We start from the raw sequence: 72,089 nt of genomic DNA on the forward strand, positions 1-72,089 counted from the left end.
GAAAGCTCTAATTTTGAACTGGTACTTAACTGTTGACACACCTTAGAAGAAGTGTGCCTCTAAATTCTTCAAAATGTTGCCAAATGCCATTAAAAAATGCACCTACAACAACAACATAGCAGTGCACCTTTGCATCATCACACCTCTTAATTCTTCAAAACTTTCTAGAACACCATTGATAAATTGCATTTGCACACTTGCACATCAACACACCTCTTAATCCTTCAAAATATTCTAGAACACAATTGAAAAAGTGCACCTACACACCTAGCACAATAGTGTACAAATGAACCTCTTAATTATTTAAAATCTTCCAGAGTACCATTGAAAAAGTGCACCTACACACCTGCATGAAATTTGTGCAAGGTCCTCAATTTACCAAAAAATCAAAGATCTTAGTTTTGAAAATGGTTTTTGGGTTTTCTCAGAAAAGTTTTTGAGCACTCCAGTGTACTTATTGTTCCCCTTTTAATGATTTATACCCTCTTTATAGCCAAAAACTTTCATATATTTGAACTCTTTCTACTTCTTCTAGCTAAAATTCTAAGGCAGCCATGTTGGATCTTGTCATTAATAGTTGCTTAAGATGAGAAACTCATTTTGGTTCATGCACCCAACCTCTGTATCATTGATCTTTTTATTCTCTCCAACTACCCTATCCTTCTCAATGAGAGACTAGGTGATCCAGATTATCCAAAATGATCAAATGTTTGAAACTTTCCACAAGATTTTCTAGGCATTTTTAACTGGCTTTTTTAGAGGTTTTATGCTCAAAGTTTTAAGTTGAAACTTTCATTGGTCCCTAAAACTGGGTAGTCGAAGGCTCACTATTTGAGGGAGTAAAGTTATATTTTTAGTTGTTCTTTCCAACATTAGTCTGGAGAGATGAAAATCAAACCTAAAAAAAAACCATAATTACAACTTGAAAAAACTAGAAAACCCTAACTACTTAAAAACACCAAAAAACCTAATTTTAATTCTTGATTGCAAAAAAGGGCACACCTGGCACACTTGATAGATGCACTTGGTGTACCTTTATACTTAGCAAAGTTTTTAAAAGATTGGGGTGTGCATCAACGCACCTCATGTGGTGTGTTGATGCACACAATATACTTGTTTAAGCACAAGATATTTTTTAAGGTTGCACAATAGCACACCTAATTAGGTGTGCTACTATGCACCTTAAGATAATTTTTTTAAAAAAAATTTACATTTTCTTTGAAGTTTTTGCAAAAAAAGTGGTGCACATCAGCGCACCTGGGTAAGTGTGCTGATCTGCACCCCTTTTTTATTTTTATTCTCTTATTTTTTTGGAGGTCGAAGGGGGGCGGTGTACCTAATCAGATGTGGAGATGCAGAGTTCAAAATGGAAGAAAATAAAGTGAAGGAAGGGAGTGCATAGCTTTACAGTTGCACTATTGTACAGTTGCACACTTACCTTTTGTGAGTAGTTTCTCCATTCTTTGGAACATTAGTGCACCTAGGGAGGTGCACTAGTGAGCCTTTTTCTTTTTCAAAATGACTTCTTCCCTTAGAAAATTGGCTTTCAAAGATTGGATTTTTAAACTGAGACCTAGATTAGGTCAAAAAATACTAGATAAAAGACTCAGACCCTAGACCAGGGATACAAAAATCCAAAAATAAAGTAGGGGGTCCCCATTTCTAAGAGAAATGGGATGTGCATTATGAAACCACAACAAATAGCCCCAACAAAAAGGAAGAAATGGCAAAGGCATTTCTTCATCAGTAAACATTCCTTTTGGTATGTATCAAACACCAACTGAATCCTAAACATTCCAGGTGTATTTTGAGTCCTTTATAGCCAAAACCTTAGAATCTCAAATCTCCAAGCTCAATCTATGTTCTGTGTATCTATTTATTTCAACATCTTAGGATGTAGTCTATCAAATAAAATTGACAGCTTGGAAACAATCTTCCACCCCATCCAATCCATTCATCGGGAATACTCATGAAAGTTTTATATTAATCCTTTGTCTATATAGATGAGAGAATTAGTTCTAAGGGCTCTTAATGGGTTGTAATTTTTTATTTTAAGTCCTCAGTAATCTTTTGAATAGTAGCTTCTCATAGCTCACAATGTTTCCATTTTGATTCTTTGATAAAGTAATTGTTTTGATACTAGATAGCTTATTTAGTATACATATCCCTACAGTCAGATTACCATTCACATACTTTGCAGAATCTTTCATTCTTAACACCCTTTTCTTTTTTATTTTCTTTCTATACACAGGCAACACTTAGACTATGTGGCCAAGAAATTGGTGTCATTTCCCAGATTCAATCTTTAGTGAACATGCCTTGCATTCCTTTTTTTAGAACATTTTGGAAACTCTCACACCAAACAATGATCTTAGCACTTCCTTTAATAAGATCCTTCCATTTGAACAAATGGCATTTGGACTATCACTTGCTACTTGCATCCTTGGTTCAAAAACACCTAAGATAATTAATCTCTAAATTTGCAAAGTGTTGAGAAATTGTCAATTTGTAATTGTGAAATCAAGACTACAAGTAACATCCATTCCTCAGTTGGTATAACAAACAAAATCATTAAAATGTCTTGACAAAGAAATACCTCTTCCCAATAGTCAAAACCAAAAAGTGGTTTAATGAGACACATCAAGATAAAATCTTGAGCGTACCTAACCCCAAGACTGACACAACTTTGAAATAAAAATAAACATAACCTAAACAAAAAGACTCAACTCAAAGGAAACTAACACCTAATTGGAGAGAATAAAAAGACTAAGAAAAACAAAAACAAAAACTTATCTAAAGAAAACCTTAAATAATAAGAATGTGGGGTGGTTGTCAATAGATTTCTCATTATGTGAAATAGTAATGAACAACCCCATATTGTTCTAAAAAATTCCAACTTGTCTTTATACAAAAAATAAATAAAATTGGGATGATCTCGGTTCAAATTCCAAGCACAAGTCACAAAAAATTAGAAGTTGTGGTAACTCTCCATGACCATGTTTAATCCAGAAACAAGTTCTCTTACCTTTAGCATGGGAAAATATCACCTAATCTAGCGAGTCTCCCACCATACAATTACACTTACACATTGTAATCTCTTCTTCTAGTGGTCTTATCTCATGGTACACAACTCTATTCACACATGGAAACACTTCAGGTTCCTTTGGACTAGAAAAATCAATCATCAACCTTCCTTTCAATTACATGATTTATTACTATCATTGATCAAAATGTTTTCTACCTCATATCCCAAAGAAGCATGTTCAAAAAAATACTTTCCCTCCATTGTGATCTCCCAAGATAACAAGAAATTAGGACAAATTTCTTCTGAATGGAACCCAAATGGATAGATTATACATGACTCAGTTATTGTGTGGTTTGATATATGTGTAGAATACCCACAAATAAACATTTCCTCGGTCAAGATTGATAACAAATTGAGCACTCTATCCATCTCTTCTAATAAAAAATATTTTTTTTGAGGGAGGTACCTTAACATTATCCAATGAGGAATCAACATTACATTAGGAAGAATTGGTATATTCTTCTTGATGACCTTTTGATTCAAAAATCTCACCAACCTCAGGGTATTCTGCATTTCCATCACTTTTTGCAACTTCATGGAGTTTTGGAATGTTAAAATTTTCTATGTCCTTAAAATTTCTTGGCATATCCACACTTATTGAAACATCAACACTTGGAAGAATTTCTTCATTGAATAGGACCACAAACTCCTCTTCATCATCTTCATCATTTCATCCTCCTAAAGATTTATCAATGATTCAGACATCATTGCACTAAACTACAAAGGTTTTTCCTCAATGATTTAGGGAGGCTAATCTAAAACATCACTGTACCCATATCCATTTTCACTTGGTCTAATACCTATAATACCATTATTCTCATTGTTTATGTTACTATAAAGGCCAAAATTTCTACTCTGATTTTGAGAATAATTATTTTGGGCAGCATGTTGTCTTGGATAATTGCCCTATTTTCTTGAAGAATTAAACTTTATTTTGATGAGTTCATTGGATAAAAGAGGCATCTTCTCCTTCATGGACTTAAATTCAATAGCCATATTGTTTTTTGTTTCATTGAGGCAGCTACCTTCTGCTCAAGGAAAGCAATCTTTGGGGACTCATTCTATGAATATGTAATTGATGGCATTGCAATAGAAATAACTTGCTTCATGAATGTAATAGCCTTATTGGAGACCTTTTCAATGGTATCAATGTCTCTGGGTAGGAGCCTTCTTTAAAAAGTAGATGTTAATGAATGCATTATCTCAAGATAGATATGGATGGAAGCCTCTTGTGGTATAGTGTATGGAAACTCCATTCTTTGATACATCCTATAGAAACAATAATTGAATTGTGAAATAGTTTGATGGGGATCCCTCTTAATTGAAATGAACTAATGATGTAGGATAATTGGATAAATATAGAACTTGAATTATTCCAAAAACTTGCTCTTAAACGAGTTCCAATCTTGTATTGATGTCGATGATAGATTGAGGTACCAACTGAATGTCATTTCCTCTAAAGTGTAAGGAAAAAGGTGCCATTCCATGTCCATATGATGAATTTGGTTTCAATTATAGATCTCCTTGAAAATTTTAACATGATCTTTTTCTATTCATGATTCTCCATAGATGAACCATGGGAAAAAAAAATTTGGATTTTTGGGCAAGTCATGCAATGGACCAGTTAGATTCACAGGTGAGCTTTGGGCATTGAAGAAAGACATGGTGCATAATGATGGGAATGTGAGAAGTATAATGTAAAGAAAATTATGGTGATGGAATGTGTAATGTTAATGGGTGGAGTTCTTGGATTCCCTTAGACATGTAGCAAACATCAGAATTAAAAGATCGTATAACTAGAACAACACAATAAAACTATTGGCTCAATTACATTCTATGAACATACTTTCACAAAATATAACACACTTAGGCAAGAATCACTACACTCCAAATGCAAACACCAACAATATATATTATTGCATCAAAATAATAGTGTCCTAGAATACATATTACATTCCTAAATTTATAAGAAACTTCTCCTCAGTTTGTGTTGAGATTGAGGTGTATCTGTATGGAATCATATGCTTCTAAACTAATAAAAAAATCCAATTATGTACAAACTAACTATCTAACTGGTGCTTAGTAGGACTCCATCCATTTTTATATCCTGAAATGGATGCATTAGCCTTTACATGTATCAAAACAAAGAAAATGTGAGAAAATAAGAAGGAGAAAGCCTTTAGTTAATGAAGGAGTGTCTAGAAGTGCCAAAAATAGAAGCTCCATCTTCACTAGGCATCTCTCTATGTTAAACTACTATTAGAATGTGTTTTTGATGCATGGAAAGATCTAATTTTGAACTATTGCTTAACTATTGGTGCACCTATAGCAAAGCACACCTCAGAAGAAGTGCACCTAGTGCACCAATGCACTTACACACCAGCACACCTCTAAATTCTTCAAAATCTTCTAGAACACCACTGAAAAATGCACCTAGCACAGCAACACAAAAGTGAGCCTATGCATTAGTGCACCTCTTATTTCTTCAAAATCTTGTAGAATACCATTGAAAGATTGCACTTGCACACTTGCGCATCAGCACACCTATTAATTCTTCAAAATCTTCCAGCATTGAAAAAGTGCACCTGCGCAGCTAGCACAATAGTGCACAAATGCACCTCTTAATTCTTTAAAATCTTCTAGAACACCATTGAAAAAGTGCATGTGCACACCTACATGAAATTTGTGCAAGGTGCTCGATTTTCTAAACAATCAAAGATCTTAGTTTTGAAAATGGTTTTTGGGTTTTTCTCAAATGAGGTCTAGAAGCACTCTAGTGTACTTATTTTTCCACTTTTAATGATTTATACCCTCTTTATATCCAAAAACTTTCATACTTTTGAAATCCTTCTGATTCTTCTAGCTAAAATTCTAAGGCACCTGTGTTGAATCTTGTCAGTAATAGTTGCACAAGATGAGAAACCAATTTTGGTTCATGTGTCCAACCTTTGTATCTTTGATCTTTTTATTCTCTCAAACTACCCTATCTTTCTCGATGAGAGACTAGATGATCCAAATTATACAAAATGATCAAATATTTCAAACTTTTCACAAGATTTTCTAGGTATTCTTAACTAGCTTTTTTGGAGGTCTTCTGCTCAAAATTTCAAGTTGAAATTTTCATTGCTCCCTAAAACTAAGTAGCCAACAGCTCACTATTTTAGGGATTAAAATTGGATTTTTAGCTCTTCTTTCCAATATTAGTCTGGACAAAAGAGAATTAAACCTAAAAAAATCATAATTATGACTTGAAAAACCAAAAAACCCCTAACTACTTAAAAACACCAAAAACCCTAATTTTAATGCTTGATTGCAAAGAAGTGCACACCTGTCACACTTGATAGGTGCACTTGGTGCATCTTTATACCTAGAGAAGTTTCTAAAAGATTGAGTTGTGCATCAGCACACCTCATGGGGTGCACTGATCCATACACTATACTTGTTTAAGTGCAAGAGATGTTTTGAGATTGCATAGTAGCACACCTAATTAGGTGTGCTACTATGCACCTTAAGTTAATATTTTAGTTTTTTTACATTTTCTTTGAAGTTTTGGTTAAAAAAGTGGTGCACATCAGTGCACCTAGGTAGATGCACTGATGCGCACCCCCTTTTTAAATTTTAAATCTCTTATTTTTGTAGGGAGTGAAGGGGGAAGGTGCACCTAATTCATAGACTTAGCTTTTTCTTTCTTTCTTTTTTGTAGAATTTTCAAGCAGTAACTTGGGTTTTTTGAGCCAAATGGTTTGTAGGCCCTCATTCTAGCGTCACTTCTGCTGAGCTATTATATGGCATGATTCTTAATGAGAGGAATCCTTTCAAACTAATCTCTTGAAAAGCTAATCTAGGATCAAATCCAAGGTTTTGTGTGATCTTGCAACCTATTGGAATCCACTCAATTGAAGATAAATATGTTTTTTCACTAGGAGGCCTTTGCTAGCTTGAACCAATTTTAGATCAAATGATCAATCTACTTACTATTTCAAAATTAACCACAAAAGAGATATGTTTTTTTCTATTTTCTATTTTTTCATGAATGCAATCTAGCAATGCAACTATTTGAATTCCTAACTTGACCAAGTGGTTAGTAAAGAAAATATTGAAGATAGGGTAAAAAAAGTTTTTAAAAATAAGATGAAAGTAAAATCCTAATGCACATAAACCATGAAAACAACACATCTGCAAGTTAAGCCTTTGAAAATATTAGTGGGTAACCATTGAAAATAGGAGTAGTGCTTCCTTAATTTCACTGATGCAATCATCATTGGGAATTTAGTAACCATAATATGTTTCACTTTTCATCAAATTACAATGCCACCAAAGTTCTCGGAAGCGTTTAGTTATGCTTGGCACCATCGGTGGCATTTAGTATTACAAAAGTAAAGACGACAGAAGATTTGATGAAAACCCTAGCGACACTGTATGAAAAGCCCTCCGCTTCAAATAAGGTATTTCTCATGAAGCGTTTATTTAATATGAAAATGGCAGAAGGTGGATCTGTTTCAGATCATTTAAATGAGTTTAATACTATTACTAGTCAATTATCTTCTGTGGGTATCAATTTTGATGAAGAAATTAGGGCTCTCTTGATTTTTTGTTCTTTGCCTGAAAGCTGGAATGGCTTGGTAATGGCGGTGAGTAATTCTGTTCCTGGATCAAGTACCCTAAAATATGATGATGTGATCGATGTTATTTTAAGTGAGGAAACTCGTAGAAAATCCTCAGGTGGATCTACATCAGGAAGTGCTTTAAATGCACAAAGCAGGGGCAGAATGACTGAAAGAGGAAGTAACTCTGGAAATCGTGGGAAATCAAGAGGAAAGTCAAAGGGGAGGAGGTCTCAATCGAGAGGACCAAATGATTGCTGGTACTGTGGGAAACCAGGGCACAAAAAGAAAGATTGCTGGACTCGAAAGAAAAATGAAGGAGATAAATCAGATGGAGACAAAGAGGAGAATGTGGTAAGTAATAAATCCGAAGAGGATGCTTTGCTTCTATCTTTAGAGAGTGTTGATGATTCATGGGTTTTAGATTCTGGTGCTTCTTTTCATGCTACACCTCATAGAGGTTATTTCATTGATTATGTCCAAGGGGATTTTGGGCTTGTTTATTTGGGGGATAATGAACCCTGTCAGATTGTTGGAAAGGGAAAAATTAAGATTAAGTTGCAGAATGGGAATCATTGGCTACTACATGAGGTAAGACATGTTCCAAAGCTGAGTAGGAATTTAATTTCAGCAGGGCAACTCGGTGATGAGGGTTGTGTAATTACTTTTAATGATAAAAATTGGAAGGTTTCAAAAGGTTCCCTTGTAGTAGCAAAAGGTGTGAAAGTAGGCACCTTATATCTTTGTACAGGTCATATTGTTCCTTTTGCTTTGATTGTTTCAGAGAAAAATGAATATTCAGGAACAATTACTCCAGTTGAGCAGGGAGAACAAATAGCTGCTGTAGATTCTGATACAGCGCTGTGGCACAATAGACTTGGGCACATGAGTGAGAAAGGTATGAAAGTACTTCATTCAAGGAAAGTTTTACCAGGTCTAAAATGTGTGAATATGGATTTCTGTGAAAGTTGTGTGTATGGAAAACAAAAGAGAGTGAGTTTTGTAAAGACAGGGAAGGAAAACAAAAAGGAGAAATTAGAGCTTGTGCATACAGATGTATGGGGACTGGCTCAGGTATCTTCCCTTGGTGGCTCTCATTATTATGTTACATTTATTGATGACGCAACTAGAAAAGTATGGGTTTATTTCCTTAGATAGAAATCTGATGTATTTCAAACTTTTAAGAAATGGAAATGCTTGGTTGAAAATGAGACTGGTAAGAAATTAAAATGTCTCAGATCTGATAATGGTGGTGAGTATTGCAGTCATGAATTTGAAGATTATTGCTCCACTAATGGTATTCATAGACAAAATCCTATTCCAAGGACTCCACAGGAAAATGGAGTGGTTGAACGCATGAACAGGACTATAATGGAGCGCGCAAGGAGCATGAGGTTACATGCTAGGTTGCCCTTACACATGTGGGTGGAGGCTGTCAATACTGCAGTATATTTGATTAATAGAGGTCCCTCTACTCCTTTGGGCTGTGGTATTCCAGAGGAAGCATGGATTGGTAAGAAGGTGAGTTATTCTTTTCTCAAGACCTTCGGTTGTGAAGCTTTTGCTCATATAGACTCTGAAAATAGAACCAAGCTAGAAGCGAAATCAAAGAAATGTGTCTTTTTTGGATATGGCATTAATGAATTTGGCTATAGGCTTTGGGATTTTGAAAATCATAAAATTATAAGAAGTCAGGATGTCATATTCAATGAAAAAGTGTTGTACAAAGATCTGTTGTAGCAACATGAGAAGAAAGAAGATGATTATGTAGTGCTGGATGATACTCCAAAAGCTGATGTTCCAGCCATTCCTCATGATGTGCAACAACTGCAACAACAAATACCACACACACCAGTGAATGTTAGACGGTCAACAAGGCCAATTAGACCTCCACAAAGGTTTTCTCCCTCTTTGTATTCTATTTTACTTACTGATGCTGGTGAACCTGAAAGTTATGATGAAGCTGTGCAGGTGGATACTAAGATTCAGTGGGAGTTTGCAATGAAAGATGAAATGGACTCTTTGCTGAACAATAAGACATGGGATTTGTGCAAGTTGCCTGTAGGTAAAAAGGCTTTACAGAATAAATGGGTTTATAGGTTGAAAGAAGAGGAAGGAGGTAAGAAAAGATTTAAGGCCAGGTTAGTTGTAAAAGGATTTGCACAGAAAAAGGGAATTGATTTTTGATGAGATATTTTCTCCTGTTGTTAAAATGACTTCTATTCGTACTGTTTTAAGTCTTGTGGCTACTGAAGATTTGCATTTAGAGCAGATGGATGTTAAAATAGCCTTTCTTCATGGTGATTTGGATGAAGAAGTATATATGGCTTAGCCACAGGGTTTTGAGGTCAAAGGTAAGGAGAACTTAGTGTGCAAATTGAAGAAAAGTTTATATGGCCTAAAGCAAGCACCTCGGCAATGGTATCTGAAATTTGACAGTTTTATGCATGAGCATGGATATAACAGGTGTCATTCAGATTACTGTGTTTATTTTAAGAGGTTGGATGATGATAGCTACATTATTTTATGTCTATATGTTGATGATATGCTTATAGCTGGGTCTAACATGCATCATATTAAGGGGCTAAAATGCCAGTTAGCACATGCATTTGCTATGAAGGATTTGGGGGCAGCAAAACAAATCCTTGGTATGAAGATTTGTAGAGATAGGAAGAACAAAACATTGACGCTATCTCAAGATGATTATGTTGAGAAGGTGTTGCAATGTTTCTCTATGGAGAATGCTAAAGCTGTCAGCACACCTTTACCTGGTCATTTGAAATTGACTAAGGAGATGTGTCCCAAGACACAGGAAGAGGAGGATAAGATGTCCAAGGTACCCTATGCTTCAGCTATAGGAAGTTTGATGTATGCTATGGTATGCACTAGGTCAGATATTGCACATGCAGTGGGAGTCATTAGCAGGTATATGAGTCATCCAGGTTTTGAGCATTGGAATGCTATCAAGTGGATTCTCAAATATTTGAGAGGAACATCCAATAAGTGTTTACACTTTGGGGGCTCTACTACTGATTTGCAGGGCTATGTTGACTCAGATTTGGCTGGGGATATTGATACCAGGCGGAGTACTACAGGTTATGTCTTTACTGTTGGTGGGGCAGCCGTGAGCTAGGTTTCTAGGCTACAGAAGATTAATGCTCTCTCCACTACAGAGGCAGAGTATGTTGCTACAATAGAGGCAGCCAAAGAGATGATCTGGCTTCAGTTCTTCTTAGAAGAATTGGGACATCCTCAGAAGGATAATTATTTTTTCACAGATAGTCAGAGTGCCATTCATCTTGCTAAGAATTCAGCTCTGCATTCTAAGACCAAGCACATACAGTTGCGGTACCATTTCATTCGGTCAGTTTTGGAGGATGGACAGTTAAAGCTGGAGAAGATACATACCAATGAAAATCCAGCAGATATGTTGACAAAGGTTGTCACAAGGGAGAAGTTGAACTCTTCTTCAGCTTTAGTTGGTCTTTTAGACTAAATGTGAATAAAACAATAGCAGAGTCCAGGGTGGTTTGATCTAGTGGGAGCCCCATGCGGTAGTTGTATTGCTACAGGATCAGTCTCCAAGTGGGAGATTGTTGTTTAGTGTGGAGCCTAATCAGTCCCCAAGTGGGAGATTGTTAGATTTTGGTGACTGATCAGGAAAGTATTGTACATACTTCATAAATAGTGGGGTTCGGGGCATCGCCCCAAAAAAAAAAAATTTTGGAAGTAGCCAACATGGTAGCCGACATATTATCGCCGACATATGGCTGACATGTTATAACCCTAAAGCGGTTTAATACTTGTATAAAAAGGGCTTAGGGTTGGGTATTTTTTTATGTGTGGTGTTACAAAATTGCTTCTTGTAGCGGTATTGAGCTGTAAGGGATTACAATTGGTATCAGAGCCTGGTTTTGGCTTGGTCATGGGTTCAAATCTCCCCGGTGCCTGCTCGACCCACGTAAGCACCTGGTATGCGCGTTGAGGGGGAGATTGTTGGGTGATGCGATGCGCTCCCCTGCCCACAGGTGGTTAATTATGTGGTGTTCCATGTTCACTAATAGTCATGGCTTTTGGTGCAATGGTAAATGGGCCCCACAATTGGTATCAGAGCCTAGTTTTGGCCTGGTCATGGGTTCAAATCTCTTTGGTGCTTTCCTGACCTGCATAAGCACCTGGTATGTGCGTCAAGGGGGAGATTGTTGGGTGATGCTACGCGCTCCCCTGCCCATAGGTGGTTAATTATGTGGTGTTCCATGTTCACTAACAGTCATGGCTTTTGGTGCAACGGCAAATGGGCCCAACAAGCTATGCTCATACGAGATGAAAAGCTATGTAGGAACAATATGATGATCTCTTCTTGAACTAAGTGCATTAGTAGATTTTGTTAACTCATAGAAAACACTAGAATTAAAAGATTGCACAACGAGAATAATGCAATAAAACTATTGGCTCAATTACATTCCATGAACATACATTCACAAAATATAACACACTTAGGCAAGAATCACTACACTCCAAATGCAAGCACCAACAACATATATTATTGCATCAAAATAATGGTGGCTTGGAATACATATTACATTCTTGAATTTATAAGAAATATTCTCCTCAATTTGTGTTGGAGTGAGAGATATCTTTATGAAATCATATGCTTCCAAACTAATAAAACAAATCTAATTATGTAAAAATTGACTCTCTAACTGGTGCTTAGTAGGACTCCATCCATTTTTATATCATTAAATGGATGCATGAGACTTTACATGTCTCAAAAAAAAGAAAACATGAGAAAATTAGAAGGAGAGAGCCTTTAGTTAATGTAGGAATGTTTGGAAGTTTCAAAAATAGAAGCTTGATCTTCACTAGGCATCTATCAGAGTTAAACTATTGTCAGAATGCATTTTTGATGCATGGAAAGCTCTAATTTGCAATTGGCATTTAACTATTGTTGCAACTCTATAGAACTGCACCTCAAAAGAAGCTCACCTAGTGCACCTATGCACCAACACACCTCTAAATGTTGGAATTACAAATGAGAAACATATACTTTTGAGAGGGGGGTGAATCAGAAGTTCAAACTTCAACACTTAAAACTTTTTTCACCATTCATTAGATGTATGTAATAAACTAAAATATAATGTAAAGAAAATACATCAAAAACATATAAGCATACACACACTTGACACTTGATATGATTACCTAGAAAATCTCTAAATGAGAAGGTTAAACTAGGGTGGGGATGACACCCTAAATTCTTCACTACTGTAGTCATAAAGTGTCACTTGTTAAGGTTACAAAGTGATGATCATGAAACATGATTTGCCTTGTTAAAAGCTTACAAGATACTATTTTTGATAAGATAAACAAGTTTTACCTGAAACCCAAGAGCTATTACATAACCAAGGTTGATAATAAGCAATTAAAGCTCAGCCAAAAAAGACAAGTCACACTACTGATAATAAGCATTAAGCCTAGCCACAAATAAAGGACAATGAAAAGAATAAAAAAACTAATAGTCAAAAAGCCAGTATAAGTGAAAGCTAGCAAGACAAAAACAACAACAAACAAAACAAGAAAAGATAGTACACAATAAAACAAGATTACTCCTTTGTCCTTCACTCAAGCTCGTACATAGTTTGAGCAACTTCATAAGCTTACAAGATACTATTAAGTCCCACCCTATTAATGATTTTAACACCCTGTTAGAAGTGTGCTTCATTAAACAACTTTAGAACATTCACTAAAAATGTCACCCTGTTAAAGGATTTTGCAATGACTATTAACTCAACCTTAGTCCAAAAGATTACACTCTGCTAGTACAGTTGTTAGAAAGTAATAGTAGAATGTTTGATTTGATAACTTAGAACTTTTTCTTGCTTATTTTAGATATCAATTCTATCCTCCTTGATCTGTTTTGATCTGATATGTCAATGTTGTATCTTTGATCCTCTATTCTGCAAACTAATTCTGTAATTTGTTCACTCTTCTAAGTCATCTTGAATACTTTATGATTAATTCACCCCTCTTCTTCCTTCTACACTTCACTTGCATACCTTATTGAATTATGGGGATTCATCTTCCTTATAAAGATTTTGGTAGCTTAGGGTTAAGTATGAATCTATGGCTGAGATTCATTCATTTTGCTACATAACCTTTCCAATTTTTTCATTTGTTGCATTTTGGTTGCATAGTTGATCCAAATAGATTCATTCTTTTCTTCAAAGGCTTTGAGATCTATCCATAAGTTAGCACAAAAATGGTTTACATAGTTGGTTGTGCCATTGTAAAAAACTAGGTCCAATTTGTGTTACTCGGCACTTGATATTACTAATGCTTAGTACATATTGTAGTTATTTTTTTGGCCTAGCACTTGATATTATTGATGCTTAGTACATACTATAGTTCTATTTCTAGCTTGGCACCTAAACTTGCTCAGCATCAACTACATACTTGGCACTTGAATCACTTGGCATCATCTATCTGCTCAACACTTGAGTGACTCGGCACATGAGTGAATCAACACTCATTGAAACTTGGCATCTATATACATATTATACTCAGCATACATTACTAGCTTGTCATGAAAATAACTTAAGTGTGTTGGCACTTAATTGTCAAAGCCAATCTAAGATCATCAATCTCCCCCTTTGACATGAGTGTCAAAAACACTTAGCTATATATAAAAAATCTAATCTTCTCCAATATAATACATTCAAAATTCTATAATAGACTATATACCTCAAAATTTTGTAACTCTCCCTAAGTTAATGTTCCTATTTTGTATCCAAAATCTATCCTCCATTTGAGTAGATTTGTCTCTTGCTCATACTCTTTGGCTTCAAAAAATATTGATACTCTTTATTTGATATACTCTGTTTCTATTCATTCACTTTGTTGTTGTCTCTTTTGCTAGATTTCTATTTGCTCCCCCTTTTTCTGTGCTCCCCCTTTTTTTTATCTTCCCCTTTTTTATTTATCTTTATTCTCCCACTTTGCATAATATCTTGTTGGAGTTGATGAAATCCAACTTCAAAGACACCCAAGATCACCTGCATGTGAAAACTTGTCAAAGGGAAGCCAAGGAGAGAAGAGCGTGAAGGAAGGGAAAAATCCTAAATAGACATGAGAGAGAAAATATGTATTTACAATGAAATATGTGTTATATGAGTTACAATGAGGGAGAGACCACTTATAGAGGCCTCATGGAATCTCCTAGAACAAGCTAGAAGATGTTAGGAGATAAGTGTGACAATTAAGATGCATCCACATAAGGTGGAAAGTCCTCAAACAAGGTGAGAGGATAAGTATGACTTAGGAGAGAACAAACTCTTGTATTGTCAAAAACTTATAACAAACTCCTAGACTACAACTAATTAATCAAATGCATTTACCTAAGTAAGATTAAGTAAATAGAATAAATAATTAATAATTAATTATTTACTCTAACTCCCCTCCTTAATCTCACAAAACTAAGAAATGAAGAATGGGTCCCAACAACAAGGCCATGTAAGGTACCCATGTACAATACAAAAGATACAACCTCTGAAAATGGGGAAAGAGAGAAAACCACGTGGGAAAAACCCTCCCCCAAAAAGAGGTAAGAACCTATTGAAGAACTAAAGGAGCCTCCAACTAGGAATGTCCCCTAAAATAGGAATAAGGAGTGATCATGAAGAGCATCACTAAAGTATGAAGAAGCCGCAAAATATGCCATCATGAAGAAAACTACTAATCTGAAGAACTTCCATGGAAGAAGAAGGCATGAACTGAGCACATCTAAATGGTAGATGATCCATCTCATCGAAATTCATAGGTAGCCAGCCACTTCAATCACCTTTTATATAAGATCAACCACTGAATACATAGTTCACACTATCAAACCATCAAACCATGGATGCATTAGAACAACAACATAACCCCCCTTAATGTAGATGAGGTGAGATGACAGGCAACTAAGAAGGTGGGCCAAAAATATCTTGCAGACAAACCAAAAATGACGAGAGAGGAAGAGGTACAAACACCTATAAAGACATGGTCACAATGACGTTGCATGGGGCTAATGTCATGGAAGAGACAATCACTTGACAAAGGGAGAAGGCCTAAAATAGCAAACAACTATCCCCCCGTGGTGCTTTATAAAAATAGTGCAAGTACAACTAACTCAAAACAATGTTCATGAACCCGAAATGCAAAAGTGACACTTTATCTCAGTGCATATACATAAAAGTGCTTACAAGTGATAGCTACAATGATCAAAACAAGGAAAAAGCTAACAAAAAAGAAAGTATAGCTTAAAACAAAAGAAACCATGCCAAGAAAATGATCCTTGGATGTAAAACACCCAAGATATCCGCCATAGAGAAAAAAACACTAAAAACATGATAGAATGAGCATGGACCAAAATCTAAGAAAGAGGACCACATTTTTTAAAAGGTGACAAAACCAGCTTTCCAAAAATATAACATTTTCAAAAAACTGACATGGGATGCAAAAGATATACATGCCGAAGTCAAAAACAAAACTTTGAACTTCAACTAAAAGGGCAATAAAAATGCATTAAAACTTAAAAATACCTACACCAATAGCTCTATCTCGAAACCAGCTTTCTAGTGCTTCTTTTAGATCAAAAAAATACCTCTGTATGCTCAAGGTATGGCCAGAAAAGTGCAAGTAGGTCAAAAAGTATCTAGGAGAGGTATAAGAAGCATGATGGTTTAGGATGATCTCATGAGTAAGTCACTGTGCTAAATTTGATGGCCTGGAAGCCATCGCAGCAAATAAAGCCATGTAGCATGCCACATGGTAGGTCCACGTGGTAGCCACATGGCAAAATCTGACATGGTAGGGGTGACGTGGCAGGTCCACATGGCACCTAGGCCACATCTCACCTCCACACTAGCTAACACTACAGACTGGCCATTGTATGCTAGTTGGCACTGTGTTGTCACTGGTAGTAGAAAGGAGGTTGTACCCTGGTGGAGGTGGCATGCCAGTTGGAGAAGTCGACGGCACTGTTGCCTTCAGCGAAGGCATTGCGGTACAAAGACTCAAGCGGAGCTCAAGGAAATGCTACCTACTACAGCTGTTACGGGCCATGTGCAGGTGGCATGGTGATAGCCTTATGGTGGTGCGATGGTGGCGGCCTCATTTTTTTATTTTTTTGACACTATGCATCTATACAGCTGTACGAAAGCCCTCCGACCAAAAAAAATTTTGCCTCCTGGAGCTTTGTCTCCAAAATTGATGAATTTTATATGGATCCTAGCTAAAAAGCACCTTCTGAATCCAATGGAAGTGTTTATTTGGGTCCAAAGTGCTTCAAAAATTCACTCTACCTCTGATTTGATGAAAAATACACAAACAAACTAGAGTTTGTGACTCCAAATCACAGCTTCAAAAATCCTTCAACGAAGAAGCAGCAGGAAGGCTTTGATACCATGTCAGAGTTAATGAAATCCAACTCCAAAGATGTCCAAGATCACTTGCATATGAAAACTTGTTAAAGGGAAGCCAAAGAGAGAAGAGCGTGGAGCAAGGGGAAAACCCTAAATGGACATGAGAGAGAAAATATGCAAACACAAGAAAATATGTATTTACAATGAAATATGTGTTATATGAGTTACAATGAGGGGAGATACCACTTATAAAGGCCTCATAGAATCTACTAGAATAAGTTAGAAGATGCTAGGAGATAAGTGTGATAACTAAGCATACATCCACATAAGGTGGAAAGTCCTCGAACAAGGTGAGAGGATAAGTATGACTTAGGAGAGAACAAACTCTCATATTGTCAACATCTTATAAGAAACTCCTAGACTACAACTAATTAATGAAATACATTTACCTAAGTAAGCTTAAGTAAATAGAATAAATAATTAATAATTAATTATTTACTCTAACATACCTCATCCTTGTTTTTTTATCTTCCCTTGCATATTTATTTATCTCCTCCTTTTTGACACTTATGTCAAAGGGTCTATACACTAGTTGTGTATTTTTCCAAAAAAGTTTTTGTGGACTTCCATTATGATTTTCAAAGTAGCACCCAATTGTCTAATGCAACATCTAATGACTTTATTTCAATGAATATCTTTGCTACAAGGTAAACTGGTCCATCTAATGTTAAAATATTTGGATCTTTCTTCATCAAATTTTTTGCATATCCTAGTTCCTTGTAGAATATCTCCATATGAGGGGTTAGGGAGGCTTGGATGTTAATCAACTTGGCTCTTATACTAGCCTCTTCTATTGTTAACACAACTAGTTGACTTTGTGTTTGAAGCAATGAATGGAAATGCTTCTCACTCTGAGCTAGGTTCTTAAGTAATTACACACCTGAGAGTTTCAAATTGTTCTCCAAACTCAAAATTTTATGGCTTGTTTCTTCTGTGAAGAGTGTGGGATCACACAGTTTTGTGTACAATGAGAATATGTTCTCAAGCACCTTCTTCACTTTCTCAATTATTGTAGCCAATTCAACTTGTTATAGTGCTATGTCACTAGATATTTTCTCATTGACTTTTCCTTGAAATTTTTTGTCTTACCATTGCATAAATTTTACATTTGTATCTTGGTCTTCATTATTCACATGTTCTACAATATCTAATAGTTTTTCTAATGTTTGCTTTGATTCATTAGGTGTTTCCAAGCTAAAAACATCCAAAAAGGTGTCTTTAATATCTTGTAATGCTTGCCTCTATTTATACTCCTTTCTAAGTATTTATTGATTTTTCTTCCTTTCCAAGGCTTCTTACATTATGCCTACTTGCTCTAGTGTCATGGTTGCATAAAAATATTTAGTAGCACTATTTCTTCATCTAGAATTGCATCTCCATAGTGAAATACCTTAGCAATCTTGGATGACCTAGAGCCTAGTGCTGAAATTTGTAGTGGTATTGCATCAATACTTAACCTCTGAAGGACTTTTGTAGGAGATCCAGATGTTGGTAGATTTACCAATGTTTGAATGGATTCTTGCTCCTTCTCCTTTGGTATTTCCTTTTCTTTAGTTCTACCTTGATCAATTACTATTATTTGACCTTCACCTTGTGTTTGTGTATTAGGTACAAACACATTTATCTGTCCTATTTGTTCTTCTGTAGTCTTCTCTTCTTGAGCAGTCTGAGTTTTTTCAACCATATCAACTCTAATAGTTATGTCAACCTTTGTATAAGTATCATCTTATTTTATTAAAGGTTGAGCACTACTAGCTGATGGGATGGTAGAACGTGGTTCTTGTGTATTCACCTTATCGCTTGTTATATCAGCTACTGCCTTCTGAAGTTCATCAACACTAACCAATACATGATTCTCACACAATCTAGCTTGTAGTATGGATTGGTCAAGTATCTTCTTTAGATCTTTTGTAGTTAAGGGGTTGACGTTCTGAGCTAAACTATCAAAAACATCCTTTATAGTTATAGTGTCTGCAGCACTATTTGTTTCATGTAGATGGCTCATGGTTGGCATTTGTGTGTCTTGCACACTTTATTATGCTTGTTTCTCTTCAATTGTAACCATGTCACCTGATTCCTTTTGTGTCTCCTCCATAATGGTGTCCTCTTTTTCTTTTTCTATCTCCTCCTCCTTGCCCTCATCTTCTTCCTCATTACTTCTTCCCTCAAATGGATCCTTTTCTCTTTCTTTGACTATTATCAAACCCTATATCAATTTCCACATTTTAGTGGATTTCTTTACAACATCTTCAATGTTGTTCTGAAGTATGTTGAATGCCTTGTATTTAGGAGAAAACCTAATACCATACTTGTTATTAGCTTTGACCATTTTTCCTTTTGTCAGTTTAGGCATCACCTAGGCTAGGGTTGATTCTGTTATTTGTTTCTCTAGGTTCAAGCAATAATTCCACTTATTTTCAATAATAGTATATTATTCCTTAGGTATTTTATTGTCTAATTCAAGTGGAGTATTCTTAAATTTAGACATCATTGCATACACTAACTCTTCTACTTAATTTTTCTCTTCTCTACCAAGCTTTCTAAAATTAGTGTTCTTTAAGACTATCATATCTACATTATCCCTAACATTATCAGAAATATTCTCAAGACTTGAGATTTAGGTGCATGACTTACTACTGTAAACTGACTTGTTTCTTTAGACTCTATTCTTTCATCATCTATTTTAGGTTGTGCAATGTATTTTCTTCTTTGTTTTTTATGCACTAGGCCTTTCTATTTAGTAGCCTTTGTTTTCTCTTTTTCTTTCTCTTTGGCCTTTTGTATAGTGTCCCTTGTACTTTCCCTTGTTGTCGGTGTTGTTGGTTTTTTTGGACTGGGCTTAATAGTCCTTTTTTCTTTTGGTTTGGCCATAGGCTATGCCTTGGCCTTTCTCTTCTTAGGTTTTGGTTGTACTAGTGCTTCCTTACCTTCTTCTTCCTTGGCACCTTCTTCTTCTTGGTCCTCAGCCATGCCTTGGGCTAATTCTAAAAGTTTGTGAGCTTTTACCTCTTCTTCCTCTTCATCCTCTTCATCATCATCATCTTCTTCATCTCCTACATCTTCTCCAAATTTTTCCTTCAATCTCCTCACTAATTTGTCTTTATTCTTTAGTGTGGATGTTGTCTCCATTTCAACTTTAGATTTCATTACATCATAGTTGCCAAATATCTTGGTTTTTTTTTCAATCTCCTCTGCTAGGAGTGCAGTAATGGCAATTGAGGCTTCATCAACATTTATTTCATAGCCTAGGGGTCTTAGCCATCTAACCCTAGGTACAGTAGCATGTATGTAAGTATAATCAATGTCTACAAGGAAGCATATGTCATTATAGTATTTCTCAACTAGGGAAATAGGAATCCTCAACCTCTGCTTCATAGACTTCTTAAAGTTTTCAAAATAGCTTGTCATCATTGATTCAAAGTTTTCTCCCATTTTCTCAATATATTCATGATTTGGACAGCCATTGATCTATTTGTCTTCCATCCAACTTTGCCAAAAGATGGGAACTCATTCTTTACATAGAAGAATATGCAAATAAAAATTGATCCAAATTTGCATTGAGCACTTTTTGTCTTCCTGATTGCTCCAAGATTCTTGATGATTTGCTGAAGCTAAAGCTCTACAAGATCATAAGTATGATCTTTCTTGACAATTTTGCAACCTAAATCCATACCTATGTAGGGAACACTATTTAAGTCACTCAAATGATAAACTTTATGTGAAATAAGTATTATTGCAAAGTCAAGAAGTGGATCTATAATAGTTTCAATAGTCATTCCATGCTTATTCCACTTAGCACCTATATTTTTCTCAATGACCTTTTTGGAGTTGCTTCTTAGTGTCTTAGGATGATCTAGGGTTGGATAACTAGTTACCCTATGAAAAATTCTCTTTGAAATTTTAATGGGCCCACCCTCTAAACATAGACATCCATCATGAATTCTACTCAAAATTATCTTGATCAACTTACTTTTGAACACTATTGGGAATTCTAGGGCATGGGTTAAACCTTTCCTCTCTACAATGTTAAATTCCTCTTTTAATACACCATTTTCACAGAATTTATCATATGCCTATCTTATCTCCATGTCCCCAATGCCTCCTACTTTTCACTTATAACACTTTCTTACATCTTGCACCATTATGACCTTAGGTGAGATCATGGATAATGTGCCTGATGGGTCTTTCTTGTAGGCAATGTTTGGTATAGCTTTGAAATTGGGTTGTTTAACCTCATTGCTAACTAATTGGACTTGAAAAGTCTTTCACACTCTTTGAACTAGATGCCATTATGCAAGATAGGATCTAATAGATATTAAACTGTGTAGCTTGGCAAGTGAAGAATACTTTTAAAAACTAATGAACTGGTGCTTGATCTTTGCTATGATCCTTGCAAACACTTCGAACTAGTTTGTGAATCACTTCTTTACTCTGCCCATTCTTTCTTTGAATTTGTAATGATGAAAAATAGGTGAAAATTGACCTTATACCCTTCAAAACATTGTGTTTATTGTATGGTGCTTGTACAGCTATAAACTTGAGTTGAATGTGATATCTATTCCATTCAGCATCCAAAAATATTTTTCTCACTCAATAGCTATTGCTAACTTGGCTCTAACTGAATTTGGTTGATAGCTTGGTACTAACTAGTATTTTACTCAACATCTAAAGAAGACTTTTCACACTTGGAAATAATGTGAAAATTTGAAGATTTGACCTTGGACTTTCCTCATTATCTTGCATCTTTATTCATGCCAATCTATCAGTTTTAGTAGTAACTTCTCCTGGAATAGATGTATGATAAAGCATTTTAAATATTAGTGCTACATCTCTTTTTACTTAGTTTGATGAGGTGTGACCACTTGACTATTAGGTGAAATGATCCCTCCATTTGATGTGCTACATTCATCTCTCTTTTTATATGTCTTGTTCATCCCTCCTTTGGTGTGTTCAATATTTACCTTGCCTTTTCCTTTGTTGAATTCACAATCAGGTGCCTTTGACCTTGTTGGGAACTTCTTTCTGATATGACCAATCTTCAAATAGCTAAAGCATGTAGTTTGACTCAACCATCTATTGTAGTTACCATTGAAGTGTGTTCTAATGCAATTCTCAGGAATGTTTCCATACTCTTGACAATAATGATAGCTTTTCCTTGTATTTTAATCCCAGTTATAGAAGTGTCCATTACTTCTTTCATTTTTTGACTTGTTTAGTGACCACATGGATTTTGATCTACATTCAAAGGCTCTATGTCCATATTTCTGATAGTTGTAGTAGTAACCTTCAAATCTTGGTGTATGCATGGTTCTGGTTTTGCATTCATGTGCCTGATGACCTTGATTTTTGCACTTATGACAGTGACCCATGTTCTTAGGTTTGACATGCTGATTTGTGTTCTTGCTCCTACACACATTAGCAGTATGTCCTTTCTTACCACAATAATGACAAGTGGGTTTAGAGTTCTTACCTTTGTCATTCATTTCTTTAGCAGTCTTGGGTGATTCTCCTTCTCTAGTGCTTGTATAGCCTAGTCCTATAGTATCATTGTTGGATCTAGGGGATTTCATTAGCTACTCAAAGTACTTGATGGCTTCATATGGCTTGTTGAAACTTTTAGCAATCTCTCTCTCTTCTCATTAATTTTTAGTTGTTCATTTTGCAACTTCAATTTAGTTATCTCAATGTCTTTGACATTTAACTCATGGTGAGAATTTAGCATCTAGCTTAGGGTATCCAATTGCATGTTGGAGATTTTGGTAAGCTCAGTTGACTTCCCTTCTAGTATATTTGCTAGGTTTCTATTATCTTATTCAATCATGACCTTCTCTCCTATGGCTCTTCTATTTTGTTTAGTCACTTCACACAAAATCATGGCTTGTGATTCTTGCTCTATCTTTAGGTTTCTAATCTCTTCTACTTGTGCTCTATGATTTCCCTTTAGATCTACTATTATTGCATCAAATTCATTTGAATCTCCATTTGCAAACAACTTAGTGGTGGAAACATCTTTATACTATGTATCGTTCTCTACTATTGAAATCTCTTTCCTTCTCTCTAAGTATTTCCTCAACTCCTCTCTAGCTTTGTCTAGTGAATGTAGAATGAGTTCAATCTCAATTCCTTAGTTCTCAATAATATTTCCCAATTTGTAGAGCTCCATCCCAAGATCTTTTCTCTAAGTTTTAAGGCTTCTCTTGATGAGAACTTAGCTCTAATACCAATTTTTGGAATTACAAATGGGAAACATATACTTTAGGGGGGGTTGTAAATCAAAATTTCAAACTTCACCACTTAAAACCTTTTTCACCATTCATTAGATGCATGTAATAAATAGAAGTGAAATGTAAAGAAAATTCATCAAAAACATATAAGCATACACACACATGACACCTAATATGATTACCAAGAAACCCTCCAAATGAGAAGGTAAAACTAGGGTGGGGATGACACCCACAATTCTTCACTACTACAGTAATAAAGTGTCATCTATTAAGGTTACAAAGTGTTCACCATGGAACATGATCTACCCTATGAAAAGCCTGCCCTATTAATGGCTTACAAGCCACTATTAAGTCCCGCCTTATTAAAGGATTTTAGCACCCTATTATAGAAGTGTACCTAATTAAAGGACTTTAAAACATTCACTGAAAATGTCACCCTATTAAAGGATTTTGCAATGACTATTAAGTCAATCGTAGTCCAAACGATCTCACTCTATTGATACAATTTTTAGAAAGTAATAGTAGAATGTTTGATTTGATAACTTACAAATTTGTCTTGTTGATTTCAGATCTTAATTCTATCCTCCTTGATCCTTCCTAATCTGATATGTCAATTTTGTATCTTCAATCCTCTATTTTGCAAACTGATTCTATAATTCTTTCACTCTTCTAAGTCACCTTGAATGCTTTCTGATCTATTCACCCCTCTTCTTCCTTCTACACTTCACTCATATACCTTATTGAATTATGGGGCTTTGTCTTCCATATAAAGACTTTGGTGGTTTAGGGTTACGTATGAATCTACAACTAAGATTCATCCATTTTTCCACTTAACCTTTCCAATTTTCTAATTGGTTGCATGTTTGTTGCATAGGGAATCCAAATAGATTTGTCATAAAAATGGTTTACATAGTTTTTTGTGTCATTACAAACAACTAGGTCCAATCTATGTTACTTATAACTTGATATTACTAATGCTCAACATAAACTGTAGTTCTATTTCTGGCTTGGTACCTAAACTTGCTTGGCATCAACTGCTTACTTGGCACTTGAATCACTCAACATGGTCTATCTGCTTGACATTTGAGTAACTTAGCACATGAGTGACTCAACAGTCATTGCATCACAACATCTATATACATATTATACTCGACATACATTACTAGCTCAGCATGAAAATAACTTAAGTGTGTTGACACTCAATTGTCAAAACCAATTTGCGATTAACACTGAATTCTTCAAAATCTTCGAGAACACCATTAAAAAAATGCACCTAGCACAATAGTGCACCTACACATCATTTCACCTCTTAATTCTTCAAAATCATTGAGAATGCCATTGAAAAAGTGCACTTGCACACCTACACATCAGTGCACCTCTTAATTCTTTAAAATCTTCTAGAAAACCATTGAAAAAGTGCACCTGCACACCTGGCATAGTAGTGCACCTCTTAATTCTTCAAAAACTTCTAGAAAACCATTGGAAAATTGCACCTATGAATGTAGCACAGTAGCGCACCTACATGAAATTTGTGCAAGGTGCTCAATTCGCCAAAAAATCAAAGTTCTTGATTTTGAAAATAGTTTCTAGTTTTTCTTACACAATGTCTAGGAGCACTCTAGTGTACTTATTTTTCCTGTTTTGATGATTTATACCCTCTTTATAGCCAAACACTTTCATACATTTGAACTCCTACTTCTTCTAGTTGAAATTCCAAGGCACCCGTGTTGAATCTTGTCATTAATAGTTGCATAAGATGAGAAACCTATTCTAGTTCATGTGTGTAACCTCAATATCTTTGACATTTTCATTTTCTCCAACTTCCCCATCCTTCCTAATGAGATACTAAGTGATCTAGATTATCCCAAATGATCAAATATTTGAAACTTTTCACAAGATTTTATAGGCATTTTTAATTGGCTTTTTCAATGGTCTTTTGCTCAAAATTTCAGGTTGAAACTTTCATCCATCCCTAAAATTGGGCTACCTATGGCTTGTTATTTTAGGGATTGAAATTAGATTTTTATTTCTTCATTCCAATGGTGTAAATGAATTCAAATTATGAGCTCTAGGTCAAAAGTTATGACCACAACAAGTTAACGATGCCTTTTTAACCTAGACAAAGAACAAAACATTAGTCTAGAGAGATGAAAATCAAACCTAAAAGAAACCCTAGTTATGACTTGAAAACACTAGAAAAACCCTAACTACTCAAAAACACCAAAAAACCTAATTTTAACCCTTGATTGCAAAAATGGGCACACCTAGTGCACCTAATAGGTGTGTGTGGTGTGCATTTATACTTTTCAAAGTTTCTAAAAGATTGGGGTTTGCATCAATGCACCTCATGGGGTGCACTAATGCACACCCTATACATTTTTAAGTGCAATATATTTTTTAAGGTTGCATAGTAGCGTATTAATTAGGTGTGCTACTACACACATTAAGTTAGTTTTTTAAAGTTTTTTACGTTCTCTTTGAATTTTTTGCAAAAAAATGTGTTATGCATCAACACACTTGGGTAGGTGCGTTGATCTGCATCCTTTGTTTATTTTAATTCTCTTGTTTTTTTAGGGGGGTGAAGGGGGAAGGTGCACCTAATCAAATGTGGAGCCACAGAGTTCAAAATGGAAGAAAGTAAAGTGAAGGAAGTAAGGGGGTGCTTAGCTGCACATTTGTGCACTTACCTTTTATGAGTAGTTTCTTCATTCTTTGGCACACTAGCACACCTAGGGAGGTATGTTGATGCACCTTTTTCTTTTTCAAAATGACTTCTTTCCTCAAAAATTTGACTTTTAGATACTAGTTTTTTAAATTAGGACCCAGATTAGGTCAAAAACACTAGGAAAAGACTCAGATCCCAAACTAGGGATCCGAAAAGCAAAAAATAAAGTAGGGGGTCCCCATTTCTTGGTCGAATGGGGCATGCATTATGAAACCCCAACAAAAAGAAAGAAATGACAAAGGCATTTCTTCATCAACAAACTATTCCTTTTCATATATATCAAACACCAACGGAATCCTGAACATTCTAGACATGTTTTGAGTACTTTATAGCAAAAACCTCAAAATCACAAATCTCCAAGCTCAGTGTGTGTTCTATGTATCCATTTCTTTTGAGATCTTAGGATGTAGTCTATCAAAACAATTTCACAACTTGGAAAAAATCTTCCACCCCGTATGATCCATTCGTTGAGAATCTTCATGAAAGTTATTTATCAATTCTTTGTCTGACTAGATGAAGGAATTAATTCTAAAGGATCTTAACTAGATGTTACTTTTTATTTGAAGTCCTAGGTAATATTTTGAATAGTAGCTTCTTATAGCTCACAATGTTTCCATTTTGATTCTTTGATGAAGTAATTTTTTTCATACTGGATAGCTTATTTGGAGTACATATTACTATGGTTAAATTATGATTCTCAGACTTTGTAGAATCTTTCATTCTTAACAACCATTTCTTTTTTATTTTCTTTTTGTTCCCTGACCATGCTTAGATTATGTGGCCAAGACATCAGTGTCATTTCTCAGATTCAATATTTAGTGAAAATCCCTTGCATTCCTCTTTTAAGAACTTTTTGGAAACTCTCATGCCAAACAAGGATCTTACAAATTCCTTCGAGAAGATCCTTCCATTTGAACCAATGGCGTTTGGACTATCCCTTGTTACTTTCATCCTTGCTTCAAAAAGACCTCAAATAATTGATCTTTAAATTTGCAAAGTGTTGAGAACATGTTAATCTGTAATTCTAAATTCAAGACTGAAAGTCCCCTCTTACTACAAGTAACATCCATTCCTCAGTCTGTATTAGAAACAAAATCATTAAAATGCCTTGACAAAGAAATACCTCTTCCCAAAAGCCAAAACCAAAAAGTGGTTTAATGAGATATGTCAAGATAAAATCTTGAGTGCAGCTAACCCTTGAACTAATGCAACTTTGAAAGAAAAATAAACAAAACCTAAGCAAAAAGACTCAACTCAAAGAAAACTAACACCTAATTGGAAAGACTAAAAAGACTAAGAAGAACAAAAACAAAAATAAAAACAAAAACTTATCTATAGAAAACCTTAAATAATAAGAATGTGGGGTGGTTGTTAGTAGATTTCTCATTATGTGCAATAGTAATGAACCACCCCATATTGTTCTAAAAATTGTTGATTTATCTTTGCACTAAGAAAATTAAAATTTGAAAATCATGGTTCAAATTCCAAGCACAAATCACACAAAATCATAAGTTTTGGTAACTCTCCATCACCATGATTAATTTAGAAACAAGTTCTCTTACCTTCAACATCATATTCAAATTAAAAATCATGAAATTGAGAGGGATAATTGGAAAATATCACCTGATCTAGTGAGTCCCCACTATAGGGGTACACTTACACATTGTAACCTCTCATTCTAGTGGTCTTATCTCATGCTACACAACTCCATGTGCACATCAAAACACTTCAAGTTTCTCTGGACTAGAAAAATCAATTATCAACCTTCCTTTCAAATTAAAGGATTCATTACTATCATTGATCAAGATGTATTCTACCTCATATCCTAAAGAAGCTTGTTCAAAATCATACTTTCCCTCCATTGCAATCTCCCAGGCTAACAAGAAATCAAGACAACTTTCTTTTGACTGGAACCCAAATGGATAGATTCTACATGACTCAGTTGTTGCATGGTTTGATATATGTATAGAATACCCACAAATAGACATTTCCTCAATCAAGATTGACACCAAGTTAAGCACTCTATCCATATCTTCTAATGAAAAATCTTGTTTTGAGGGAGTCACCTTATCATTATCCAATGAGGAATTAGCATCACAGTAGGAAGAATTGGTATCTTCTTCTTGATGACCTTCTAATTCAAAAATCTCACCAACCTTGGGTTGTTCTACATTTACATCACTTTTTGCAACTTCATGGAGTTTTGGAACTTTAAATTTGTTTGCATTGTTCAAATTTATTGGCATATCCACACTTTTTGAAACATCAACACTTGGAAGAATTTCTTCATTGAATGGGAACACAAACTTCTCTTGATCATCTTCATCTTTTCATCCTAATATAGATTTATCACATGATTCAAACATCATTGCACTAAATTGCAAAGGATATTCCTCCATGATTTGGGGAGGCTGATCTGAAACATCATTGTACCCATATCTATTTTTACTTGGACTCATACCCATAATACCATTATTCTCATTGTTGATGTTACTCTAAAGGCCAAAAATTTTGCTTTGGTTTTTAGAATAATTATTTTGGGTAACAAGTTGACTTGGATGATTAACTTGGTTTCTTGAAGAATCCAACTTTATTTTGATGAGTTCATTAGATAAAATAGATATCATCTCCATCATGGACTTAAACTCTCTAGCCATATTATTTTCTACTTTGGCTGGTGTAGCTACCTTCTTCTCAAAGAGAATAGTCTTTTGGGACTTGTATCCTGAATATGTAATTGTTAGCATTGGAGCAGTAATAACCTACTTCATGAATGCAATATCCTCTTTGAAGACCTTTTCAATGATATCAATGTCTCTGGGTGGAAGCCTTCTTAAAAAAATAGAATTTAATGAATCCATTATCCCAAGATAGATATGGATGGTAGCCTCTTGTGGTACAGTGTATGGAAACTCCATTATTTGATACATCCTATAGAAGTGATGATTGAGATGTGAAATAGTTTTGTGGATATCCCTCTTAATTGAAATGAAAAGATGATGCAAGATAGCTAGATCAATATAGATCTTGAATTTTTCTAAAAACTTTCTCTCAAAAGAGTTATAATCCCTTATTGATGCTGGTGGCAGATTGAGGTACCAATCAAATGTTGTTTCTACCAAAGTGTAAGGAAAAAGGTAGCATGCCATGTCTATATGCTAAATCTAGTTTTGATTACAGATCTCCTTGAAAATTTTAACATTACTTTTTTCTATTTTTGATTCTCTATAGATGAACCATGGGAAAAAAAATTCAGGATCTTTGGGCAAGTCATGCAATGGACTAGTTAGATTCAAAGGTGAACTTTTGGCATTGAAGAAATACATGGTGCATAATGATGGGAATGTGTGAGGTAGAATTTAAAGAAAATGATGGTGATGGAATGTGTAATGTGAATGAGTGGAGTTCTTGGATTCCCTTTATCATTATCATGCTTGTGAAAGTGACTGAGTTCTAGAAACTCCTCTCTTGAAAAGCTAATCTAAGATCACTCGAAGGTTTTGGGTGATCTTGTGACCTAATGGAATCCACTTAGTTACAGATAAATGTGTTTGTTCACAAGGAGGTCTTTACTGGTTCGAACCAATTTTAGATCAAATTATCAATCTACTTGCTATTTCAAAATTAACCACGAAAGAGATATATTTTTTCATATTTTCTTTTTTTTTTATGAATGCAATCTTAAAATGCAACTATATGAATTCCTAATTTATCCAGGGGGTTAGTAAAGAAAATAATGAAGATAGGGTATCAAGAAGTTTAAGAAAATAACATGATGTTGGAATTAATTTTTTATTTTTCATTAGTAACAACACTTATTCGATTTTAAATGCTTACCAAGCTCATCACTCAATCTACAGTTTATACTAAGCATTCAGTGGTTACCTTTTAAGCCTAGCAATCAGGCAATTCACACCGAGCATTCTTGAAGCTAGTGAGTGAATACAGGAAATGTGAACACCAGAAAAGTCTACTAAGCTTCTTAGTGTCTATCATGCTTCACACTATCTACCGAGCAATAATTTTGTGTCATAGAGATATAGTGTAAATCGAGCATTGAAAGAAGTAGCGTTTATTGAGTGAAGCAAGGTAAACTCAGTGTGTAGTATTTATCAAGTGACACTACATCTACTGAGTCACCAGTGATTACCGAGTTTAGAACTGCATTGAGTGATTAGTATAAACTAAGCCTTCACTTCTACCGAGTGCATGATGATGTTGAGTAATGCAGTGGACATTGAGTATCAGAAGGTCATCAAGTTAGTTTAGTGAACCTGAGTTATTTACTATTGGGCTGACTTTGTAATATGTTGTTCACTTTTTTTTTGGCCAACCTTGCAATTTTGTGAATTTGAAAGGTATATATGTAAGGTGTATTGTAAGATATCAGTGTGTATCAAGAAATAGAGAAGTAATGTGAAATATTTTTGAGAAATACATGTGAAGGATTATCAACACTAGTTCAAGGAATACAGCAAGGTCAATACAAAGGCAGAAAAGTTATATCCATCACATAAGGTGATCAGTGCATAAAGGATCTTATCAGCAATTAGTTGTGAGTAGATCCACTGCTTCATCTTAATAGGAGAATCAATTTCTAAATCTTTTAATATGGTAGACTTAATAGTCTTTGTATAAATCTCTTAACTGAGTGCATACTTCATTGTATGTTTGTAAATCCTTTAACAAGGTGGACCTAGTAGTCCTTTGTGCTCCAAATAGCATAGATCACCAGAAGTGGTCAATGTAAGCCTTAACAGGCCAACTTTATGCTGCAGTATTGAACTTTTTTGGGTATCATCCCCACCCCAATTTTACTATCTATTTGGAAGGTTTCTGGGTCACCTAAATATTGTGTTCTTTTGTGTGATGAATTTTTTATCTTTTAGTACTAATGTATGTAGTAGCATAGATGGATGTGTGGTAAATTTAAAGGAAAGTTTTAAAGTTAATGATTCACCCCTCCACTCTTAGTAACTTGTCATATCTTGAATATTTCCAACAATTGGTATTAGAGCTTTGTGGTTCTTAGGATAAAAGTTTGATATCTTGAGAAAAGATCTCAGGACAAGTGGAGATATTCAGACTTGACAAGGCAATTGAAAATGAAAAGCTAGATCTGGAGATGGCCATAGCTCAACTTAAAGAAGAAAAGGAGCATCTTTCCCAATCCTTGAAAAGAAGAAAGGAACTTCCAAGACAAATGGATGACCATCAGTATATTGAAGAAAAGATTGAAGACTTTTTCCCATCAAGCAACTCAAATGAAGCTAATGAAGCAATCAAAGAACTCCTAGAAAAGAATGGCTCTCTACAGGAAGAAGTAAGGAAACTCAAAAGAGAACAAGAAATTCAATCAATCAGGCTATGTGAAATTTTGGAACAAAGGAATAAGGCAAATGAAGACTTGGAGGCAAGAAACAATGAAGAACAAAATCAATCCAATCAACATGAACACCTCATTGATCAAATCACTAGAGAAAATGAAGAAATCAGGGTTCTCAAAGCACAGAATGAAAGAATAAGAAGTGATCTAAATTATGAAAGGGAAATTAATTAGAGAATAATGAGAGAACTGAGATGTGAAAAGAAAATTATTGAAAAATTGAAGAATGATCTAAATGCTAAAATAAAAAAATCAATGAAAGAATGTTGAAATCACAAGAAGACATGAATCAATTGAATCAACAAAATGAGTAGAACCTTCATAGGCAAAAAGGTAAAGTAGGACTTGGATACAATAAAGAGCAAGGTGAATCTTCCAAGCAAGGTGCAAAAAGGAATCAAAAACTTGTATGTAATCATTGTGGGAAAATTGGTCATACATCAAATAAATGCTGGAGCAATGGAAAAGAAAAATTCAATGGAAAGTGCTACAACTACAATCAACATGGTCACAAATCTAACGAATGCAAGGAGACATCAAAATTTGAAGGTAAATGTTACAAATGCAAAAAAATGGTCACAAGGCATCTCAATTCACATACAAATCATTCAATTTAGCTAAATAACTTGTAAAGGCAATATTTGGATGGGACTACAATACCTAGTGCAGATGTCATTATTGTGAAGAATATGGACACACTAGCATAAATTGTGCAAGGCATCACCTAAGGAAGAAGGATACTACTATAAGGTGTTACACATGCACTAAACTCAGTCATATAGCTAAAAACTACATGAATATAGGCAAAGTTGAAGATGAAAAGAAAGCAAGGGCTAACAACATAAGGAAATAAATGAAGCATCAATGGACTCCTAAATCTATTGAGGATACAAGCTCAAATCATGGAAGTGAAGTCAGTCAAGAAGTGGGTGACTCCATCCCCTCAAACTAAATCCCTAAGAATGTATTGGAGCTGTACTCAGCAAGAAAATCATAAGTAATTCCAATGAATATGAGAAATGCAAATGATCCAATCAATATTCCAGATACACTAGGATCATAGAAAGGTTATCTTTCATCAAGTTGCATCAGACTCCACTGAGAAAAGTTGGTTAAATACCTTACCGAGCAAGGTCAAGAGTGAAAGGAATTTAATCCATTTACCTAGTTGATACTCTTGCTGAGTTAGGTCAATCGATGAGATTTTTTCATGCACTACATCAGTATGGTACCTAGCATTAATGGAAAATTTTCATCAAAAAGAGAAAAATTTGACTTCATTTTTCACCATGTCTTTAGAGAAAAGGGATTTCTAGGTGCACTCGAGTGATTCCAACTGATTTCAAGACAATTTTCAACTAGGGAATTTGTTTGAAATTTTCCATCACTTATCGAGTAGCAATGGCATCCAAAAGCACCAGTAGTAGCAAGGCAAAAAGAGAATCAAAGATGTTGGTGAAGGGTGTAGAGTGGAAGGCACCAAATTTCAAGTTAGTTCTAGTAGTGGTAGAGACACTTGACCCCAATGGTGCACAATCACAAATTCCACCAAAGGTACTTCTGATTAATGATATCCACACTCATTTTAAGTGTTCAATTCAAGAGATAGGAACCCTAGAAATGGATATTGCTTTAGAAGAAATGTGTGTTGATGGCTCATTGAAACCCAAGCACAAGTACTTGGAAACAAAAGGGTTGACACACATATCACACCTGCCAAGAAGCTTTAAGATAAAATGAATTAGGTATATTCTTAGCCATGTACACAATGGTCAATAATGGTTGGAGCAGCCTGTATTGATCACCAAAAAGATGATTCACAAGATTCTAGGCCTTCCCATTTTGAGCAAAGCTAAATCCACCAAAACCCTAGGTTGAGATGAACTCTAGAAGAAAACCCTAGCTAAGTGGGATAGTAGAGGTTTGAAAATTAGCGTCGTTATTGATGTGGAGTTGAGGTTTGAAATTCATGTAACCCACAAAATTTATAGTTCTAGTCACTTAAATAGTGTTCCATGTGAGTTAGTGGACTTAGCATTCAAAGTTGTGAAGAAAAACTTGGAATTTGACCTATCAGAGCTACTATTGAAGCAACTAAACAAGAATATGGATAGTATCAAGTAATGAAAGAATAATCCCTACAAATTTGGTTCTTTATTAACATGTCTCTTCTTTTATGTGCAAAAAATATTTCCATCCAAAGGTTCTATCGTATGGAGAAAAGATGTTCCCATTTTGTACCAAATAAATGAGTTTATTGCAGAAATGGGTGTAAACTTTGACAATATAATGGACAATTATTTTGAAGACTTCAAAGAAAGAATGAACAACAGGTACAGGATTCCTCCTAAAGATGATGTATGTTTCATGGTAGACTGTGATAGAGTATACATTCAGGCAATCAGGCCCTGAGTTGCATGGGTGAAACCTCTCCCTTATGAGGTCAATATTGATGAAACTAGGGACATCATTGAAGCACTGGTAAATGAGCCTATAGATCCCAACCAACCAGTCTTTGGCAAATATGATGAGGCAAAAGCTAGAATTGAATTGGAAATCAAGCTACCTCAAGCAATCAACAAAGGCAAGAGGAAGATTGCTAAAATGAAAACTACACTACTCCCTTAATGCTTACTAAGGAACAAGGAGAGGATGAAGAAGAGGATCAAGAACAAGAAGATGAAGAGAAAGAATCAGAAAAGGAGGTAGAGCCAGCTAAGAAGAAAGGGAGGGTTATCATTACTAAACCTCCAAAGGCCTCCACATTTTTTTTCACTAGGAGAGGCAAAGGAAAAGATAAAGGTGAAGTAATATTCAAAAAGCCCCAACTTACCTTCCAAGAAAGGCTAAAATAGATGGAAGAAGGAGTTGGCATCACAAACTTCAAGGCTTTAAAGTTTGAAACCAGAACTAATGCAGAGAATATGCAAATTGAGGAGCTGGTACTCACCAAAATGGGAAAGTGGAAGTATTCCCTAGACTAGATTGCTCCTTAGATCTCAAAAGAATTGTTAGTAAGATTGCAGCCAAGGTGGGAGTCAGCCACATAGATAGCCAAGGACATCTATGAGAAATTCTTGAAGAAGCTATTGCCAAATGTTACTAAGGCAAAAGTAAAGGTAGCCATGAAGAATAATGAAGGCAAAATGATGATCAAATTTAACACATGTTTGATTTTAATTAGGACATTGAGCATTTTGTAAGAGATTCAACAAACATGTGGAAGAATATCTATTATCTACATAAGCCTAGTGATGATCCAGTTGAGATCAAGGATGATGATGGTGATAGTGATGATGAAGAAGATGAAAAAAATCCATTTTCTACTGTTGATGTTGAAGATTATCAGGCACTAAGGGATGATGATGTAGATAAAGGGGAAGAAGTTTAAGAGGAAGACAAGAAGGAAGTGGATGAAGAAGATGATCCAATGAAGATTGTAGCAGAAGTCATTGCTTCACTTCCTCACTCTCCACCTAAGCTAGCAACATCATCAAGGTTGGAGTCAACTTCAATAGGATTAATTGCATCTACATCAAAAATATTATCTACTCCTACCACCTCACAACTCTAGGTATATTCAATGGAAGTATCAATTACTTCATCTACTAAGTTGCAACCCTCTTCATTAGCACCTAAGCAATCCATCACAAAAATGTGCATATTTGTTAGTTCCACAATTATATCAACTTCTTATGCTCCATTTACAGTGAGTCTACCAGTTCATTCTACAATTTTTTCTACTATAGCTCTAACTGCACCAATTTTTGTTAGTTCATCAATTGTAAATATTCCATCTTGTACATTATCTATTGGTACATCATTTTTTGGGAAGCACATCAATTTTTTATATAGTTGGTACTTCTCTCAATTTTCCACCAGTTGGACCAACTCAAGTTTTTTTGCTAGTCCATCTATATCAACTATTGTGTCTATTTCTAAATCCAAGGAACTAAGCACTAAAGTAAAACCAAAAGATCCTCTAAAACTTCTGCTTACTGGTAAGGTAATTGATGAAGATATAAACTTGGATAAAGAAATTATTATCCCCAAGATATATTTGGACACTACCTCAGGCAACGAAATGAGATTGGTCAATCAAATTTTAGATCAAAAGGCAAGGCAAAAATAGCTAAGAGAAGAGAGGGACAAAGAATTCACAATAATCGATAATGCCAAAAACATAATTACAAAAGATATAGGTCTTGATGTTGATCCATCTCAACACATTTTTTTACAATTAGAAGAGGCTTTAAATAAGTCCCCTGAGGAAACTTCTAGCCAAGAGAAGCTCATTGAAAAGGTAGAGAAGAAATTTGGCAATAAGGTACTTGAGCACATTGCTCAGCACATTGTAGTAAAGTAGGTAGAATTATCCACAATTTTGAGCAACCTTGAACAATCCTTTACAAATGTAACATTGCTTTTTGGCAAGCTTTGTTATGTTACTGAGTATAGAAAGGATGTTAAAGAAAAATTAAATAAGATTGATGTGGACATGAAGGCTAGTGCTCAAAAGTTATAGCTTGACCCTAGTTCAAGCTAATCACATCACATGAAGGTGAAATTTTTGTCTGAAATGTAGCTAGAGCTACTTAGAGAGGAAGCTAGGATTAGGTCTACACTGATTGACATCCAAAATATGATCCTTCTAGTTATGGAAACATATTGCTTAGTCAAAAACATTGATTCTAGACAATAATTTTTCAATAGAAAATCATATGATTGAACTTTTTGTAGAAGTACAAGTGGCACTCTCCACCTACAAAATTTTGGAAGATAATTGGGATAAGACAATGTCTCTTATTCTCAAGGTACACTCCAAATTTCTCTCACACTTTAGTGTCTCTATTTGAATTTATTGTATATACTCTTTGGCATTATTGTCAAAAAGGGGGAGTATGAGATGAACATGGGGAGTACAAGAGACTTGTGGAGAAATAACAAAGAAAATAAATTGATATATGTACAGATAAAAGCTATGTGTATATTATGCTAATAGAAACCAAATTTAAATAAAGCTTCTACAAACTAAATAAAATTCATAAACTTCAAGATAGACTAAGATGAGTTCTCAATTGAGAATATGAGCCATTAATGGGCTCTCTCAATGAGAAGCTCTCTTGTTGAGTAGCTTTGTCTAAATAGATAGGATGTATGCTCAAGCTTATGCTTCAAAAAGGGCTTCAAATGGAGTTGGAATTTGGGTGTGAGTGTATGGTTTTGATGTAAAATGGCATTATGACTTTACTTCATGGATTGTGTTATTTTGCAAAGGGGAAGGATCCAATTTATAGGCAAGAGGCTTGAGGAATTGAGGGCTAAGATGCAAGGATGGGGAAAAACTCGTGGAGGGCTTAGATTGCATGAGAGGAGAGCACATGGATTGTGCTTCCTTACAACCAATCAAGGAGTGACACATGTCACAAGGTGAGAGGATGGAGGAAAGGGCAAGGATGAATCAACAAAGGAGGCTCAAGGGATAAAATCTTCATAAAGACCCTTCATAAGTGCTTTGTAAGAACATTTATGACTTTGTGGGGTTAATAAAGTTTTGTGGTTGAAGATATTTGTGAGAGATACCATAAAATTCGAATTTGAGGGTTGAGGGAGGTTTTAAGCTTGCTTAGGGTTGTAAAAATGATTAGAGGAAGGGTTAGAGATGGCTTAGGACTAGGCAAGTGGATGGCAAGTGGATTGCAATTAATAAGGGTGGGTGAAGGAGGAGATATTTGTTAACTTTGGCTTGAGTTAGCAAGTCTTAACCCATGTTTAGGGAATGTGACAAGGTTAGGAGGGGATTAGGATTAGGGTTAAAGACATCTTCTAGAAGAGTCTGGGCTTTGGATGAGGATGAAGACTTTTTAGAAGAGTCTAGAATTTCTTAGGATGAGGATAAATTAGATTTTTAGGAAATAAATAAAGTTTTATTTATTTCAAGGGTTTGGGTTGAGGAGATATTTATTAAAATATTTTTAATAAACATGAGGATTAATATTTAATCTTAATGAAATATTTTGAGTTGGGATTAGGGGTAGCAAATGACGGGATTAGCCTTTAATCAAAATTAAAGAAGGATTAGAAGATTTTGGAAGAGGTTATTGGTCTTAAGGAAATTGGCCAACTTTTGGGAAAAAAACTAATTAATTAATTATTTTGGGATTTTTGGTCAATTTATTAATTAAATAATTAATAAATAAGGAAATAATGTTTAAATAAGATTTAAACATTTTTGGGAGGGATTCCTTAATTAAATATTTTTAATTAAGATAAAGGGATTTAATGGCATAAAAATAAATAAATTAATTAATTAATTAATTAATTAATAAATGATGATGTCATCAAGAATTTTTCAGAAAATAAAAATACTTTATTTTCTAAAGGTTTTTAGGTGTCTACATTTTTCCCTCTTTGATGTGATGCCGCAAGTGGCATGGCATCAAAGATAAGAAAATAAGATGCCCAAGGCTAGAGTAGAAGAGGAGAGAATGGACTATGAGATGCCCCCTCAAGAAGGCGGTGGGGAGAGAAAGCGAGGCTCGACGATTTCTTGAAAAGTACAAGAATCTGAGATGAGCAAGAAGACTCAGATTGGCTTAAGAGAAGAGGTTTAGTTACCTCAAACTCTCACTATGGGAGAATGATAAAGGAGAATCGGAGGCACAAGAGAAAGCAAGCTTAAGATCTCAGGGATTGCAGAGGATGAAGGAGCAGAGCGCTATAAAATGAATCCAGGATGGGGAGATGGATGAGGGGATTAAAAATTTGATGCAACAGGATTTCAAAGGTTCAGATTGGTGGAAGATGGGTTTTGGAGATCCCTAGGACTAGGATTGTGGATCTCGAAAGATGAGGCTTGGTGGATTGATTTGGATTGGTGGATCCCTAAGACTAGGATTGTGGATCCCTAAAGCTAAAGGTGAGGAGTGATTCAAAGAGATACTGATGCATAAGCTGGGGTAGGAGAGACAGATGTTGGATATGGATGGGGGATAATGAAAATGAAGGAAAACCATTGAAGCTTTTTGAGCGGGGGGATACTTCAAAGAGAAGTACCACCACGTAGTTGAGCACTAGATTTTCTATAGGACTGTTGGTTAATTGCCAAGGTTACCAAGAACATCAAGGCCTTTTCACCAACTGTCCAAAGGACTGATGGACTGACTCAAAACAAACATACAAGGATTGCCCCAGCATCACACATGAGTCCAAGAGGAAGCAGTGTGGAACTGACACTAGGTAACCCACAAGCAGAAAAGAAAACAAGCAAAAGACATGATCAAGACTTTACGCTCCGATTGCCCCATTCGCAGTATACCATGATATGGAAGATCATGGCAACCTTGAGGAGGGAATAAGGAGATTTCTTGGAAAATATATTTCAAGACCCAAAAGGGAAGATTCCAAATCGAAAGAAAGTGAAAATCCAAAAGAGAACTGTTTGCCAACGAGATGGGTAGGACGAGGTACTAACGAACCAAGATCAGACATGAGGAAAGCTATATCCTGCAAGGACCTATCGGAGAGCACCTAAGCTACTGGATTTGGATGAGTGATGCATTTGGCAAGCTGAACTAAGAAAGATAACACTTTGGTGATAGGAAATCTAGCTAAAGGATACATTGGAATAGCTAACTAAGATGTGCGATGGGTGCAAGATGTTGATCAAGGAAAAACTGACACAAACGCTGGATAGATACAATGGTACTAAGCTAAAGAGGATGTACAAGCTGACAAACCAAGATATTTCCAAGAAGGCAAATCAAGATATGGTACAAGTTAATAGACCAATGATATGTATGATACAGATGGATAAAAGCTCAGGATGAGAGGATAGCAGGATAGGTCAATTTTGTGTAAGATGCAGAAGCTAAGGATGAGGTGATAGCAGAAGATATGGATTTGGAAGGATGCATCCAATGATGATGATAGATGTGCGACCAAGGATGGGGACAATGCTAAGGTTGGTGGTAGTTGAGCTGATAGATAGTGCTAGAGTGAATGGCTAATGAGAGGATGACATTGGATTTGCATGAGGATAGCCTAGAGCGAGGTACCAATGACAAGGGAGGATGGACAAGAAAAGATCTCCAAGGAATAAAGTGCCCCCAATTAGAAGATGACATGCAGAAGGAGGTCTTACGATGGATGTGATAGGATTGAAGCTAGGATGGAAAAGCTAAAGGCGCTAGGGAGATGGATGATAACTAGGATGATGGGGTGAGGTTGCAGAAGATAAGTGGATAGTGATAGATAAAACCTGGAGGATGAAAGATAGGTGGATAGTGATAGATAAAAGCTAGAGGATGAAAGATAGGTGGATAAATTGGAAGATGGAGCTGGATGGCAAGATGTGACCAAAAGCATGAGGATGATAGGCTAAGCTAGGGATGGCTGGATTACGCATGACGCTTGTTTGCCAAGTTTTCATCATGGTACTTGTCCAAGGCGCTTGAATTGCCAAGTTTTCACCAGTGGACGCTTTTATTTTTTTACTTTTTCACTTTGGACTTAGCTGGAATGATTTTGGCTTTCTTCAGCTATTTTGGCTTTTTTTTTGAGGATTTTTCAGTGGCTGTTGGAATGTTCAATTTTGTTGCTAGCTGTTGGTACACCGGATGTGTGATTTATGCAATAGATTGGACTAGATGGGATTGATGGTAGGAGATGGAGGGATGAAAAGGTTGGAAAGGAGCATGAGATGGGGATGCTTGCAAGAGCAACATTGGCACATGTTGGGACGAGTGTGAAAAGAGCATATGGGGGTTATATGGTATATGCGGGCGTGATGGAGGATTTGTGGAAGTGTGCTTGGGGATATAGGCACCCAAGATGGAGTTAAGAGATGGGGGACATGAGTCACGGGATGGGGGATTAGCAATGGTGGATGCCATTATGCATTGGGTTTCAAATTTTTTCTTTGGGATCCACATGGTTTTGGTTTTTCTTTTCATAGGCATTTGCATTATTTTGCATTCTTTGATTGGATTTTTCCTTTTTGGATTATGTCTTTTAGAATAGACATATGATTGCCTAGGATGTGGATTTTTAGCTTTATGCATTTTGAAGTTGGCATTTACATTGTTGTGGTAAGCTTTGGGAAGATGGTTAGGAGAAGCTTTGTGAGATGGAGAGGATATGAAAGAGCATGTAGGGGGATGATGATGGACGATGTGCCCTGATATGTGCCTTTGTTGATCTTGCATAGAAATGGATGGAATAGGATTTTTATGATGGCTGATAAGAGGATGGAGGATGGTAGATTTTGGGACATAGGGACCCAAAATGGATTTAGAGGATGAAGGGGGGATATGGTAGGTTGTTTTGGGTTGCAAAGATGGTGGAGGGGGGATGACATAAGATTTATTGAAGGAGTGATGGGAGGCTGGCATGGTGGGCTTGGAGATAGGCTTGGTTTGGGGGTGTGGTGTACCAACACCTTTATATGGTGATCCTTTGGATACATATCCAAGACCATGAAATCCTAGATTTTTTTGTGCAATAATAGGCTCTCTGATTCCTTCCTCTTGTGGTCCTAAACCTTGACCTTGATAATGCCATCGATTGAGCATTTGAACAAGCCAAGGAAACTTTTTGCTTGCAGAAAATGGTAGAAGTGATTTATTAGGTGTATTGCAATGGGGAGATACTGTTCTTAATTCTTCTGCTGAGAGAGGGCCACCATGGATGAATGTAAGTGAACCAAGAGGGTAGATTATAGATGGTGGAATAGCTTGGATAGGTGGTAAGATGGAAGCATGGAGCGAGGGAGATGGAAGGATAGGATCTTGATGTAGCTGGTGGGATGACAAGATATCTTGTAGTGGAGGAGATATGGCTCGAGGTTTTGGAGATGGAGGAGATGGTGAATGCACTATGGATGGAAGACATGGTACAATGATTTCTTCATTTATGCTTTGGGGGATGTCAACATGCTTTTGGGCAGGATCTTGATAGGATTGGTTTGGAGTGGATGGTGCGATAGGAGGTGAAGGGATGGATTCTTCAAAGGCAATGGATGGATAGATGGGAGATTCAGTAGTGGAGATGGGTGAGTAAAAGATGGATGCATAAGGGTCATTACGACAGATTTTGGAAATGCTTGGAGGCGATGTGGATAGGATTTGGAGGGATTTGACAGGTGGTGGGATTTTGATGCTTGCGGGAAGTGGAAGGATTTTAAGTCATTTGATGGATGGTATGGGGATGATAGTTGTGGGAGATGGAGGTGATATTATAGATGGGGAAGCTTCATCACTGACTACTTCACATGGTTGGATTAGATGACATGGCTTATCGACTATTGGAGGCAACTTTTCTTGTATTTCCTCTAGGAGATTCCTTGGAGACTCGTGTGTCAAAGGTGGAGGTGGATTGACAGGAATAGCTAGTGTGATGGGGGTGGAAGATTGGAAGCTTGGTTGATGGGGTGATGGAGGGGAAGCTGGAATATCAGATGGCATGACTAGATAGTTTGGAATAACTCTTGGATTTTGGGGGATACTTGGGGGAATGTTTCTAAGGCTTTCAATATACCCATCATAGTCAACAAGATTTTCATCATCATTGGAATAGGAGGTGGCGGGAGCAAGGATAATGTGACCAAACACATCATGATAGGATTGGTACTTCATGCTTTGATGATGAGTTTGATGGGGATGGGGTCTTGCATATGGATGAACACGGAAGCTCATGGTTGGATTTGGATTAAGCACAGATTTTGGATTGGCTGATGAAAGATTTCCTAGGGAGAGTCAAAGCTGCATGACAGACCTAAGGAGGATTGGCTGGAGATTTTTGGCTTTCCTATGGATGGAAGACTTCAAGGGCATGTTGTCAAAAGGTGAGAGTTTTTCTTTCCTATGCGCTAGATTTGGTGGTGGCTGTGTCAACTTGAGGATAGACTAATGATCCTATGGGCATGACACGAGATTGACCACTTATGGATCCCAACCTTTAGCTCAAGGTGATGAGGGATGCAAGTGACAAAGCTAGATTACCCTAGACAATGCTCTGTCAGAGGGATAACCTTGGTGAGATTGGTTGATTGGTAGGATGGATTGATTGGATAGAAAATTTTGGCAAAGTGACAACAACTCTTTAAAGGCTTGGGTGATTTTGGATTGGGTTGCTAGCTGGCTAGGGGGATGATTTGGATGGACTTTGGATTTGGGATTGTTCTAAGGCAAAGAACTAGATAGATTTTGTTGCAGAGGGGGAGCTTGGATAATTTTTTGATAAGGAAGTGACTACGCTAAGTATGCCTTGAGCTGGGAGATTTCTACTTTTCTGGGATTTTGACCAAAATTGGCAAACATTCATTCAAAAGCTATGAACAAACAAGCAGACAAAAGTTTTCAGCAAGCACGTCAAACACACCAACATCCTAGGAAGCTTTCTACAAGGATGAAATTTGGTTTAGCTAGGGAGTCCTCGATATACGCAAGGTACGTGAGGCCCAAATTCGTAGATGAAACCAAAAAGATGTCACACAGCCGAGAGGAGCAGTAACCCACTTCTCCTCTTTAACTTCTCAAGGGTATAAAGTTCCTTGAGGCTTAGCCTGTGTGACAAAATTTTGATCCCAAGAGAGGTGTCTTTGGATTCACCTCCTGATCTTTATACTTCGTCGGAATGCTGGAGTTGAGGTCGTCCCAAGGGGTGATGAAATCCCCAAGCAGGCCTCCTAAAAAGCTAAGACAAGATTTTGGATCCTAATCTTATGCACCCAAGATGGCCTCGAAAGACGACAAGGGGAGAGAAGACTTGGATGATCTTGGGCTAAAAAACACGCTTGTTCTTTTACCAATTGACGCTTAAGTTTTCTGATCTAGACTTTGCAAGCACTCATGTTTAAGATACAATATTTATTCCAACTTTGAAGCGTCGACAAAAATAAAATTGATCGAAGAATGCGAACAAGAAGAAGAGTTAGGGTCAACAAGAAGGTAAACCCGTGCGCCCGGAGGCCCTCCACGTCAAGTATCGATTGATTTTTCTTTAAGCCATTCAAGATTGAGTTTGAGTTTATTTTAAGCCCAAAAAAAAGGTTTGTGAGATTTGATTTCAAGCACGTGCCCGGAGGCCCTCCACGTCAAGATTTATCCAATTTTTATGCCCAAATGAAGTGTGAGCGAGATTAATGCGCATTCAAGGAATTTTCTAACTTAGAAAAACCACTAAAAACCCAAGTGAGTGGAGTTTGATTTGCGTGGAGCACTTAACACCCTCTTAGGTGGACCCATCCCCATAGATGGCGTTGAGATTGCAACCAATGGTTAAATTGATGGGTGATTAAAGAGGGTGAGTCCAACGACAAACTCACTCAAAGCATTTTTATTTGTTTTTATAACTTAAAAGATTACAAAAATGTAGATTCTTTTTATGCTCCAAAAGATGATTATTTGATCTATGGCATTCAAGATTGGATTTGTTGTTTTAATCATGCATTCATAAAAAAAACAGACTTTGATTTTAATCCATGGCACTCAAGAGTGATTTTAGCAACATGCATTCAAAGACAAGTGATCAAACATTCAAGTTTTTTCCTTTGAGCATTCAAGATTGAGATTTTGTGTGTTGTTTTAAGAACTTTGAAGTGCTTTGTTTTAACCTTAGATCATTCAATATTTTTTTTGGACTCAAAAGTGAAAATGATTCTTTGGACTTTTCTTTTCATTCAAGATTTTGTGTTCTAGTTTGCATGTTTTAAGCCCAAAAATGATATTCCTAGATTGTTTTGATGCATGAAAAACCTAAGAAACATTCAATATTTTGCAACAAGAAATTTGTTTGGAACAAATAACAAAGCTTTTTAGGACAATTTTGGCAACCATTTAGGACTCTTAGTTTTCATGAGATTTTTAAAAGAACTTTAACATATTTGCAAATGAGGTTCATTTTATCCTTGATTGATGCTTTGAGTTTGATTTAGATTTTAGTGTGCAGTTAGTGTTGATTTTGAACCTTTTGAAATGGAAACTTGAAGTTCTTTTTAAATTCCCAAAAATGAAGTGTTCCTAACTTTGCATGAATGCATCTAAAACCTTGATGTTGCAAGGATGCAAATGATTAGATTGGTTTAGTCTCACTTGTTAAAAGATTTTTTCTTTTTTGCAAATTTTTAATTTTTTAATGGATTTAAGTATGATTTGGGGGTTCATTTTAAGCACTAAAAAAGAAGTGTGTATGATTTTGCTTCCTTAAAAAAAAAATGGCCAAGATCTCCCACAAGAAGAAGAAGAAGAAGTAGATGGAATAAGAAGAATATAGACAAGAAGAGGAAGAAGAATTCCAAGTTCTTTGTCCACCTATAAGCTTGAAAAATCTGCAAACACTATGAGATATACTATGAGTTCCTTTGTCTTCTTCATGCTCATGTGGACCTACAAAACCAATTTATACAATCCTACCAATCACAAAAACAAGCAAAATTAGCCAAAATCAGCAAATGACATACAAAATTTGACTAAAAAAGCTAATGAAGATGACCCATGCGGGGTCCCACCGGGCGTGCCAAAATGTATATGAGCAATGTTAGTATGCTAATAGAAACCAAATTTAAATAAAGCTTCTACAAACTAAATATAATTCATAAACTTCAAGATAGACTAAGATGAGCTCTCAATTGAGAATATGAGCCATTAATGGGCTCTCTCAATGAGAAGCTCTCTTGTTGAGTAGCTTTGTCTAAATAGATAGGATGTATGCTCAAGCTTATGCTTCAAAAAGGGCTTCAAATGGAGTTGGAATTTGGGTGTGAGTTTATGGTTTTGATGTAAAATGGAATTATGACTTTACTTCATGGATTGTGTTATTTTGCAAAGGGGAAGGATCCAATTTATAGGCAAGAGGCTTGAGGAATTGAGGGCTAAGATGCAAGGATGGGGAAAAACTCATGGAGGGCTTAGATTGCATGAGAGGAGAGCACATGGATTGTGCTTCCTTACAACCAATCAGGGAGTGACACATGTCACAGGGTGAGAGGATGGAGGAAAGGGCAAGGATGAATCAACAAAGGAGGCTCAAGGGATAAAATCTTCATAAAGACCCTTCATAAGTGCTTTGTAAGAACATTTATGAGTTTGTGGGCTTAATAAAGTTTTGTGGTTGAAGATATTTGTGAGAGATACCATGAAATTCGAATTTGAGGGTTTAGGGAGGTTTTAAGCTTGCTTAGGGTTGTAAAAATGATTAGAGGAAGGGTTAGAGATGGCTTAGGACTAGGCAAGTGGATGGCAAGTGGATTGCAATTAATGAGGGTGGGTGAAGGAAGAGATATTTGTTAACTTTGGCTTGAGCTAGCAAGTCTTAACCCATGTTTAGGGAATGTGACAAGGTTAGGAGGGGATTAGGATTAGGGTTAAAGACATCTTCTAGAAGAGTTTGGGCTTTGGATGAGGATGAAGACTTTCTAGAAGAGTCCAGAATTTCCTAGGATGAGGATAAATTAGATTTTTAGGAAATAAATAAAGTTTTATTTATTTCAAGGGTTTGGGTTGAGGAGATATTTATTAAAATATTTTTAATAAACATGAGGATTAATATTTAATCTTAATTAAATATTTTGAGTTGGGATTAAGGGTAGCAAATGATGGGATTAGCCTTTAATCAAAATTAAAGAAGGATTAGAAGATTTTGGAAGAGGTTATTGGTCTTAAGGAAATTGGCCAACTTTTGGAAAAAAAATTAATTAATTAATTATTTTGGGAATTTTGGTCAATTTATTAATTAAATAATTAATAAATAAGGAAATAATGTTTAAATAAGATTTAAACATTTTTGGGAGGGATTCCTTAATTAAATATTTTTAATTAAGATAAAGGGATTTAATGGCATAAAAATAAATAAATTAATTAAATAATTAATTAATTAATAAATGATGATGTCATCAAGAATTTTTTCAGAAAATAAAAATACTTTATTTTCTAAAGGTTTTTAGGTGTCTACAATAGTGTCTACCAAGCTTCTCAGTGTCTATCGGGCTTCATAGTGTCTACCAAGCAATAAGTTTGTGTCATGGAGATTCAGTGTAAACTAAGGATTGAAAGAAGTAGGGTTTACTAAGTGAAGCAAGGTAAACTCAGTGTGCAGTATCTACTGAGTGACACTACATCAATCGAGTCACTAGTGGTTACCAAGTTTAGAACTACATCAAGTGATTAGTATGGACCGAGCCTTCACTTCTACCGAGTGCATGATGATGTCGAGTAATGCAGTGGACACCAGGTATCAAAAGGTCACCGAGTAGGGTAAAATTTAAGAAAGTTGACTCCAAAAAAGGATATAAAATATTGGCTAATATTTCATTATTTTGAAATAAGAAATTATTTCTATTAGCGAGTTTCTCAAAATTTTATTCTAAATATGATTATTATTGGCGATTATTTTTTAATCATTTTTTTTTGTTTAAAATATTGACGAATCTCAATAATAATAGGAAGTTCATTAATCACCATGGAATATTACAAATCAAAATTGTACAATTTTTTCCCTCATGGAATATTATGAGGATCATTGCAAATACTTTAAATCAATAGTGAAAACTAAATATTAATGATATATCCCTAAAGTAGCTAATAATTATAATAATTATTAGTTAGCTCAATTTAATTTCTCCAATAATATATTATATTTAGATGACTCAAATCTAATCATGTAACAAATATTGTTGCGAATATTTGAATTTAAAATTTTCAATAAAATAAATTATTGAGCGATTTTAAATATTCTAAAACTAAATTTTATAATACTATGGCAATTTAGGTTGTATCAAATCTTAAGTTATTAGCCAAATTACTAGCCAAAAAAAATTTTAATTAACCAATTTATGAATATTAGCCACTAAAATATACCTCATCACCGAGTCATTTCAATGAACCCGAGTTATTTACTATTGGGCTGACTTTGTAATATGTTTTTTCACTTGTATTTTGACCAACCTTGCAGTTTTGTGAATTTGAAAGGTATATATGTAAGGTGTATTGTAAGATATTAGTGTGTATCAAGAAATAGAGAAGTAATGTGAAATATTTTTGAGAAGTACATGCAAAAGATTATCAATAGTAGTTCAAGGAATACAACAAGGTCAATACAGATGCTGAAAAGTTATATCCATCACATAAGGTGATTAGTGCATAAAGGATCTTATTAGTAATTAGTTCTAAGTAGGTCCACTACTTCATGTTAACTGGTGAATCAATTTCTAAATCCTTTAATAGGGTAGACTTAACAGTCTTTGTATTAATCTCTTAACTGAGTGCATACTTCATTGTATATTTGTAAATCCTCTAACAAGGTGGACCTAACAATCCTTTGTGCTCCAAATAGGGCAGATCACCAGAAGTGGTCAATGTAAGCCTTAATGAGCCAACTTTATGCTGTAGTATTGAAGTTTTGTGGGTATTATCCCCACCCCATTTTTACTTTCTATTTGGAAGGTTTTTGGATCACCAAAATATTCTGTTTGTTTGTGTGATGAATGTTTTATCTTTCAGTACTAATGTATGTGGTAGCATAGATGGATGTGTGGTAAATCTAAAGGAAGGTTTTAAAGTTACTGATTCACCCCTCCCCTCTTAGTAACTTTTCATATCTAGAATATTTCCAACACATGAAAGTAAAATCTTAATAGATGTAAACCACAAAAATAACATGTCTGCAAGTTAAGACTTCAAAAAGATCGGTGGGTAACCAATGAAAATAGGAGTAGCACTATGCAATTGTCAATAGGAATTTAGAAACTATAAGATGTTTCACTTTTCATCAAATTGTAATGCCATGGAAAGTGTGCTTATGAAAGATGAAAAGCTATGCAAGAACAATATGATGATCTCTTCTCAAACTAAGTACATCAATAGAATTTGTACACCTATAGAAAACACTAGAATTGAAAGATCACACAACACTACACTCCACATGCAAGCACCAATAGCATATATTATTTCATCAAAATAATGGTGGCCTAGAATACATATTGCATTCCTGAGTTTATATGAAATCTTCTCCTTAATTTTTGTTGAGAGTGAGATATATCTTTTTGCAATCATATGCTTCTAAACTAATAAAAAAAATATAATTATGTAAAAAATTACTCTCTAACTAGTGCTTAGTAGGACTCCATCCATTTTTATGTCAATAACTGGATGCATGAGCCTTTACATGTGTCAAAATAAAGAAAACATGAGAAAAAAAAAAGAGAGCCTTCAGTTAATGTAGGACTGTCTAGAAGTGCCAAAAATAGAAGCTCCATCTTCACTACAAATCTATCAAAGTTAAAATGCTATTAGAATGTCTTTTTGATGCATGGAAAGCTCCAATTTTGAATTGGCAGTTAACTCTCAGTGCACCTCTAGAGAAGTGCACCTCAAAAGAAGCACACCTGGTGCGCCTGTGCACAAGCACACCTTTGAATTATTCGAAGTCTTCCAAAACACCATTGAAAAAATGCAGTTGGCATAGTAGTTCACTAGTGCACCAGTGCATCAGTGCACCTCTTAATTCTTCAAAATCTTTTAGATCACCATTGAAAAAGTTCACTTGCACACATGGCACAGTAGTGCACCTCTTAATTCATCAAAATCTTCCAAAACACCATTGAAAAAGTGCACCTATGCACTTGGTGCAATAGCGAACCAATGCACCTACGCATCAGTGCACCTCTAAATTCTTTAAAATTTCTAAAATATCATTGAAAAAGCACACTTGCACAGTTGACATAGTAGCGCACCATCACACCTACATAAAATTTGTGCAAAGTGCTCAATTCACCAAAAAATCAAAGTTCTCAATTTTGAAAATGGTTTCTAATTTTTTCTTAAATGAGGTCTTTGAGCACTCTAGTGTACTTATTTTTCCCCTTTTCATGATTTATATCCTCTTTATAGCCAAACACTTTCATACATTTGAACTCCTTCTACTTCTTCTAGCTGAAATTCCAAGGCACCCATGTTGAATCTTGTCATTAATAGTTGCATAAGACAAGAAACCTATTTTGGTTCATGTGTCCAACCTCTATATCTTTGATCTTTTTTTTCTCTTCAACTACCCTATCCTTCTTGATTGGAGACTAGGTGATCCAAATTATTGAAAATGATCGAATGTTTGAAACTTTTCAGAAGATTTTCTAGGCATTTTTAACTGGCTTTTTCGAAGTTCTTCTACTCAAAATTTCAAGTTGAAACTTTCATTGATCCCTAGAATTGGGCTATCAAAGGCTCATTGTTTTAGGGATTGAAATTAGATTTTTAGTTCTTCTTTCCAACAATGTAAACGATTTCAAATTTTAAGCTCTACGTCAAAAGTTATGACCCTAACAAGTTAACGATGCCTTTTTTTACCTACACAAAGAAGCAAACATTAGTATGAAGAGATGAAAATCAAACCTTAAAAAAACCCTAATTATGACTTGAAAGAACCAAAAAAACCCTAACTACTCAAAAACACCAAAAACCCTAATTTCAACCCTTGATTACAAAAAAGGGCACACTTGGCACCCCTGATATGTGTATCTGGTACGCCTTTATACTTAGCAAAGTTTCTAAAAGATTGGGGTGTGTTGATGCACACCCTATACTTATTTAAGTGCAAGATATTTTTTAAGGTTGCATAGTAGTGCACCTAATTAGGTGTGATATTGTGCACCTTAAGTTAGTTTTTAAAAGTTTTGTACGTGTTCTTTGAAGTTTTTGCAAAAATAGTGGTGTACATCAACGCACAATAGTAGGTATGCTAATGCACATCCTTTTTTTTATTTTTATTTTCTTTTTTTTATAGGGGGAAGGTGCACCTAATTATATGTGGAGCTAGGAAGTTCAAAATGGAAGAAAATAAAGTGAAGGAAGTAAGAGGGTGCATAGCTACATAGCTACACATCTATGCACTTACCTATTGTGAGTAGTTTCTCCTTCTTTGGCACACTAGTGCACCTAGGGAGGTGCACTAGTGTACATTTTTTTTTTGCAAAATCACTTATTCCCCTTAGAAAATTGACTTTTGGAGACTAGGTTTTTAAACCAGGACCCAAATTAGGTCAAAAACACTAGAAAAAGACTTAGAACCCAGACTAGGGATCCAAAAAGACAAAAATAAAGTAGGGGGTCTCCATTTCTGGGCAAAATGGGGTGTGCATTGTGAAACCACAACAATATTCTCATTTCCAAATAGTCCCTATTTAAACTTGACTCAACTCCATCCACTGCTCAATCACAACACTCTCCCATAGGACATAAATAAAAGAAAAATATTATCTATTCAAAAAACATCCTTAGTAAAAATTTATCCATGTAGCTCATGCTGATAAAATTTGGTAGCTTCTCAAGCTCAGGATAGTCTCTGACTTGGAACTCTCTAATATCCAACTTATCTAGCAAGGTCTTTGAATACCCATAATTAGGTTGTCAAAAATATTTGAACTAATCCCTAAGTCCACTAATTATAACCCCTATCAAGCAAATTGAACCTTCAAAAACTAGTAACTTATCAAGCTCCCAATAACCAAAAGAGACAAATCTTTCAATCATTGCCAAATATTGATCTCACTTGACATCCTTATATTATTGTATCTAAATTTTGACAATTACCAACCTTAAAATGTTTCATTTTCACATTTCTAACAAATATTATTATTTTCATATATATCATGCCACTGAGATGTGAACACTCAAAAGTTTCCAATTCTAACAACTTTACAAGATCATTTACTCCTAACACACATTCCAATTGACTACACTTTTTTATTGTAATTCTCAAGTGTTCAAGCCTTGGTTCCTCTAGGTTTGAGCAATGACCAATATATAGGAACACAAGATTTGAAGAAGTTGATATACCTAACATTTTGGGTCTCGATCATTTATATTCAAATAAAATGAGGTTATTATGTCAAATGCCTAGCTAATAGCATGAAACATGTAGACTCTAAGCATAATTTATTATTGTGAGGCCATTACTATTAGTACCTTAAATTCAACACTTATTTCACCTTTTACTTATGGAGAATACCATCATTAGCTTTTAAGCCCTTTAGGATTATTTGGAATTTAATCCCCTTAATAGTTCTACAAGATAAATTTTTAATTATATTGTAAAATGATAGATTAAAAGTGCACTTGGTTTGTGAGAAGCCATGGAGAGCACAAGTAAGACTGAAATGCCAACATAAAATAAAAAACACTAAAAGAAAGATTTAGAGTTTCATTCTTTAGATAGCTTATAAGGACAATAGATGCCCACGATTAAAACACAATGGATGCTTCTCTACATCATTCAATGATTGTAAATTCCTTAAAATCTAGTTGTGGGTCTATTTCCTTGAAATTAAACAACTCTTGAAAATATAATAGATGAAGAGAACAAGACCATTGTTGTTTGAAATTTTCATCTAGTGAACTTGTCTCACTTTTAATTTAACTTATTTGGAACAATGCTTTGGAAAGAGTACAATGGATATGACATTGGGGGAAATGCACTCTCAAAATTTGAAAAATATACTCTATTGCTTCTCCATTCATAGATATACACAAGTTGTCCACATTGATCTTTAACAAGACAATAGGTAGCTTGGAGAAGCCTCCAAACATGAATATTCCATGGAAAATTCATTCATAAAGCTATGAATGTTTTCAGCATTGAAATATACTACACAATAACATTAGTTGGCATTAAAATCAAACAATACTACTAATGGTCATATTTTCCTTACGGCCTCCTTTAACAATGTAGGAAATTGCAAACTTGAGAACTTTCCAAATATGTTTGAAAAACATAACCTTATTGTTAGAAATGTTTAGAATAACTAAAGAACTTTCCAAATAGGTGAATTAATTACTCAAGGTCCATGAGTACCATTTGAACAAATAACATAAAAAACTCACTATTCTTCTTATCATGTTGTTGCTCAATCTCTACTATATTGATAAACAAAAATTACTGTCCCAAATATAACATACTTTTCTAAATATAAAATTTACCAAATGTAAAATATATATAGAATTAAATACAATTTTGACACTAGTATTTTACATGGAAACTCAATTTAGAAAAACCCACTAGCAACATGTCATCACTTTTTCACTCTTTCGAAGTGAGCTCTATTAGGAGCCAACCCTATTAAAGGTTTACAATACACACTATTAAATGTGACCTAGTTAGAGGATTTAATCATGTTGTTAGGAGTGGCCTTGTTAGAGGAATTCGATTACTCCATTTAGAATTTCACCTTGTTAAAGTATTTACATACACTATTAAGTTCTTTAAATGACTATTTGGTGGACCTCTATTAAAAGGATTTCAATACAAACTGTTTACAATGATTCAAAGGAAAATAATAAGGTTTTGATCTATATTATTATAACTTACTTTGCAATTTTAGATCATTATTTGATTCATGTATTGATTCACTGATAACCTCTCCATTTTCATCTTTGTTTCTTGATTCACTTGGCAACCCTTCAGGAAATCAGTCTTCTCCTTTCAACAAAACTTAAGCCATTTGCTCATATTTCACTTATCAATATTAGCAGCATCTAAGTTAGTAATCTTTTTTAGTTTCTATTCACTTGTACATACTTGTGCATCTCTAATCAACCTTCTTCTATGCATACCTCTCACACACACTCACATACATTTGTTTAGCTCTATACCTCTTTAAATTGGTAATTCTTGCTTTGTGATTTTTTGCTATCACCATGGATCTTAGGGTTTATAGTTAGGTTCAACATGACTCATTATATCTATTCACCTTCTTGATCATCCTCTAGAATCTTATTTGGAATCCATCTATTCAGTCCTCACCTTGAGTTTAATGATCCAACTCATCAATCTTATCTTTAACAGAGTTTACATCTCCTAAGAAATCAACTAAGTTGATTGGGAATCATGATTACATCAAATTCATTCTCAATATTTTTACATGGAAATCACTAATTTCTAGCACTCAGTCATCACTCAATCACTTGATTGTTGTAAAACTTCTAGCTTGACATTGACTATATTACTTAGTCAATACTGATGCTCACTCAACACTACCTTTTATGTGGGTTGGTTGACACTAGCATCACTTGGTATTCTTTAACCATTTTACTCTATTTCTTAGCTTAGCTTAATTTTATTGATATAAATAATCATTTTGTCTCATCAAAGTATATCTAATCAAATGTCCCTTGTAGCTTCCTTTTATAACTCAATATTTCCTCTAGGTACTATTGTTATGAGGAATTTCTCAAATCCTCTTCATCAATCAAATAGATATGGCATTTAGGTTAGGTAGCAATATATCTTATCAATAGATTTGACAGCAATGAAAATTGTCAATTTTTCCAATTGTAATTTTCCAACAATCTCCCTCTTTAGCATTGATGACATCATCTCAATATTAGCAATAGCTTGATATCTCAATGTATCTAACTTTGTTACCATACAATAAAAAATATTTCACTATCATGAGTAATCAATATCCTTGGTTTCATTTTGATTCTCTTTACCAATTTTCTCTCTCTAAAATAATAGATCTTCTTCTTTGATACATCTCTTCCTTTGTTTATAATCCTATTTAACTTCAATATATACTCTCTATCTCTTTACTGATTTTCTCCCTCTGAAATAATAGATCTCTCTCTTTAATACATCTATCCCTCCATTTATATTCCTTTCTAATTTTTGTATATACTCTCCCTCCCTTTGGTTATATTCTCTTATTTTCATATTCTCCCTCTCTAGTATGTCTCCCCTTCTTTATCTATTTCTTTTTAACTTCTCCCTCTTTGACAACAATGCCAAAGACACATCTTTCTTAGCTTTGATCTCTTCGTAAATCTAAATTATGTAGATTTTGCATTTTTGGCTGATTTTTATCATTTGTTTATGATTGGTATATTATATTGTACTTAACTATCTACCTTAGGCATTTCCTAAAGTTGATGTTTCATGTGTCAATGTGTAAGATATTCTAATTAGCATAATTGATGCAATACACCTTGTCTTCTTAAGTAGCTTTGTTTAGGGGAATCACCCCTAATTTACCTCTAAGATATTCATGAGCATCTTTAGGTAAGAATTTTATGAAAATGTCAGCAATTTTTTCTTTGGTGTGTACATATTCTAGCTTCACTTCTTTTTCTTTAACTAGTTCCATCAAGTAGTGATACTTGATAGCAATGTGCTTTGTCTTAGTAGGCATCACTAAATTCTTTAAAATGTTAATAGCACTTGCTTTATCACATAGATAACTACTAATATATAATTTTTTCTTTTATCCCTTTTAGTAATTTATTTATACATATAATGTTTGAATAGTTCACTACACCTACCACATGCTTGGCTTCACCTATTGATTGGGAAATACAATTATATTTCTTGCTTGTCCATGACACCAATCTCTTTCCTAGAAAGAGTGCACCTCCACAAGTTTTTTTTCTGTATCAATATTTCTTGCCCAATCTAAGTTAGTGAATACATTCAATTCAAATCTACCACTTCTCTTATAATAAAATCCACCACTTCTCTTATAATAAAATCCATAGTCTTATGTACCTTTTAGATATCTCATTATTCATTTCTCTTGTGAATCTCCTTAGGATCTGCTAAAAAACTATCAACTGTCCCAACTGTTAATGCAATATTAGGTCTATTATGAACAACATATTGTAATTTTCCAATCCTAGATCTATATAAGGTCTACTTCACATCAATAGATTCATCATTCTTAGATAGCTTATGTCCTATTGACATAAGTGTTCTCATTGGTCTTGAATCTTCCATTCCAAAAAAATTTAGTATCTCCTTGATGTATTTGAATTGAGTAATAAAAATATTGAAATTCATTTGACATACTTGTAATCCAATAAAGAATTTAGTTTCACCAAACATAGACATTTTAAATTCCTTCTTCATTTAATCTGAAAATGACTTGCACGATGCTTCTCTTCCTCAAAATATAATGTCATCAATAAATATTTGAGATAGTAGTACTTCATTGTTCTTACCATTCTTCAAATATAGATTATTGTTATCATTTTTCCTTTCAAACCCAATCTTCCCCAAATAATTATGCAATATTTCATACCATCCTCTTGGGACTTGTTTCAATCCATAAAGAGCTTTGTTTAGTTTACATACCATATTCTTCTTATCTAGGTCTACAAATCCTTCAAGTTGTTTAATGTACACTTCTTCCTCAAGAATACCATTCAAAAATATAGATTTGACAACCATTTGATATAACTTGTAATTCTTTTAGGCTAAATATGCAAGTAGAGTTCTAACTCCTTCAAGTCTTTCCATAGGAAAAAAAATTTCTCCATAATAAACTCCTTCTTGAGCACATCCTTTGCATACCAGTCTTGCTTGATTTCTTGTTACTTCACCATTTTCTGAGTTTGTTTTTGAAAATGCACTTTGTTCCAATGGCATTTTTTGTGTGTAGATCTTGGAAATAAATTCCAAGTATTTTTATTCTCAATCTATTCAATTTTCTCATTCATTGTTTGAATCCAATCTTCATTGTCTAAAGCATCTTTTACTATTTTGGGCTCAAATTCACATAGTAAGAATCTATCATCTTTGAGTCTTTTCTTGTCATAACACTTGATTCAATATCACCAATGATTTGTTTAGGTTTGGGATGTCTTCTTACAAACTTTCCTAGCATTCTTTGTCTATTCCTATACAAGGTCATCTTGGAAACTAATCTCAATCTCATTTTCTCTTCTTGTTCAACTTTTGGTTTATGTTCTACATGGGATACATTTTCTATCTAATGATTACCATTACTTGACTGTGACTAGACATCTTCACTCTATTGCTTGGCACCCACCATCTACTACTCAGCAATTTTTCACACTACATCATTTCCTGTTTGCTTGGATATTGTAGCTCGATTTGCTTATTCATTTGTAGTGCTAGGAGAACTATCACCCATACAAATGAATTTACTATAAATTTAGGTTCTTCTTTTCATGCAATGTCACTTCTTTATGCAAACTCATCAATTTTTACATTTGCACTCGCCATAACTTTGTTAGTCTTAGAGTTCAAACACTTGTAAGTTTTACTCTTGGTGGAATATCCTAGAAATATACCTTCATCACCCTTTGCATCAACACATGGAATATCATAACTAAATTTAACACATCCACCTTTGTATAGACCAATATCCTCAAATTTATCTTTATCACTAGTCACATGATTTGAACATCTATAGTGCCTACCCCTAGTTTACATTTTTTTTTTTGTTGAACTCTTTTAGGCCAGTTTTATGTTTGATGATTAGTAGCATTATTTTGAGAGTATCAACTATTGTTTTAGATTCAGTTAATTTATATGATGAGATTATGTAGTACTCTATACTTCATGTATGCATTATGATTATTATAGTATTTTTAGTTTATTGATGATGATTAGTTAGATGGATTATCATATGTATTTTCTTATGGATACTTACCCCACACTGCATGTGTATGGTGTGCATGTATTTTTTCTTTATGTATGGCATTTCTAATGTGGTTAAGGAAGAGAGTCATAGTCACTTGCTAGTCAAGATCTACATGATGCGCCACTTCCTGCCATTGCCTATTTAGTTTAGAATATTGTGTTTTGTACGTGCGTGGATTTTTATGTAGAATGCAATTAGTGGGTATTGACTTTCCTAAATTGCTAGGATGAATGAAACCTATTGCATTATCTCAATGGTAAGAGAGGCGAGATAAATTCTTATATCAAAATCCTAAACCTTTAAGCCATTTGTCCTAGAAAATTAGGACAAGTATCTAAGTCAATTACCTTCTAAATGTGTCGAATCACGTTGATTTGTGATTATAACCCTTTAGTTTGATCTTGTATATCTTTTTCTATGATGGGTTTTTTCGTAATTTGTTTTATAAGTCTTTGGTGATTTTCTATTAACTAAGCCACATTAAATTATTAAATTAATAATGTAATTTAATGAAAATTTACTATGGTATTTTAATATTTAATTATATCTAATTAATTAGAAAATTAATTAAATAGAAAGAATTAAATTTAAAGATAAAAGTTATAAGTTTAATTTTAGAATGTGATAATATTTATTTAATTTAATAATAATATATTTAAAGTTCATTTTTAAATAAATGTTAAATACTATTATTATATAAGTTAATAAATATTTTATCAATTAAACATTCAAAAATAAATTAAGAAGTGAAAAAAATTTAATTTATTAAAAGTTTCAAGATTGTATGATGTGTGCATGCGATTAAAATTTAATAAATTAATTTAAAAAGAGAAGTCAAGTGAGATTAAATAAAGTCATTTTATAATTCAATAAATTTGCATGAAAAAGATAAAGAAAAGATAATAAAGAGTGAAGTCTGGTGAGCAAGGAGTTCTCTCGAGTGATCACACAATTAGTGCCCTGATTTTAGGAGAGAACTCCATAACACAATTTGAGGATTCATTTTTGAAGAACCACAAATTTTGGAAGAGAAAGATTTTTGAAATAGAGAAGGTTTTTGAGAGGAGAAATCTCTCTCAATCTTCTTGGGTGTAGCGATTAGCATCAAAGTCTAGGTAGATTCTTATGATTATTCGCACTTTTTATTATGCTTCTTCTTCTTTCTTGTCTCCATCGTGTCTGTCAAATGGTTATCTAAATAAGTCTTGTGATGAATCTTTTAGTGTTGTGAAATTCTAGTATGTATGTTAAATCTTTTATATATGGGAAAGTCAAAAGATTAATATCATCCTTCTTCAATGGATTTAAAAGTGGAATTTGATTGGGGAAGGGTTTTGTTTTAATTTCAAAATTTGACAATTGAAAATTCGACTAGTTGGTTGTATTTCCTCTATTAGATTAAGGCTGGGACTTTTTATAAAAAAATTAAAAATTAAAAATTTTGTTTGAGGGTTTATATATATATATATATATATATATATATATATATATAACTATTAAAAAAAAATTATATTAAATAAAAATTTAATATATAAAAAATATTTGGTAAACTTAGTGAAACTTTAGGTTAATTCTTTTGGATCCCTTGGCAGAGCATTACATCTGGTATTAGAACTTGAGTTTCTACATTGGGAGCTTTGGCTATATTGGAATGCCACTAGTTGTTTAGTTGAACAAAAATAAAAACTTTAAATTGTTATGTATATTTATTTCCTACTCAAACTTCAACTAGTTGAACTGAAATAGAACTTAAACTTTTAGTTGTATATTTTTCAAATTTGAACACTTAAACTTCAAAATCGAAGTTATACGTAAACCTAAAAATAGGAAAAACTTAAAATTGAAACTTATACTATTTTCAAAGCATATGATTTTTATTTATTCTTATAGTAGCATGTTTTATAGTTGTTATAGCATCTCGTATCTTGGATATTATTGTAGGATGCTATCTGGGATGAGATCTTCTGTTAGAGGCTATAGCCTAGGCCATGGTAGAGGTTGTGGATGAGGTAGAGCTATCAGTGTCCATGAGTCTATCCATGAGGGGCCTATCCAAGAAGGGAATAGGGAAGAGCATGTCAATTAGCATTAGGAAGAGAACCATAGAGAGCAACAGGCTAACTCTAAGGAGGTTGACCTGAGGCAAATGATACAAACCATCATTGATTGCCTATCTCCCATTCATGATTAGGATAGAGCATATCAGACAGGACATGAGCATAGACCTAGATCTAGGATCCCTTGAAGGGAGCAATGTAGATCCATAGTAGCTGCTTAGATGAAGGACCTTTAGAGGTCCAAGGTCAAGCCCTTTAACAGGCATGGTTCAAGTTATCTAGCCGAGCAGTGGCTCATTACTCTTGATAGGGTTTTTCTATTCAAGACTTTGATAATAATGTCAAAGAAAGGTTTGTTATTACCAACCTGGTAAAATTTGGGGCCACTTGGTGGGCTATCAAGGAAGAGAAGCTATGCATAGAAATAAATAGTATCACATGGGAGTTATTCTTGGAAAAATTCTATGAGATTCCTACCAAAGGAATGGAAGCAACATAGAGTAGATTAGTTCCAAAACCTGAGACGGCTCACTATGACTGTAGTAGAGTATGAGTGCAAGTTCAATGAACTCATGCCCTTTTTGGAAATTAGTAATAACCCAACATAGTTGGCACATCATTTTATCATAGGCTTGAACAACCATCTAGTTGGGGGTATTAAGGTGTTTAAACCTAAAACCCTCAAAGATGTAGTACATCAACCCATCCTTACAGAGAAAAGTGTTAACCTGGGACATGGGGGTTTTGTACTAGCACCTTTAGCCTCAGGATGAAAGAGTAAGCAAGGATCAGGTGGTAGCAAGAAACCTCTTTCTAGGGGTAATCAAAAGCATGGAGGATCTTATCCTCCAACTCAAGGTGATAATGGTGGTTCTATCTCTAAGAACTATTGCAATGCACAGTGTAATAGGTGCAACAAGTATGATCAACCATCTCAGAGTGTTCATTCTTATCCAAGTAGGGGTAGTGTTTAGTAGTCTACTACACCTAGAGTGTAGAGGAGTTTTGATGGAGAGTGTTTCTAATGTGAACAACGTAGACATGAGTCATCCCATTGCCCTCAAAAAAGATCACAATTCTCAGGCCATAGACCCGCAGCTTTAGAACCTATGGTTCATGACATGGGTAGGTCCTAGAGAGTATTCTCAGTGGAGTCATATCCTCCTACTAGGGAAAAGGGTCCAATGGGACCCACAAAGTGAGCTCTTTAGCTTTACCATTCTTGTAGGCTTCCAAGAGTAAGCCTAAGTCTAGTGGTGGATGTAGTATCTACCCCTAGTTTACATTTTTGCTATTATTGTTGAACTCTTTTAGGCTAGTTTTATGTTTGATGATTAGTAGCATTATTTTGAGACTATCAGATATTGTTTTAGATTCAGTTGATTTATATGATGAGATTATGTGGTACTCTATACTTCATGTATGCATGATGATTATTTAAAAAAATTAGTTTATTGATGATGATTAGTTATATGGATTATCATATCTATTTTCTTATAGATACTTACCCTATACTACATGTGTGTATGTTTTCTTTATGTATGGCATTTTTGATGTGGTTAAGGAAGGGATTTGTAGTCACCTGCTAGTTGGGATCTTCATAATGCACCACTTCCTACCATTGCATGTTTAGTTTAGAATATAGTGTTTTGTACATGCATGGATTTTTATGCAAATTGTAGGTACCAGGTATCAATTTTCATAAATTACTAAGATGAGCATACCCTATCACATTATCTCAATGGTAAGAGAGGGGAGATAAATTCTTAAGTCCAAATCTTAAACATTTAAGCCATTTTTCCTAGAAAATTAAGACAAGTATCTGAGTCGATTAGCTTCGGAATGCATCAAATGACAGTGATTCGTGATTATAACCCTTTAGTTTGATCTTGTATGTATTTTTCTATGATGGGTTTTTGTATTTTGTTTTATAAGTCTTTGGTGATTTTCTATTAATTAACTCAAATTAAATTATTAAATTAATAATTTAATTTAATGGAAATTTATTATGGTATTTTAATATTTAATTATATTTAATTAATTAGAAATTTAATTGAATAAAAAGAATTAAATTTAAAGATAAAAGTTATAAGTTTAAGTTTCGAATGTGATAATATTTATTTAATTTAATAATAATATATTTAGAGTTCATTTTTAAATAAATGTTAAATACTATTATTATTTAAGTTAATAAATATTTTATCAATTAAACATTCGAAAATAAATTAAGTGAAAAAAAAATTAATTTATTAAAAGTTTTAAGATTGCATGATGTGTGCATGAGATTATAATTTAAAAAGAGAAGTCAAGTGAAATTAAATAAAGTCATTTTATAATTCAATAAACATGCATGAAAAAGATAAAGAAAAGATAACAAAGAGTGAAATTTGGTGAGCAAGGAGTTCTCTCAGGTGATCACACAATTAGTGCTCCAATTTTAGGAGAGAACTCCATATCACAATTTGAGGGTTCATTTTCAAAGAACCGTGAATTTTGGAAGAGAGAAGGTTTTTGAGAGGATAAATCTCTCTCAATCTTCTTGGGCATAATGATTAACATCAAAGTCCAGGTAGATTCTTGTGATTATTTGCACAGTTTATTACACATCTTCTTCTTTCTTATCTTCATTATGTTTGTCGAATGGTTATCTGAATAGTTCTTGTGATGAATGTTTCAGTATTGTGAAATTCTAGTATGTATGTTGTTAGAATATTCAAATGGGAAGAATGCTTCTGAGAGGGGGGGTGAATCAGAAGTATTACACTTTTTCCATTAAAACATTTAACTGAAAGTATATTACATGCATGTAAACATATGAAATAAACATGAAGTAAACACATGCATCAACAACACATAACACTAGATTTTGGTAACCTAGAAACCCTCTAGGAATAAGAAGGTAAAATTGGGGTGGGGATGATACCCACAAAATCACTGCAGCAATAATTGTTTTGACCATTTCTAATGGTCTACCCTGTGAAAGACCTACCCTATTAAAGGCTTTACATTGTATCAATAGTGACCTAGTTAAAGGATTTACAAACACTTTTCATTAAGTGTCACCTTGTTAAAGGATTCAATCACCTCTTCAAAGGATCTATAACCTAGCTGTTAAGCTAACCTATTAACATAGGATTTCCTTTCTAATACAATTGCTAGAGAATATTAGGTATAATAAACCTGATAGCTTACAATCCTTGATTGCTGAATTCAGGCACTTGATCTGCTCTCTCTAATCTTGATTCTCTGAAATCTAATATCTATTCATATTCCTTGCTTTGTTCTGATCAATTGAATATCCGACTGTTGCTCTTTCCCTCTAAGTCTTTTCACTCTTCGCTCTGAATTTCACTATAGCTTTCCATATTTTTATTTTCTCGTACTTCACAATGAGATTTTGTCTTCTTTATAAAGACTTTCGAAGACTTAGGGTTAGGTATGGATCTATGATCCATATTGAATCTTTATTTTCTGCTCATTCCTTGCACTTTTATTATTGGTTGCATGCCTTCTCCATTTTTCTTATTGGCTACATGTAGATTGCATAGGAAATACAAAATATATAATCTTATCACTTAGATCCTTTGAGATTCATCATATTTCGGCCATAAGAATGGTTTACATCTGAGTTTGTGTCTTTTCAAACTCATATACACATTCTGTGTTACTCAGCACTTACTAATTCTTGATGCTCGGCACATATAAGAAACTAGCTCGCTTGGCTCCTGTAGTGATTCTATCCTGCTCAGCACTTGATCTTCACTCAGCACTTAAAGATTGCTCGGCACCTAAAGATCATTTGACACTTGTTGGAATTTTGAATCGGCATACATAGTGTAATCGGCTTCAATGTAGAGTTAATTGTGTTGGCACTCAAATTTCAAAACCATTCTGAGACTAACATATGGTACATCTTCTATATATGGGAAAATCAAAAGATTAATATTATCCTTCTTCAGTAGATTCAAAAGTGGAATTTGATTGGGGAAGGGTTTTGTTTTAATTTCAAAATTTTCAATTGAAAATTTGACCGATTGGTCATCTTTCCTCTATCAGATTAAGGCTGGAACTTTTTATTAAAAATATATATGTATATATATTTTTAAAAAATTAAGGAGGGTTTTGTTTTTTTTTTTTTAATTATAATTTTTTTAATAAAATAAAACTATAAAAATAAATTTAATATTAAAAGAAAATTCACTTAAAAAAATGTTTGGCAAAACTTTAGGTTAATTGTTTTGGATCCCTTGGTAGGGCATTACAACATCCACTATTGATTATCCATTTGTCACTTTGGTTTACATATGAGATTTATGAAATTTTCTCATATTCATCAAAGTCTTCTTTCATTCGACATAGAAAACTTCACCATCATTACTTTTAGATTCATTATTAGTTTCTTCTTCACCAATATAACAAGATTTCTTACCTTTGTCATCTTTGTTTCTCTTGTAGTCTTTGTCATGTCTCTTCTTCCTTTGTACTTTCTTTCCTTCCTTTCATCCTTCTCCTTTTCGTTGGGACACTTAGCAGTAATATGAACAACTTTGTTGCATGAAAGATAGATAACAGGCAGTTTACCTTTGCATCTACCTTTTCCTCTTCCAAATCTTTTTGCAATGAGGGCTTTAATTTCATCATTCTCATAATTAGAATTGTCACTGTCACTCTTCACATTTTTTATTTTCCTTTTTCTAAGAACTAAATGTGACTTAAAGGTAGATTCAATAGTAGCAGGTGTGTAGTTATCAAAGTTAGACATCTCAAAAGTAGTTAGTCTATGAATTACACCTTCCAAGTTCAAAGTGTTACCTGATGTGCATCTCAGTTCTTGAATTGCAGAGACTCTAATGGCATATATAGGGAGTAAAGTCCTTAATACCTTATGTATTATAGTTTAATCTTTGATTCCCCATTTTCACCATGAATAGCATTAACAACTTCTTTGACTCTTGTGTATTATTACACTATATTCTCACCTTCCATCATTCTAATGCCATCAAACTTACCTCTCAAGCTCTCTACTTTTTCTCTCAAGACATTGTCATCACCTCTATATATATTTTTCAATTTGTCCCACATTTTCTTTGCACTGTCATAGGATTTTAAGTCATCAAACTAGGCATAGCTTAGGGATGAGGAAATCTCCAACATTGCTTGATTGTATTCTTTCTTTTTCTTCATTTAATTAGCTATCAAAGGCATAGTTGTTACCTTTACATACTCATTGTCCACAAAGTTGATAGCACCATCACTAATACTAGATATATGCAACCTCATCAAGGTTTTCAATGCAGGAAATTTTTCTTTGTTCACCTTTGTTACATCTCTTTTGTGAGTCATGATCTTTGGCTTTAAGTACCTTCAAAATTTTCTCTATAATCACTTAACTATTCCAATTGTTAGAAATTTTTAGAATAAATAAGGGGGGAGGGTTGAATCAACTACTTAAGGTCCATAGGTACCATTTGAACAATTAAACATAAAATATTCATTGTTTTACTTATTAGGTTGTTGCTCGATCTCTAGTGTATTAATAAAACCAAAATTATTGTCTCAAACATAACATAATTTTTGTATAAAATTTATCAAATGTGAAAAATATAAAATATTCAACACAAGTTTGACACCATGATTTTATGTGGAAACTCAATTTGAGAAAAATTGCCAGCAACATGTCACCACTTTTTTACCTTTTCAAATTCAGCTCTGTTAGGAGTCAATCCTGTTAAAGGTTTAAAATACACACTATTAAATGTGACCTAGTAAGAGGATTTAATCATCCTATTAAGAGTGACCTTGTAAAAGGACTTTGATCATTCCATTTACAATGTCACCTTGTTAAAGGATTTACATAGATTGTTAAGTCCTTCAAATGACTATTAGGTCAACCTTTGTAAAAAGGATTTCAATACAAATTATTTATAATGATTAGAAATAAAATAATAGGATTTTTATCTATATAATTACAACTCACTTTGTAGGTTCACATCACTATTCACTTCATGAGTTGATTCATTGATAAGCTCTCCATTGTCATCTATGTTCTTGATTCACCTGGAAACCCTTCAAGCAATCAATCTTCTCCTTTCAACAAAACTTAGGCCATCTAATCAAATTTCACTTATCAATAACAACATCTATGTGAGAAATCTTCTTTAGCTTTGCATTCAATGTTACACACTTGTACATCTCTAATAAACCTTCTTATGTACATGCCTCTCTCTCTCTCTCTCTCTCTCTCTCTCTCTCTCTTTCACACACACACACACACACACACACACACACACACACACACACATTCATTTGACTATATACCTCTTTAAATAGGTAATTCTTTCTTTTTCATTTTCCACGATCATTGAAGATCTTAGGGTTTATGATCATGGTCAACATGATTCATTGTATCTGTCCATCTTCTTGATCATCCTCTAGAAAAATATCTAGAGTCCATCTATTAGGTCTATCCCTAATCCCCACCTTGAATTTAATGATCCAACTCATCAATCTTATCTTCAACATAGTTTACATCTCCCGAGAAATTAACTAGGTCAGCTGGGAATTACAGCTTCTTCAAATTCATTCTCAACACTGTTACTTAAAAATCACTAATTTTTGACACTTGGTCATCACTCAATCACTCAGTCACTATAAAACTTCCATCTTGACATCAACTATCTTTCTTGGCTAATAATGATGCTTGATCAACACTATATTTTCTTGGCACTTACTATGGCTTGGTTGACACTTGCATGACTTAGTATTCCTTCACCATTTTACTCTATTGCTTGACTTAGATTAACTTTCTATATATAAACAATCACTTTGCCTCATCAAAGTCTATCTAATCAAATGTCCATTGTAGCTTCCTTTCATAACTCAACCTTTCCTCTACATTCTATTATTATCAAAAATTTCTCAAATCCTCTTCATCAATCAAATAGATATGAAATTTAGATAAGGTAGCAATATATCTTATCAATAGATTTGACATCAATGACAAAAATTAATTGTTCCAATTGTAAGTTTCCAACACTTGTAGCAAGATATCACCCAATTTGAAATAGACTTCAATTCCACTAGTCTATACAAAACAATCATGAAATAGTAATGCCCAACATTTTCCCATTATTTTTTTCGGACAGCTTAAACATCAAAAGATAAGGCTTGATTCCTATGCTAAAAGTATTAAAAATTAAAAATTGACTTATTTTTCCAAACTTATTTTCTCCCTTGTGTAATTTTTAAGGGTGGGCCATTTTTTTTAGGGCCATGAAGTTAGCTAGAAATTATTTAAATTTACACAATTGCTAATGCCAATTCATCATAATAAGGTTATTCTTAGGTTTTTGGGTAATTTCACAGCTATAAATAGGTCATTTACAAGTGAGTTTTTTTCTTGCAACAATATATAACTATAAAATGTTTTTCTTTACAAATAGAATAGCTATATATTACTCTTGAATTCAAATTTAATTCATGTAAAAGAAACTTTAACTAAGCTGTACATTTGTATGCTACTATGCCTTATCTTCTCCTTTGTTGGATAAGCATTTCTCTAGTAGTCCATTCTAAGATGTCAAGATAACTAATCAATGACACTTTGTACATGCATTCCAAGCACTAATTGAATAAATCTACACCTTCTAGTGACTGGTCATCTGAGCTCATTTAAAAAATCCATTTATTTTGGCACTCTTATGTAGGAGTATTTGAAGATTGATTAAAATATCCTTTTGCTTAAATTTCTTGTCAAATGCAGCCATAATACAAGCTACAATCGAGAACTCTCACATAGTGTTCTAGTTGTATGTAAAGTATAATGGGTTGTAACTTTGGGGCTGACAAAGAAGGAAATTACACCATTGGTGATTAATGAAGTTCAATTACAACAAATGCCAACATTATTCCAAGGACATCTTTTGATAAATTTTGTTGGAAATATAAGAGGAGTAATTGAGAGGGGAGGTGAATCAGTTACTACTAAAATAAATCCCAGATCCCTTAGATGTCAACAATAAAATTCAGACTAATAAAACTAATTATTATTGATGCTCAGCAAAGAAGCAATTTTTTTTGTAACTCAGTAATCAATTATCCTTAATATGTTATCAATAATTACTTAACCTTAATTTGCATGCATGAGAGAAAAAGAAATGAACACATTATCACCAAAATTTAATGTGAAAACCCAATATGGAAAAAACCACCAATGTAACTAGTTACTATTTTTCACTCTTCTAAAGTGAGCCCTATTAGGAGCCAACCCTGTTAAAGGTTAGAAAACACACTATTAGGTGTGACCTTGTTAGAGGATTTAATCACCCTGTTAGGAGTGGCCTTGTAAGAGGTCTTCAAATAATTCAATGGAATTGTCACCTTGTTAGAGGATTTGCAACTGACTGTTAAACCAACTATGTTAAGAGATTTTTAGATCACTGCTACAATAGTTAGAGAGTAACAATGAAATGACCTAATTGTGATGCAACTAAATTGCTGAATACAGATCTCTATTCTTCTTATACTTGATCCTTCCTAATTAAATGTCACTTTTCTACTCCACAAGGATACTTGCTTATCCTTCAAGTTCACTTCCACTCTTTTCACTTTCAATTCAATCAACACACTTGCATACTTTGAGATCACAACTTGACCTTATATTTATATTATCCATATTGTCAAGTTGGCTCAAATATGAATTGGAATGACCAATATTTGCTACCATAGTCGGCTAGAACCAATAGGTGAAATAATTAAGCTTCACATGCCAATATAATAAAATCCCTCATTAGCTAACCCAACTCAGTAGAAACTAACTCTGAAGTGATTTCCTATGTTAACCATTAAAGACTTGGTTAGCACTGTGAACTTGCAAAAATCCTTTGGTGATCGAGTGAACTTGGTTAGCACTAACTCTATTCAACTATCCTTTGTTAACTGAGCGAGCTCGATTAACACTCTTTTCTGCATAATTCCTTCAATGCTCAAGTGAGCTCGGTAGACACTATCTTCATACAGAGTAAACTTAGGAATGCTTGGTAGACAAGGAAAACTGTCTTCACTAACCAAGTGAGCTCGATAGACACTAACTGTCAACTAATATGACATTTGTGTAACATCAAACACAAAACACAATTAAATAATTGTATCCAACAATCTCCCTTTTTGGTATTGATGGAAACATAACATGTCATAGCATAATGAAATTTGGGAACAAGACTCCCTCTAATAGAAAGTTTCTACCTCTTTGATTTTACACCAAAAACTTCTCCTTCATTGCAGTATTCTCCCTTTGTGAAAGAACTACTTAGCTTCTCCTTCTTCGAATGACAAAATTTTAGAAAGATATGACAGTAAACTTCTCCCTCTTTGACAATACATGCTGAATTAGTATCAATGTACCTTAAGTATTGATTCATATGCAATATTCTCTTGACTATGCAACATCAACTGATTGATCTTCAACTTGGTTCATGTTGATGCATCACTAAACTTTATTTACTGAGCTTCAGATAGGGGAATGACCCCTAGCTTACCTCTTAGATAAAAAAATGCATACTTAGGTAATGGCTTGGTGAACATGTCTGCAATCTATTCTTTTGTATGCACATATTCCAATCTAATTTCTTTGTCTTATACCAATTCTCTTACAAAGTGATATTTTGTAGCAATGTGCTTTGTTTTGAAATGCATCACTAGATTCTTTGATATGTTTATTGCACTTGTATTATCACAATACATGACTACTGGCTCTTTGATTTCAACCTTCATACCTTCCAGTAATTGTTTGAACCAAACAATGTCAGAATAGTTTACTATTGCTACCACATATTCTACTTCTTCTACGGATTGGGATGTGCAATTTTGCTTCTTGCATGTTCAAGATACCAATCTTTTACTAAGAAAGAAAGCTCCACCACTAGTGCTTTTTATGCCATCAAGATTTCCTACCCAATTAGCATTAGTAAACACTTTTAAGTCTAAATTTCCTCCAAATTTGTACCATAATCCATAGTCTTCAGTACCTTTCAGATATCTCAAGATTCTTTTGATTCCTATTATGTGGTTTTCTTTGGGTTTCACTAAGAATCTTGCCACTATTCCAACTGCTAAGGCAATATCAAGCCTTGTGTGAACTAGATACTATAATTTCTCAATCATTGATCTATATAAGGTCTGATCTACTTCTTTAGAGTCATCATCTTTGGTAAGTTTAAGTCTAATACACATGGGGGTTCCAACTAGTTTTGAATCTTCCATTCCAAATTTTTTGAGTATCATTTTGACATATTTAGATTGAGTGATATAAATATCATTTTTTTTCTATTGTATTTGCAATCCAACAAAGAATTTTATCTCACCAAACATGGACATCTCAAACTATTTATTCATTTGTTCTGAAAATGCTTTGCATAGGTCATCATTTCTTGTAAATAGAGTATCATCCACAAATATTTCTACCAACACAATCTTATCATACTACTATATACATACTACTATACATACTACTATTATTATCATACATACATACTATTATTATCATTTGTTCTTTGAAAACCAATTTGTATTAGATAGTTATGTAATCTTTCATATCATGCCCTAGGAGCTTGTTTGAGACCATATAGTGATTTGTGTAATTTGTATACCATGTCCTTTTTGCTAGGATCAACAAAACCTTTTGGCTATTCAATGTAGACTTCTTTATCAAGAATTCCATTCAAGAATGTAGATTTAACATCCATTTGATATACTTTGAATCCTTTGTGAGCTACATATGCAAGTAAAGTCCTAACACCTTCCAATCTTGCAAGAGGGGGGAAAGTCTCACCATAATCAATACCTTCTTGAGAGTAGCCTTTACATACTAACCTTGCTTTGTTTCTTGACACTTTTTCATCTTCATTTAGCTTATTTCTGAATACCCATTTTGTACCACTCACATTTTTATCCTCAAGCCCAGGAACAAGAGTCCAAATTTTGTTCTTTTCTATCTATACTATTTCTTCATTCATAGCCTCAATCCAAATTTCATTTTCTAATGCATCTTTAACACTTCTAGGTTTAGATTCAGCAAGTAAACATGTACCTTTCAATTTGCTTCTTGTCATTGTTCCATCTAATTTATCTCCAATAATCTAATTAGGTGCATGATGCCTTTTGACATATTTAGCCAATACAGATTCTTTGGCTCTAGAATGAATTGCATTGTCTTCATTTTGAATCTCAACTTTAGGCTCAGGTCCTTCTATCTATAGCTTGGGTCCTTCAGACTCAGTATGCACTAGCTCAGTAGCCTCTGAATGTGACTCAAGTCCCTATGACTCGGCTTGCACTTCCTGCAACTCGATAATTGCTGGATATTTGGAGAGCTCAAGAGTTGAAGTCTCCTTTTTGTCAAAAATGTTTGGCAACGTTTTAGGTTTGTAGTAGACAAATCTTCTATAGTCCTCAGGTTCCTTTTTGCTTTCTTCTTCAGTCTTTTCTGCAAACTCATCAATTCTCACATGTCCACTTTCTATGATCTTGTAAGTAGACAAATTCAAATATTTATATGCTTTACTTCTACAAGAATATCTTAAAAATATACCTTCATCACCTTTTACATCAAATTTTCCCTTTCTAAATTCTTTCAAGATATAACATTTACTACTAAATACTTTCAAGTAACTTACATTGGGTTGGTAGTCATACCATAGTTCATAGGGAGTTTTATCTAAGTCCTTCTTCAACTGTACTCAGTTCAAAGTATGAACTACAGTGCTAATAGCTTCCATCTAGTATTTGATAGCAACATTCTTTTTAATCATTAGGGTCCTTGCACAATCCATGATGGATCTATTTCTTCTTTCAGCGATTCCATTTTGCTCAGGAGTACTAGGGGCTGATACATGTATTTTGATTCCTCTTTCAATGCAAAAATTATTGAATTCACTAGAGATGAATTCACCATCTCTGTCTAATCTTAAGAATTTCGATCTTTTTACAGTTTCCTTTTCTACTCTTGCCAGATACCATTTGAATTTTTCAAATGCTTTTGATTTTTTTTTTAGATACATAATAGTCATCATTCTAAAGTAGTCATCAAAAAAAAGAATAAAGAATTTTTCTCCGGTATAACTTTGTATTCCAAAAGGTCCACATAAGTTAGTATGCACAATTTCCACGACATCTTCTGACTGATATTTTTTTCTCTTAAAACTAGTTTTTCCCATTTTTCCAATTTGACAATTTTTGCATAAACCAACATTTGGTTTCTTTAAACTAGGGATGCCTCTTACTTTTTTGGTTTTTCTTGTTTTGACCATATGATCAAAGTTTACATGACATAGTCTTTTGTGCCATAACCAACTTTCTTCTACTTGAGCAATGAAATATGAGAAATCACCAAGATCAAGATAAAATAGGTTACCTTTTGTTTGTTTGCCTAATCTAATCAAATTTTTTATGTCATCCAATAGTCTTGCCTTTCCATTCATGAACTCTACCTTGAATCCAATGTTGTTCAGTTGTGCCACACTTAGTAGATTATGTTTTAGTCCTTCAACCCAATAGGCATTGTTACATACAAGGTCATTGGTTAATGAGATACAACCTTTTCCTTTTATGCAACAAGGTTCATTGTTTCCAAACCTTACACTACCTCCATCATAGGGCTCAAAATGTTTAAACTTTGTTTTATCTCCAGTCATATGGTGTGAACATCCATTATCAGTGATCCATGTATCATTTTAACTAACATGATAGATAAGTGTCATCTTATCTCCTTCATCATTAGATTCATCTTTTACAACAATGTACACTATTTCATCTTCACTATTATTAGAATCTTTACCCATAAAAAAAAATTTCTTACCTTTGTCTTTGTGGGATTTGTGACCTTTGAATTCCTTCTTGCCTTTGTATGTGTGGCTTTTCTTTTCATCCTTGCTTTCTTTATTTGGACACCTAGCAACAATATGACCATTCTCTTCACAAGAAAAATAGATTAGAGGGATTTTACCTTTGCATTTTCCTCTACTCCTAGAATATTTCTTTGCAAGTAGGGCTTCAACAACTTCAAGATCACTATCAGAACTTTCCTAAATTTTCTGTTAACCTTCTGATTCATTTTCTTTTATTTTCTTTCC

This window comes from Cupressus sempervirens, chromosome 2 (assembly GCF_028749045.1).
Source record: "Cupressus sempervirens isolate cs-2001-9-10 chromosome 2, ASM2874904v1, whole genome shotgun sequence".
NCBI lineage: Eukaryota > Viridiplantae > Streptophyta > Pinopsida > Cupressales > Cupressaceae > Cupressus > Cupressus sempervirens.